Source organism: Motacilla alba, chromosome 1 (assembly GCF_015832195.1).
Source record: "Motacilla alba alba isolate MOTALB_02 chromosome 1, Motacilla_alba_V1.0_pri, whole genome shotgun sequence".
Classification (NCBI taxonomy): Eukaryota; Metazoa; Chordata; class Aves; order Passeriformes; family Motacillidae; genus Motacilla; species Motacilla alba.
Genome location: NC_052016.1, coordinates 12,949,537 through 13,002,130, shown reverse-complemented (window position 1 = coordinate 13,002,130; position 52,594 = coordinate 12,949,537). Strand labels below are relative to the sequence as shown.

The 52,594-nt window shown below is 46.3% G+C and overlaps 1 protein-coding gene across 6 annotated transcripts; it reads right to left on the bottom strand.

The window, feature by feature from the left end:
* Positions 1-11,144: 11,144 nt before the first annotated feature.
* ILDR2 (immunoglobulin like domain containing receptor 2) lies at positions 11,145-52,367 on the bottom strand. Of its 6 annotated transcripts, none has more exons than XM_038136065.1 (10): positions 51,184-52,367; positions 42,004-42,336; positions 40,810-40,929; positions 30,423-30,479; positions 25,983-26,129; positions 25,075-25,251; positions 19,862-19,975; positions 18,246-18,456; positions 16,431-17,121; positions 11,145-15,602 (listed from the first exon to the last, which is right to left on the bottom strand). In XM_038136065.1, exons 1-10 carry the CDS (start codon positions 51,227-51,229, stop codon positions 15,567-15,569), a joined length of 1,932 nt encoding a protein of 643 aa, XP_037991993.1. In that variant the 5' UTR covers positions 51,230-52,367; the 3' UTR covers positions 11,145-15,566. The 6 variants fall into 6 exon arrangements, with proteins under 6 accessions (XP_037991993.1, XP_037991984.1, XP_037992011.1 ...); XM_038136056.1 differs by having other exon boundaries at positions 19,862-19,978; positions 51,184-52,356; XM_038136083.1 differs by lacking the exon at positions 30,423-30,479 and having other exon boundaries at positions 51,184-52,359.
* Between the last annotated feature and the right edge of the window lie 227 nt (positions 52,368-52,594).

The following is a 52,594-nucleotide window of genomic DNA, read 5'->3' as shown; positions in this document are numbered from 1 at the left end:
ATTTTTGCAGGGTCAGAAGGGAACTCTTCCTTCTATCCTGTCTGCCTGCTGAGATGCTCCCCAGGGCAGTGGTTGTTGGGCATTTGTCAGGTGCTGGTACCACCTCTGTGAAATGCTGATGGATTTGCTCCTCCAAAGTTTCTGTTTGTTGACAGCTTTCAGAGCAAAACCCTTCTGTTTGTGGTGAGTTGCCCAGGGGGAAATATCTGTGTGTGGACAGGGTTCTGACTGCAGCTCTGGAGCGGGGGCTGCCCATCTGGTGCACCTTGCAGCATGTAAATAGCTTGGGCTGGCTGTAAATAGCTTGGAGTGGCAAAATCCTGAGAGCTGCAGGGCTGCAGAAAGCAGCCTCCCTTTATATATTAGCTTGGAACTGCTGGAAACAATCCATCTGCACAGGTGGTCCACTTCAGCATTCAGCAAATATTTGAAGTAGGGACTCAGATTAAGGTGGGTTTTTTTGGGGTTTTTTTTTTTGTTTTGTTGTTTTGGTTTTTTTTTTTTTTTTCTGAAGCTTCCATTTTGCTCATCTGTTTATGTTTTCCTTCATGATTCTGCAGCTCACAATTGCAGCCTTTCTCTTTTGCTTGCTCACTTTCTTTCTGTCCAGCTTTGCCTCAGAGAACAAAAGGTTTCAAGACTGGTGGTTTTCTAATCCCTGGCATCTGAGGTACAAAACTGCCCTGTTCACCTGAGCTGTCTCCTTGGTTCTGACACTATCCAATGCCTTATTCCCATAGCTAAATAGCTGGTGGTGGGTGTGGTCTGGGCACCCATCAGTTTGCAGTGTTTTGCCCATCTGTCCAGTAAGTCAGTTCCATCTGGAGCTTGAGTGGTTCTGCAGCATCTTTGAAATGATGAAAACAAGTAACTCTAAAGATTCAAAGCAGGGTGGGGGGAAGGAATGTCTTAAAAGCTTAAAAAACATTCCCGTGAGTGATCTTAGCTTTAGCTCCCTGCTCCTAGATTTATCCCCCCAGTATCCCTTTCCTGCTATCTTAGATTCTTACCTTTTAAAATAAAATGGGATCTTTCTTACCATTATATTTTCCCTGTTCTTCTGCTTTTTTTTTTTTTTTTTTTTTTTTTTTTCTGCAGCAACTGCTAATGCCAGCCCTCTTGATGCTAACTGTTGTTGCTTACTGTTTGGCTGGTTTTGGCCTCAAAATAGTAAATACTGACAGAAAAATTCTTGTCTTGGGTGTTGATGGCATTTGTAAGGGCAGCCTGCCCAACAGTTGCATTCATGGTGTTGTTGGAGCTCAGCAGGGATGCCAGGCTGGGAAGTGACAGAATCCAGCTAGAGCAGACCAGACATCAAATTGGTTTTTTGTTGGGTTTTTCTACCTCAGCCTGAGAGTCTTGGAGGAGAAAGAAGAGATGAGATAGCAAATACAAAAATCAGATTCTGGTGTCTAAGAAGTAATCTTCAACTTAAAATACTTTTAGGAGAGTAATTAGACTTTTGGCTGTCATTATTGAAGAAATAAGTGTAAGTGTGGCTGAGTTTTGCTATTTTCTGACACCTGTACCTATGATTACTGTCAACCAATTCTGAGCCCAGCACATCTGGTGCATGTTCTGACGTGTATCACTTATCAGAAGAGGGCCAACCTTGAGTCTCCTTTAAGAAAAATATCTGGCACCAGATGCCTCAGTAGTACACAAAAAATATCCATAAATGTTTGTTGCTCAGTTGACTCCATTCCTTTAAGTAACCACTCTGTTTGTTCCCAATATTCAGCAGGGGCAGTAGACTAAAAGACCTCTTGCTGAATATTCAACTAAGATTGCTTTTGTTTGCTCCTGCAGGGAGGGTTCCTGATTGCTGAACCTGATGTAACTGCACAGAGGGACCAAGGAGAAGAGCAAGAATGCAAAGCCTTGGAGGAGAGACACATGGGTGAGGAACAATTTTTGTAAGTTTATAAACACAGAGCAAGCTAAATGCTCTCTGGGCTGCCTCAGTGCTATTTGAGCCACTCTATTTTATGCAGGTCACAGCGAGACTTGCTCTTTCCCCCTCAGGAAGGCAGCCTGCTTGCCTTTGTCAGCTTGCAGGTAAGGGTGTGTAGGAAAAGGGAATATTAGGAATGCGTGAAGGTTTTTTAGGGATAAGGAGACAGCTGTAGCATTACCCTTGGCTCTGCTGTTCATGGCATGTCTGCTCTGGGTCGTGTGATGACGCTGTAGAGCCTCTCCAGCTGGGTTTCCATTTGCTCCCTGTCTTCCCTTTACTGCTTCTCCTACGTGGTGCAAACAAGGCTCCCTAAGGTAACAGCTTGCCTGTTTGCTCTGCCAATTTCCAGTGGGAATCACAGCCATACTTTTTTTTCCAGGTGGTGAGCTGGGGCCCCTTCCAGATCACCTTGAAAGCACCTATCTGCAGGACATGTTGGAAGTGAGCTCCAGGGGAGGAGATGAACAGTTTGGGGACAGCTCTGGAAGTCAGCTTGGTTGCTTAGAAGCTGAACAAGGTGGCTGTGAGGAGGAAGAGGAAGTTAAGCTGCCCTGTTTCTGTTGGAGAGGAGAAAGCTCCATGGATCATAGGAAGCTGGATGGTGTTGGGAAGACATAAAGCTGCTCCCTGGACATCTTGTAAAGGGCATGAATTCTGGTAGAGGAAGCCCTCAGAGCCTGTCCCTGGTTTTTCCTTTTTTTTTTTTTTTCTTTTTTTTTTTTGTTGGATTTATCCAAATCTGTTAGTGGGCACTGCCCAAACACTCAAGCAGGGACAGAGGCCAGTGCTGAGTGAATTAGATGAACTAGAGCACATTCACTGTGGTGCAGTGGTTGTTGCAAGCCTCTCTTTTGGGGATGAAGAACAGAGAGGTACTTACACAGTATGGTACCTTCAAGGACAGAGAGAACCTGGAGATTCCAAGGTTCAGTGTCTTTTCCTGTTACTTCTAGAGAGGAGTGATTTTATCCCAGTAAAAGCCAGCTAAAAATTGTGCCTGTTTCCTGTACAAGCTGCCTGTGTTTTCCCTCAAAGTAAGGTCACAGCCTGGAATGATTGCTTCCCATAGAATCCACGTCTCCCACGTGCCAGTAGTCTTGGATTTAGATGGTGTTTGCATCTATTTATTGGAAACTCCCACAACACTGTGCTGGGAGCCTCTGTGTGCATATTGTGGGCCCAGCTGATGCTGTTCTGGGGCCATGTCTGTGGAGCAGTGTGTTTGCTGGGTTGTATCATTGTTAAATTGACAATTCCACTAATCACGCTGCTGTCTGACAGCTTAGTCCTCAGCAGCAGTTAACTAAACTAACATCCTAATAGGTGTTTCTCTCAGAGTCTTGTTTAGGTGCTTTTATGGGTGGCACTTTGTGAATGTTTTTATAAGGCTTTAAAAAGTATTTAGGATGACTTCTTTTTCAATTGTGGTCTTTTAATTGTCTGATGAACTGTAAAATGAACAGGAAAATGATGAACAGAAAAATGATGGCACTTGAAAAATAAGCTGTGTCAAGCTGCTTTTATATTAAATGTTAAACATTTTTTCTTGCATAAAACTTTTGAATTCAAATACCATGGTTTTGCATTGTTAATGATTACAAAGAGGTAATTACAATTTCTTGACTGATTCTGAGAATTTCTGTGATGTTTCTGTAAATGGTTCTGACAGTTTTAATAATTACTTTCTAAGGAACACGAGGGATGCAGGATTATGAGAAAGTAGAAGGATCCAACCTCAGAAGAGATCTTCTTCACTTTGAGGAGGAGAATACTACTACTGGAAGTGTGTCCTTAATAGGAATTCTAGCTCAGGAGACTGCTTGGTATGGGGGAGGAGGAGAGAACTGGCAGTAATAACAAAGATGTTAATATCTCCAGCGTGGAAGAACTCCCTGTAATGAGTGTGGCAGTATATACTGAAATGCCTGTTCCACCCACGAAGACAAACAGGGGAAGAAATCACAGCGTGCTTCAGGCAAGAAGACGAAGGCATCAAATCTGTTGTGCTGCAGAATTTTTATTTTCAGCACCACACACAGGCCTGGTGCAAACAATGAGCTTCCACACAGGGCTGAGCTCCCAAACAGGGGAGATCACTTAGGGCAGAGAATGCCCAGCATGAGTAGCACAGGATTTCTAGAAAACAAGCAGGCTGTGACCAGAATATGACTGGAATAACAGTCTGAGTAATGTGGATACATCCATGCCTTTCTTAGCCACCAACTGCTGCCACAAAGGGCAAAACTTCTTCCTCCATTGGCAGCAGATCTGGTATAAGTCATTTGGTCTCTACTCCCACCTTTTCCCTGAGAGCCTGAATTAATACAGTTGTGCTGAGTAAGTGTTCACATGGCTGTGCTCTTAAGATCCATGAGATGATCCATGCTTTTTAATTGACAGACTTCTCAGAGTTCATTCCAAACTTGTTTAGTCCAATCTGGACCACAGGCTCACGAGGAGCAGGGTATGCACCACTGAGAGGCTTGGAGTGAGAGAAAAGACTGGCAAAAAAAAGGAAAGAAATAAAGTGGCCAGTATTGCTGTTAGTTCCCAAAAAATACATTATTTAAGAGGTTTGTTGCTTTTCTTCCTCTTTTTTTTTAATGTTTCTAAGAAGGGCTAGACCTGAAAAAACCTGACACATTGCCTTTGTTGTTTCTGCATTCCCAACCCCATCAGAAAGTCCATTGCCACCAGAGGATAGAAACTACAATTCATTTTGGTGGTGTCCTTGCTGCACACGCTGTTACCAAAACAGTTATTTATTCTGAATGGTAATTCTGCCCCCATAAAGCAGCTGAAAAGATGTCTCTTGCCTCAGACCTGGAGCTGCAGCCAATTATGTACATTTGTGGAATGGACAAGGCAAGGCCAAGGGGGTGACATTTACAGAGTAAAAGGTGCCAGGGGCACAGAAGCCAAGCAGTGTTAACCCAGGTGAACTCTTCTGCTCTATTACTGTTTCTGTTCATTTTTCAAACTAGGCCCATGGAGAACCTGCTGATGGGCATTATCTGCACCCAGTAAGTCCTCACACAGACACTGCTGATGTACCCTCACTCTCCACTCCTGCCATGACAAGCCAGGGCACTTTCTGCTCTCTCTGTTCAGTCACTACAAATCCCCTGGTTCTGAGCCCACAGCATCCAATTCAGCTTCATTGCATGCTTAATTCAAGTTCCCTTAGCTGGGAGCCAGGCAGAGTGGGAGAACCATGAACATCTGAGGACATTTTCTGTGCCACACTTTTCATATTCTCTCTTAGTCATTCATTGAGGTACAGGAAGAATGGGCAGCGGGCCATTTTGGGATCAGCCTCTTTCCAGAGACAGCAAACAAAACTGCTGTGAGGACTTGCCTGACTGCATGACTTCACAGAGAGCTGGCTGTCATGTTCTAAAAATGCCAGGTTGCCACCTAACTAGGTGTGGCCTGGACAACATGTTGGTTTTGGTGCACTTTGTGCCCCCATGGGCAGCCATGTTCATCTAGCAGTGAGAGTGACTGAACGAGGGCTGTGGCAAACCATTTTAGTCCAGAATATACTATGTATACAGAATATAGTACACTAATACCTCATGCAGAACACATGGGCAGGGACTGCACCTAGGTTCACTCCCTGGGGCTGTATTACACATGGGTGAAATAATGTAAGAGTCCTAATCAGCTGAGTGTCATCAATGCTCATGCAGCATTTTTGTGTTGCCACTTGATGTGCTGAAGCACACCAGCGTGTTACCCCTCCCTTTGCTTGAATTTCCTGTTCATCCGCAGGCAGCTGTTTTCCTTTTCCAGACTCCCTACTGGCTGCTTCACAAACACCAGTGCTCTCCCTCACTCCCCCAGTTTGTACAGTATTTTGACCATGACTTTTTTTTGTTTCCCCATTAATCTGAACTAGTTTAATCCTGAAATCAAGTGTAATTGAGATGCTCAAACAAGAAATCAGTTAAGTTTAGCTGGAAGGGCAGCTTTTTAATTGATTTTCTTGCAAGTAAGGTTGAGCTTTTCACAGAAGTGTGTGGATCTCAGATGTTCCCAGCAATACTTGGGATGCTATCCACACACTGCCTTTCGGAGATCTTTGAAGCAGTACGAAATTAGGCTTCTGCTCTTCAAACACATTTTGAAATGTGTTCTCTGCATGCTGCACATGCTCCAGTGTTGAACTTTTAGACTTATAATTCCATTTAAATCCTCTAAACCTCCTTGTTGTTGGGAGCTCTGTAACTCCAGGCTCATTGATATGATGAGGGAAGTTGGGACACTTAGGAATTGTTTCATCTACAATGCAGCATCTTCTCTTAATTAAGAAGTGTCTCTCATCAGGATGACAGGCTGTCCATGGAGACCTCTTGATTACAGAGCTCTGCTACAGTAATTTTCCTATTACAGCTACTCACAAGAACCAGCCTGGGTTGCATTTTACTGAAACTGGGGAGAGAAATTTTTCATTCAGGCACCATACTGGCCTGATCCGGCAGCCTCGGATCTCTCCTCTGAGGACCAAAGACAAAAATTTTATATATATAAATATATATTTCTATTTAAAGAGAGAAAAAAAAAGGGGGGGGGGGGGGGAAGAAATAAAAAAAACCAACCCCCAAACACATTTCATCATTCCCCTCCCCCAGTACTAGTTAAAACATACTTTAGGCTCAGAGGCTGCTACCCACACAAGTTCTGCCACTCTGTCCATGGGGTGAAGGCCTTTCAAGTGCATGGGACCAAGTGCTCTCCAAGCCTTGGCAGCTCAGCTCCACAAAGATGCAGTTCCAAGTTGCATCAGTTGGTTCTGGCTGCCAGGGTTGCACATTGCTGTCTCTGTAAATTGGCTGCACTGGGGTGTTGTGTGCACTGTGGTTTTACCAGTTTTACTCTCTCAGAAATTCTGAGCACTTGACTGGGCTGAAAGCTTCAGCTCAAGAAGCTGGGACTCCAAGTTATAAAGAAAAGCATTCCAGGTACCAGGTCCACACACCCTTCTGTATGCACTCAGTTATTGCGGCCAAGTTCATGCATGCAGATTTGTAGGACCTGCATTTCAGACAGGTATTGTTCAAACTTTAACTGCATAGGACTATTCTTCAAAGTCTAAGATTGCCAAAAACCTGAAAGAGAAATCCAGGAGGAGTTTACATAGCTAGATAGCCTTCATTTTAGTGACCTCACCCTCCTTGCAGAATCAGTGATGTGAAGATGAGAGAGGGGTTGCAAACCCCTTGTCAGGGATGCTGTCAGCAGCAGGGCTGCTCCCTGAGGGCAGCCCAGAGCCAGCAGCAGTAGATCCTGCTGGGCTCTGTCCTTCCCAACAGGGCACAGTCCCAGGGGCCAGAGGCCTCTGGGCATTCTCACTTGGCTGACTTGCTTTAACCCCTATTTCCCCCGACATGCTCCTGCCAGAGGTCCATTTGCAAGGACCATGGGTATCTTTTCTGTCATTGCACATAAATCTAGTAATGACTTATAGACATACTGGTTCTTAGGAAGGACACAACAGTGGGCAGTGTATCTCTAAAGTTTTTACACACTTTACACATCTTTTACACAGTTAAGGTGAAGCTTTTAGGTTTTTGTGCTGCTGCTTCACCTGATCTCCACCCTACTGGATGTTAAAACTCCTTGCCAAAACTTGTAATTTCAAGGTGTGCAGGCCTGAGGCCTGTAGAAACACACATTCTGGTTTTGCTAGAGAAGCAAAGAACTTTGAGAGACTACATTAATTAATGATTTAGCAGGCTCTTGACTGTAAAATGCAACCAGTTGGAGCTCTGCCTCTCAGTACCATGGAGTGCCTATTCAGAGACAAGTGCACTGAGTGATTTGTTGCTCAAAGAGAAGATCTGATAACTGGGACATGAAAATCACTCCCACCTGCTCTGAAGAGGCTGATGGAAACCAACATGACATGTAAGCAGAAAGGATTTCTGTCATGCTGCGAGGACTAAATGAAAACACTACACCTGCTGTAATAAGTGGTCCTGTGCCATTTGAGGCAATTTTTTCAGACTCCTTTCTCTAATTCAGAAATGGTCCTGAATCACAAACCTGTACCTACAGCCAGGTGCTCACAGGTGAGTGTGCAAGTTGTAACCAGGAATTACAGTGGGAGCTGCAGGGCACCTTTCCTTGACTGGCACCAACACTTTCCCACCCAGAAGTGACTTCTTGCAGAGCTCTGAGCTGGGTGACCTCTCAGTGTTTCTGTTGTCAGGTCTTCCTCTCCCTCATTAGTCTTTAAGGTATGGATGGACACCTTTCCTGCTCCATGTTGGCTTGGAGACTTCTGCAGAGGGGGAGCATTGAGGGACAGAGAGAGGAGTGATAAAGAAGCCCAAAGAAACACTGAGCACTTGTACTGAGTGCACTGAGCACTGAGAATGTTCACAGTGGTAAAATAGAGGATGAGTGACAATTTTCAGAGCCAAGGGATGCTGTGCCTTGCATAGGGAAATACAGGGCAGACCTGGGAGCTGCTTCTCCTGCACCTGACTGCTGATAACACCTATCAGACACCATCTAAACATGTAAATGCTGTTTAGGTTACACCTACAAACAATGTGAGCCTTAATCCATTATTTACAACACTGCAACAGGATCCGAATGAAGTTGATTGTTTATGACACAAAAATAATCAGTCCAGAGTACTGCAGACGTAAGGACAAAGAGGCCAAAAGAAAAATACATGTCTGTAATAAAAAGATAAAAGTTTTCTGAATTAAAAAAAAAAAAAAAAGTTTTACATCTGCAAGAGCAGGGGAGAGTTTATCCTTTCTCTGAAAGAGTGTGGCTCCAGAGGGTACCTGCATGGATTTGTTATATGAAAGGGGTGGGCAGAATGTTTTTTGTATGTTATCCTGTGAATGGTCTGAGATTTATGGAGAGTCTGCTGCTCCACTGGAAAATATTTGGTTTATTGCCCAGTAATCAAAAAATGGGTTGAAAACTACTCATGTAAACTGCTCGTATCTTAGCAAATATTGGGCAAATTATTTGCTTGCAGGATAATAAGAAGGCAGATTGGTGGGAGCTTTTCCTGCTTTTATTCTCCATGGTGACAACTCAAAGGCAATGACTTCAATGCTGTACACATGGCAAATGTATAATGCTTGGTAATTGGGAATGTGGATGTCTCCCAAAAAGCTATAAAAGTGTTACATTTTCATTATAGAGTATTGTTACATCCTTCTCCCCCTCATATTGAAAAAGTTCATTACAGGGGAGGACAATCTAAGTAAAATGACAGCAGCAAAGAAAGCCACTCACTCACTGTGTAATGGCTGGGAAATGGCTGTGGTAAGCAGCAACAGAGGCAGGAAAAAAGCCCAGCCCATCTGTAAACAGCAAGAGAATTGTACCCCTGGGCCAGGGCTCAAGTTTCCCTGGACTGAATTTTGCTTTTAAGCCAAGCCTGTCAACTTCTAGTTCACACTCCTAACACATGCAAGTAACAGCACCTTGGAACTCCATTTGCTTTCTGAGTCATTAAATGCTGCTCCTCTCTGCCACTGCTCTCACCAAGGACAATGAAACCTGAATGCATTTGCTCCTGCTATTCGCACTCCACAGCTCTGACTGCAGCTGCCCTGGGGTTGGAAACAATACTAACCTGTTTTGAAATTATGTTCAGCTTTAATTTTTAAAATGTTTCCAGTAACACCCCTGCTTGGACTTCAGAGAATATCTGGAGGGCTTGGGGTTTTGTTGTGGGCATTCTGTAATTTTTGTTTTTATAGGGGGTAAAAGTGCCTTTTTACAAAATGCCACTCATTCTACATCCAAACATCTACATTGGAACCCCTAGGCACCACACTGAAGGCTGACTGGAAGTAGCCAAAGGTAAGCAGAGGGGTCAGAGAGGCATTACAAGCATGACAAAAAATGACAGGCAAAAGGGAGAGGAGGTGATGGCCTCCCTGGCAAAGGCCCCTGTGCAGGCAGGGGTGAACGTCAGAAAGAATTATAAAGGTCACAAGAGAATTCATATGGGAATCATGGCAGGTTCCTTTCTTTAATATTAGCTAACTTTATTCTTTAGATTTCTGCTGTTTCTAATGCTGGTAAATCCAGCTGGCATTTTTGAGATCGCATCAAAATGATAGCTGTTCCTTCACATTATGCAGTAGATACTTTCTCTGATCTTCCAGGAAATGAGAAAGGGACTTTATGAGCCCCAGGTGACATGAGGGTGGTTTCAACATCACAGCTGTTGTAGAAAGCATGTACAGCCAGCAAAGCCTGATGGAGATGCTACACCATAGAGGTTTCTAGAATTATAGGGGGCCAAAGGCATCTTTGCTCCTAGATTCTTCTTTGCTCCAGTAAAAAATGGGCTTAAGCCCCTTTAGCTTTTATTTTCACATGTGCCAAACCCTGTAATTGGTGACCAAGAACAGATCCTCATGCACATCTTGTGTGAAAGCTACCTGGAGAAAAAAGACAGCTCCATGCAGTTTCTCAACAATCTCCATATCATTAAAACTATTTTCAGAACAGCCCAGGCATGATAAACACCATGGTGCTGCATTTATGTACCTGGAACAATTTGTGGCAAGGCTTGACTGCTGAAATATTTTGTGATTGCCCCTTCTCAGGGATGTCTCCCAGCAGCTGTTCTTTATCTCTCAGAGATGCAGCTCTAGGGTGCACTGCTGATGGCCACCCCAGCCCCAACTCCAGTAACAAAGGTGAGGATGTTACAGCTCCAGTCCCCTGTACCATATGCCAGCTCAAAGACCTGAGCAATTCTGGCTGCCTGTTTCAGCTCATAAATGTTGAGTGTTTCTCAAAAATTTAAAGTATTCAGAGTGCTAATTTTGTTAATTTTCCGTTTCAGTGGAAATTGAGTGTTCTGAGGAGGTTCACACTGAAGCCACCCATTGGAACTTTTACAATGTACTTTGAAGGAATAATGGGATTGATGAAAAGTCATTACCATTGATATTTATTTTCCCATTCTATTATGTAAAAACCTTTTTTTTTCCTCCAGTAGCCAAGATCATTTTTTTTGACAGCACAGCCAAATCTACTGCTAAAGCTTGATCCTGCTTTTGCTCTAGGGGCTCTTTCAAAGTTTTACAGGATTCTCTCATTATCTGTTTTCTTAGCAAATCACTGTTGTGATGCTGTCATTTTAAGACCACAAAACTCTCCATGTCCTTGACATGACCCAGACATCCATATCCAGTAAGAAAAGGATTTTAATTTTATGCCAGCAATAAAAATTCATCTCTGGAAAACTTATAATTTAAGACCCCATATTAACCAGGCTCATTATTTCCCAGTGCCAGCATTCTGCAGGTGTTCTGAAAGATGGCACAGACACAAACCATTACTCCTCTCCTGAAACATGAGCTGTCAGTCTCTGGCCCCCTGCTCCCCTGCTGCAGGAGTCACAGGTCATTAGGGTTGTGTAGCTGTGCAGATACTCCAGTCACCCCTCACTTCTTGATTTGGTCCATTTGCTGCAGCTGCTGCAGACACATTTCTAATGGGAAAAATAAAGGTGGCCTGAAGACAGACATGATCAGTAACTGAAAATTCCTGCAGATTTGTACAGAGAGATATGGAATCCAAAATTGTAGAGCAAGGTTACTGCTGCTCAGATCTGACTTCAGGGAATTAAGACCTCCTTTTTTTTCTACAGCTGAAACTTTTATCATCTGGTAAAACTCACAGAATCACTAGTCATAAAATCTTCAGTACTTTTCCAGGTACTTGGATTCAAGAGGTGTTTCCAAACAATTCTCACAAACAGTTGTTTGTACAATTAAAACAGTCTTCTTAAAAGAATTAGCTTGCAACTACTTATTTATAAGCTAGATACAAAAATGGCAACTTCTTACACACAGTGTACAGATGCCCAAAAGTACCAGCACTGAATAAACAAAACTGACTCAAATAAATGAAGACTTGTATTTTTAATACACACAGCTCATTCCTGAGGGCTTGATCAAATAAACTACAGTGACTGAGATAAGGAACAGAACATAACTGAAATGAGAAGATTGTAATGTTCAGGTTTTCAGTATGACTTAAAATATAGAGGTATTCAGAGACTGTAAAACCACTGGTTTGGCCCCTTTCTGGCATAGTCAGATACACTTTCAAATTTCTATGTCAACTGTTTCCTGGGTCTGATAGAAATGATAGCAGGCTAAGCTGCCTTGAAATTCATGGCACAGGGGTTGCCAAGGTTTTCAGGCTAACAAAACATCAACTTAGCAGAACCCTCATATGTCAAGAATGAAATGTTTGATTTAAAACAGCATGTAGTATAGCTATGTAGACTTCCCAATGCCTCAGAGACCTCAGATGGCAGGCACCTGCCCATCTCTTGCTAACTGTGCTGTGATTTTCCTAAGAACACACAATTAATGGTAAAAAAAAAAGATGAAAATACTTAAAATGTTAGTCTCTCCAGCCATAATACAGATAGATGAAATGCAGTTCCTAAGTTGCTCTCCCTGTTTGAAAAGTCAGGCAGTCAGGTCCCCAGTGCTGGTAAAAGGGAAACATCAGACCCGGTTTAAAGGGATAAAAGAACAGGACCCTGGGAACTCTTGACCAATCAGCCTCACTTTTGTGCCCTGAAAGATCCTCCTGGAAGCCATCTCAAGGCATATGGATGGGGGAGAAGTAATTAAAGACAGCTGGCATGGCTTCACCAAGGACAAATCACACCTGCTTACTTGGAGACCTTCTATGACAGAGTGACTGTACTGATGGACAGGGAAAATCCATCTGATGTCATGCACCTTAACTTCTGGCCTTTGACACAGTCCCACACAACATGTAGTTTCTAAACAGGAGAGAGATGGGTTTGATGGATGCACTCACTACCTGATGGACAAGGAATTGGCTGGATGGCCACATCCAGAGCATCAGTCAATGACTCAGTGTCCAAAAGGACATCAGTAACAAGTGGTGTCCCATAGCGCGTGCACCAAGGCTGACACTGTTCAACCTTCATTAACGGCACAGACTGAGTGCCCTCTCAGCAGTCTGTGGATGACACCAAGCTGAATGATGCCAGGGATGCCATCCAGAGTGACCCTGGGACAGGCTTGAGGAGCAGGCCCACGAGAACCTCATGAAGTTCAACACAGCCAAGTGTGGGGTGCTACACTTGAGTCAGGGCAACCCCTGCTTTTGGTACACACTGAGAGAAGAATGGACTGGGAGCCCTGAGAAGGACTTGGGGAACTAAATGATCTTTAAGGTCTCTTCCAAACCGTGCTAAAATTCTATGATTTTATAGTGGTGGATGAAGATTGGACATGAGCCAGCCACGTGCTTTCGCAGCCCAGAAAGCCAACCATATCCTGGGCTGCATCAGGTGAGTTACCAGCAGGCCACAGAGTGGAATTTCCCTCTGCTCCACTGGGGCCACCCACACAAAGACACAGACCTGTTAGAGCAGGTCCAGAGGAGGGAGACAAAAATTATCAGAGGGGCTGTTATACCCCTTCTATAAAGACAGGCCGGGAGAGTTAGGGCTGTTAAACCTGGAGAAGAGAAGGCTCTGAGGAGACCATAGAGCCTTCCAGTGCCTAAAGGGACCTACAAGAAAGCTGGAGATGGACTTTTTACCAGGGTATTGATTTTTCAAGTACAGGATTAGGTACAAGGAAGAAATTCTTTACTCTGAGGGCAGTGAGACATTGAAACAGGTTGCTCAGAGAAGCTGTGAATGTCCCATCCCTGAAAGTGTTGAAGGTCCATTTGGATAGGGCTTTGAGCAACCTCATATGTGGAAGACGCCCCTTCCCATGGCAGAGGATTGAAACTTTAAATCTTGAAATCTTGAACAAACAATTCTGCACAAACAGAATCTCCTGCACAAACAATTCTGCAATTCCACAACTGCACGTTCCTGCTAGCTAATCTGTCTCTGGCCAGGAAGACCCAGAACTGGGATTTCCAAAACTAGTCATCACTAGAGGAGCATGGCAGAAGAATGTCAGTCATCCTTTCATCAATTCACCTTCTCACATGAAAACTGTCATCAAATCTATGGAGATTATTCTTCCTCTCCCCTGACCATTCTGGGTGGGTAAACTATCGGGCAAAGGAGTTAACACAGAAATTAATCTATCATTTTTTATGGAGAACTGCAGTGATGTTAATATACCTTGTGTTCCTAACACTACTGCCAGTATGAGCATCTGAGGCCAGACAGCTTTCCAAATTCCCAGAAGAACAACAAAGATGTCATTTCAGAGGCTGATAATGTCTGTAACACAACAGGGCACTATGTTGTTTCTAGGTGTAATAGGGATCAACATACTGGACCTTAAAATGTTCCCATTATCTTCCCTCACATGATGATTTTAGCAGCTAAATAAATGACTGCATAATACCCCATGAAAACCAGAATGTCAGGCCTCCAAATGGTGTGAAGCACTCACTTCTAAATAAAGCTATTCCTGAGACAACAGCCACTAAAACCACATCCCAACCAAAGTGAATGGAATGGTTTTAAGTGAAAAGGGTGACTTTCAAAGCTTGCAGCCATCCACAGGTCCTTATTCTTTTCCCACTGTTGTTACTGCTCTCTTCAGTAGTAGCTTCTTCTGGGAAACTATTCCTAGAAAGGAGTGATGCCAGTGGCACAGGATGAAGGTCTGCAGCTGCACTTTCACAGAGATTGTCCCCTTTTTGCTTCCTTGGAACAAAAAGGCCACTCACTAGAGTGGCAGAAGTGTCTGGTGGTACTGGAAGCAGAGCACTAGGAAGGCTAGAGGACTGCTTTTAAAACAGTGGAGTAGGTACTCCGGCTTGAAGCTCTACAGGCTGACAGTTGAGCTGCAAGGAAATGCAACAGCATCAAAACAAAACACAGCTGGGGGCAGGGGGGAAACAAATCATGCTCTCATCACAATAAAAGCTACTTTGACCCACTTTCCCAACAATACATCAATCTCACCTGCAACTCTCATCACACAACGAACAGAACTAAATATATTGAACAAACCAGCTCATAATTGTCTCTTTCCCCATTCAGCCGTTATCAAGGTAATATCTCATCAGTCATTTTCTTACAGTGCCTGAAAGGATGTGGATTTTCTTTCATGATTTAGGGCCTGATCAGCTGGACACGGTATGCAGTTGCAAGAACAAGGCCTCCTCCCAGCACACGGGTGATACAGAAAAGGCTTTAAGTATGGAGACAATTTTTATCCAAACAGAGAACTGAGAAGACAGAGAGCAAGAGGTACACAGGCCTCCCTCTGCACATGGGATAGGGCAAGAGGCACAAAGGCAGCCTCACTTGTAGTTCAGGGCTGCAGGGAGGGCTGCAGAGGCAGTAGGGACGTGGCTGCCATCCAGAGCAGAATGGAGGGCACTGGAAAACAGGGTGCCAAAGAGAGCCCTAGCCTCATTTTCCTGGCAGATTCCCAGAGCTCTGAGATCGAGTGCTGTCCATGGGAATCTGTCTCTTACAAAAGCCTCAGCTCCCCTGGATGAAACAAAAAATTGAAACAGTCCATGGCTGATGGCTGCAAAAGTTCACAGAGGCATGTCTTGCTTGTTGCTCTGCATCTTCTCCACTGCAGTCACCTCATGATATCCAGCCCATCAACATGACAGGTCCACAACAACTTCAAACCACAAGGGACATCCTTGTTGGGAAATCATTCTGAGAGGAAAGAGAGAAGATTAAATGTCAACAGGAAATCTTTCATTGAACAAAACAAAGGGACAGACAAAGTTTTGACAGAGACACAACTAAACAGAAATAGCTTTGCCCACTCACAATCCAGTCCTCTCTCCCACAGCCAAGCTGCTCTAATGATAAGGTCTCTCTCATGGTGCAGATTTCCCCAGCTGGGTTAGATGGGGAAGATCTCCTTCCCCAGAAACCATGAACTTATCAGTCCTCACCAGCCTGGGCTGTGGCAGATGTTTTGCACTTGCTGGTATCCTGGGTGAGGAATGCCTTTGGCACGAATGGCCCTCACAGGACCCCATGGGCCCATGCACCCATGGGAGTCTGTGATCTCACCCTTTTCAGAAAGATGTCTCTTACATCATCCCCTGCTAGCAGCCCTGTCCCAGTGCAGAAGAACAAGAGCCTCTCAACCCTTCCTTAACAAGGATCAAGGCCAAAGCAAAGCCCTGTAATTTCTGTAAGGCCTGGGTAACTTCCCTACCACAATCCTCCTGAACCTCAGATAAACTCCCTCCACCTTGGATTACCAGGCCACAGATGCCAAAGACATCCCTTACCTCCTCAGTCCCAGGCACATCTGGCTTTCCCCACCATCAGGGACTCCTGTGTAGGAGCTATTACCCTTTCTGGCTTCCTACCCCCCCAGTTCTTTCCCCCTTCCCACAGGGAGTGACACCCAGACTCCAGGTGTCACCTCCTGGAAAACCCCCTTGCCCATCAACTCTGGTTAGTAACCCCTGCCTGGTGGCTCTCCGCTCAGCCTATTTGGACCAGGACCACCAGACATGGCCTCACTGTTTTCTTGGGGTCCTTTTTCCTCTTCTTGTCAGAGGCATTGAGGTAGGCCTGTTCCCTGGCCCTGTAGGAAGGGCCTCGGCTCAGCTCCCTCTCACTGTAGGGGGGCAGGCTGTCCTCCTCCTCCTCGTCCTGCTCGGGGGACGACGACTGCTGCGGTGGCGGCTGCGACTTCTCGGCTTTGTAGGTGGAGGGCGGTGACCAGGCGTAGTATGTGCTCCCTCCTCTCTGGCTGGCCTGCGAGCTCAGCTTTGAGGGCGTCGCACAATGGTCACCGCTCTCGTCATAGCTCCGGGATTTCCTCTCCAGGACGCTGCTGAGGTAGGAGTGATCGTATTTCTGGCTCCCTCCGGGCGTCCGGCTCACCAGCCTGGGAAGGTGCTTCTCCTCGTGGGCCCGTCTCCGGGGCGGGCTGTAGGACCAGCCCCGATCCGAGTCCGTCAGCAGCTCCCGGTTGCCCCTGCAGCGCTTGGTGTGGTATTCCTCCATGGAGCTGTCCTGGTGGGGCAGCCCCCCGCCGCGCCCGCCGTGCGACTCCGAGCGCTCGAAGCGCCGCATCTCCTGGCTGTCCGCCCGCCGCGGCCGCTGGCTGTAGGACTCGGCGAAGGCCGCCAGCTCGTCCATGGACACGGCCGGCACTCCCACGGAGAAACTCTTACGGGACAGCATCTCCGACTTGGATCTCTGCTGGCTGGAAGAGGGAGGAGGTGGAGTTAGAGGGCAGGATCCAGCTGCACTCATCCCCTCAGCTGCCTGCACAGACAATGGAGGGAAGCAGGCCCTCCTGGGGGCATGAATCATCTAAGCTGTTTTCATCATCTTCCATAGGAAGAGAATCTATCACATCCTTGAAACCTCGGGTTCTCTCTGCTGAGTGTAAAGGCAGCTTAGTGCAGATAGCTGAGGTTCTTCATGTCTAATGTTACCTGAGGTTATCCCCAGGGTGCACCTGCCCTGCCCTCCAATATGCAGGGCTGGACCTGCTTCTCCTTCATCCTAGAGCTTGTAGGTGTATATCCTGCTGGAAAAACCCAAGAGCCCAGCTATAAAAGCTCACAGCAGGGCAGTTTTGAAGCAGGTTTAAAGACAGTGAGCTGGTGCAATAGCCCAGTACTGAAGGAAGAAAATCTCTGCCATTGCTTTTGGAATACTGGGCTGCTTGAGGGAAGGTTGTGCTATCTCTCTTCTAGGCACCAGAGTGCGAGTCCTTCAGGCCTGGAGCACCTGTCTAGCTGCACCAAAGCAGGAGGGTATGACTCCTATATAATAAAACACACCAGCACTGGGAAATGCTGGAGGCATCAGGTACAAAGCTCAAGAGAGAGATGTGCACTTTCCCACTATGGGAAGGGTGGCTTGGTTCCCTATTGATCTCACTTTTACATCCCACTGGGACTGGGGCTTGTACCTAGCTTTACCCAGCTAGGTAAGCTTCAGCAGGCTCATTGTTCCTTAATAGATATGGCTTTGCAATACGCAGAAGGGGCAGAAATAAGAATAAATATCTACTTCAGGAAGAAAAAAAATCAAAACATCTTAATATCAGCAGGAATATATGATTTTTACAGATCTGCTTGCCAGAGCACAAGTGCAGCTCTTGTTACATGTTAGAGTTGCAATCACATTGTGGCTATCAGCTTCATTCTGACCTCATCTAATAACCTGTCCAGATTTCCTATTTCTCTCTAGCCCTTCTCTCCTGCTAAGCAGAGCAAAGGCAGCAGGAAAGAGGGGAGAGCTACCAGTCCATCTGTCCCTTCTGCTTTCTTTACCACTTTGCCAGATAGAACTGCCCCCTGAGGTGGTGTCCCTCACCTGTGCCAGTAGCTGTCCCGCTCGTCCCTGTAATCAGACACAGCCTGTGATCTGGAGGTGCTGCCGCCGCCCACGACTCCTGCCCAGTACTCGGCGTCACCGTCCATGTCCCCCGCGGGGGGCAGAGGTTTCCTCCGCGCCTGCCGGTAGGGCTGGCGGAAGTTCAGGTCCTCCTCGTGCAGAGAGCTCAGCTCAGACACAGTGTTGTTATCTGCAGGGGAGGGTGCAGGAAAGCAATGAGATGGGCATCACCTGATGGCAGCCAGGCAGGGATTCTGAGGGTATCACAAACAGCGGGAGATGCCTGTGTTCCAGATAACTGACTTCAGCCTTCAGGAGGAGCTTTCCACCTGTGAGCTCCCTGCCCTCGCAAGGTGGTCACCAAGCTTGGTGGGACACCACTACAGCACAGAAGTTGTGCCACCTCCCCTTTTCCTGGTCTGAGACACACTGGCTCTGGTTTTGGCCTGACGTGCCCAGCTAAAACAAAAGCAACCCCCTCAAAAAAAGATTAAGGAAAAAGTAAAAGTCTGTCTGAATCACTGTCAGTCTCTACCCCATCAAGCACACTGACATCTGTAGGCCTGACATACCAATCTGCAGAGGTCTTTTTATAGTAAATCTTGTGGGTGGAGAAGACAGTGTGCTCAGCAATGACTGTTTTAGAAGTACATATAATTTGTTCGTTATGCCTAATCTGTACAGAGCTTTGATGTAGTGTCATTCCTTAAAGCCCTTCCCTTCAATGATTTTCAGGATCCCACACGTCTGTTTTAAGTGAGCCTCTAGCAGTGCCTAACATGGGTTAGCTCTGTGTGCTGCCCACAGGAACTGAGCTCCCAGCCTGCCACTGTCCTCTGCACACAGCAGCCACAGGACAAGGAGCAGCACTGCCAGGCCTCCCCACACACCTTGTCCCATTCTGTACCTCTGCCTCCTAATGTGGAAAGATGCTCACTTGGGTTTGTATTCTGACACATATTAAGTGCAGCCTCGGCCTTTATTTAAAGAAATAAAGCTTACAAGAGGCTATGGGAAGACAGTGAGGAGTTCCACACAGAAGCTCAGTTCTGACTTTGCACCGTGCCCCTGTTCACCACCCTGCTCCTTCTGCAGGGCAACAGCCACTCCAAACAAACTTCCTCCTTCCTTCAAGCCACATTGTGGTCACTGCAGCCCACAAAAGATACTTTCAATAAAATCATCCCTCTCCTATTTTGCCACGCTGGAAATTTACAGACACCGCACTCTTAAGAAATTGTGAAAACAATATCCCAGCTATTATCACACCACAGGCAGTAGAAGGTATGAATAGGGACTTGGCTTTTCAGATGCTGATGATCCCAAAGTTTACTTATAGGAGTGGTCAATTTTCATGAGCTTTTCAGTATCCCTCACTTTGCTCGAAGAATATTTAGGTAAGCACCAGACTTTTAAAATCAGAACATACCTGTAGATACCTAAAATCTAGACTTTATCTGTCCCAATTAGCTTATCCTGGATATTGTATCCTAGGAGCTGATCCTGAGACAAACCAAGTGAACTTTTAACTATGAATTTTCCAGTCTTGCTTAGGTCAGTAGGAAAAAAAAAATCAAACCATGCTTGTTTCTCACATCGTTCTCGCATCCTCCTAGCCGGGTCAAACTGAGCCAATTCTTTCTCGACATAGTACAGCACCTTCATGGAGTCCCTGTCCTTGTCAGTCTGGATCCTGTACCCTTTGCGCACTGCTAGGGAGAGAAAAAGAAAACATCAGAGGAAAACCCATGTAAGAACAAGGAGCCCTTCCCACAACACTGCTTATTCTATAGTTGAGCTCACGTCTGCAGGCAGGTAGGCTGCGTCAAAACACATTGAGTCAGTCGCTGCTTCACAAGAAATTCGTCTACAGTGTGGGATGTGAAGTTGTAAGAACTTGCATCATTTTAAAAGTTTGCAGGAACAGCAAAAATGGTTTGGAAATGCCCAATTTGTACAACCCAATGCATCCAGTGATGGACACTGAGCACAGTGGGACATCCTCACAACACCTCACCCTCCATCCTGTGAGATAGGCTCGCTCTGGAATTGGCCTGCTTCACCCAGCTAAAACAAAAGCAACCCCCTCATTGCCACAGAGTGATTCCAACTTCCAACTCCCACAGATGATGGCAGAGAGAAAAGCAGAACTCGTTTCTCCTTCCTCAGCACTACTGAAAGGATTCGTCATGGTACGGGAGACACAGTCCCAGAAGATCAGGCTTCCTCTAAGCTCTCAGTCTGCAGGAGAAGCAGGTGGCTGAGCATTTGGGAGCTGTCACTGTGCAAGACCACTCCACCCTCCCACCCCCATGAATTCTCCTCACACAGGTTGAAGAGCATGTGGCAGAAGCTCCAGAGAATATAGAAGGAAACACAAAGTCCCACAAAGCACACCACACTGCTTTGAGATTTATACTAACTCCAGGGATGAGGCCAACCAGGTCACTGGTAGCTGTGAAATTGTCTGCTCTAGGATTTTTTACAAGCTTTATTTTACAGTAAAGGTATGCATCTTAGACATACATTAAATGCTTGACTTCTGGGAAGTCTGGACAGCTTTTTGACTTGTCCATGTGCCTGTGTGTAAAAAAGAAGGCCCTATACACCTGGAGCCAAAGTAGATTTAACTCTGGCAGGTTAGCTCCATGCATATTTTACCTACTAACAGGCACACTTTACCTACTAAGGTAGGTCTATGATCAGCAAGCAGAGAACCCCACCTTTCCACTGTTTCTTTGAAGAAAATAAGGTTTTTATAGCAGATCATTTAAAGAAAGGTGTCAGCCTGGAGCTATTTCAGGATTGACAGAAATTCAGGTCTAAATACAAGAGAGGACTACAACCCTCAAATTCAGCCTTATTAGAGAACCATCGTAAGGACAATTCACTTAGCACTACAAAATGGAACCTGCCTGCCTTGCATGGGGTTAACATGTTCCCCTGTAGGAATACTGCAGTGTTGCATGAATGCTCCTGCTGAGGAACAATTTAAACACTTGGACATTGCTTCTGAGCCAACCTGTTCCTTCTGTTTTATCCCTCACCACCGCAACACATTGAGCTATTAACATATGGGTTTGGTAGTACGTCGCATAGTATGTGCTGTGTGGGCTGAGCAAGGACTTGGCAGAGGTATTCTCAGGCACCTCCTGTCCTAAACTGCTGTGCATGTGTCTCTGTGCACCAGGAAATAACCATGCTGTGCTTCAGGAATGGCTGTGCCATGGGTAGACTTCAGAAGCAAAGTGCTTTACTGTGGGTTTGGACTGCACATGTATAAGATAAGTGATTACATCTTGAGATATTATCTTGTGTGTCTGCACTTGGGAATGGTACAGGATGTAAAAATATAGTAGAGGTCTATCAGGGTCCTTCTTTTAACGTGCCTCCAGACAGCTCAGCTGACAGCAGTGTGTGCTTTATTATCCCTGTGAGTGAGTGCACAGTGGCTGAAAATGCAGACAGTGGTTTACAGAGCACAAGGAATCCTGCCTCTGCCTCCCAAAGTGGAAGCACAGCAGGTCTCCTCTCAAGTGAGGCTGGACAGACTGGCCTCAGAAGTGACAGCTTCTGTCTGCACTGCATGAGCAGCAAGGGCAGTTCTTCACCTCACCATCGTGGCTGTAGCTCACTTCTGTCTGGTGCCATGCCAGGAAAGAGGCCTCTCTCTATTCTTTCTTCTAAAGCGTGGACTAGGAGCTCAGCAAAGCTGCCACCTCATTTATACACAGGCCAGCAAACCACTCTGACCTGCTCATAACCTTTGGGGAACTTGGACAGGCAGCTTCCAGACTCTGTCTCCCCAGAGGCACTGCTCACACTGAGGCTGTGCCAAACACTATTTGGGCAACCTCTATAGCTCCCGGAACTGATGGAGAATTAGCCAGACTTCATGCTAGCTTCATACTAAACTTGCTACTGCAGCTGTCTATCAAAAGGCAAATTAATTTCTTGGTTAATTCTGCAAGTATCTAGAAATTAATTTTGGATTTAAATCTGCAAAGATGACTGTGAACAGCTCATAAAAAGTATTTTCCACTACAGAGGGAACACTTTTGTCTCTATGTTTGTTTATCAAATACTTCTCATAATGATACTAAATGTTCAACTTATTAAATCCCTTCATTATTCCTTCAGCTGAGAACCAAAGATATTATTGTTTCTTCCTCACACTCTTCATCTGTAAATTGTCATAATCCTTTAATCAGGTCTGAATCACTTTAAGCCAATTTTAATTATAAAGAAATAAAGATGCAGAGATGTTGACCACATGTCCAGAACCACTCGCTGAAGTCAAAGGGAATGGAACATTCTTCCCATATTTTCTTCTCTTGAACAGTTAATAAATTTCTAATGTTTAATTTGTATTTAACTGGACACTATTTTTATTCTCCTGTGGGTGGAACAAACTCAGCCAGAACTGTAAGCTGTCTCCCTCTCCAGAAAGGACAGCACTACTATTTTTTTATCAGACAAGTATGTTTAGGAAGTAAATGGTGTCTCATCCTTATACCCTTTTCATGTTAAAGATCTAGGACCAAAAGCTTCCCTGTGTGCAGAGTTTAAAGGATCTATGCAAGAGCCTCTAGGTAACCACTGCATTTAAAACAGAGCATAAACCCTAACTTATGTGTTGTCAACATAGAGACAAGAGAGCTAAATGTTTTGGGAGTATTTTTTCTCCATTCAGCCCTAAGTTTAGAATAGAGTTCCTAGGCTTAATCTGAGCTTTCCCACATGGATTTTATATAACCCCAGACAAATTTCCTAAATATCCTCACGCCTGAGTTTGCTCACTAGATCTCCTCAGAGGGGTCATTTATAAGCACAGAATCTATCTAGGGCAAAATGTAAGCCAGAATTACAGAATCTTCCAGTCTCTGTCCCCCAGCATTTTCGATCCCATTTTTTTAAATGGACTTGACAGAAAGGTGGAAGTCCCAAAGATACACAGCTTCAGATCAGACCTACACCAGTTGTGTGGAGGACACAGGGGCCTTTTATTCTCCTTCTGAGAAAAGCTTTTATTATAAACTCAACCATTACCTGTTTTGTTTAGCTTGCTGCCTGGCCAACAAGCAAATAAGTAGCTTGGAAAAGCCACAAAATGTTTTCTCTTCTACAGCCTGTCATTAGGGGATATTCTGGCATTGTGGAGGACCTTAAAAGAACAGAGTACAGGCTATAACTCTCCCTTAGCTTCATAGTTCAAGCACCTTCAACAACAGATCCATGATCCAGACTAAGGGTTTGTCCATATTATTGCAAAAAAGATTACTAATTTTTTAAAAAGCTTAAGAATCTCTGTTGTCTTGCCACAAAGGTTAAAGCTCTGTGATAATGTTTTTATTTGCCATATATACTATTTCCTGTCAAGTCAGGAAATAGGTGAGGGATTGAGTCCAGACACCTGATTTGGCTGCATTATCTATTAAATGCATCCTTCTGTGTAAGGATCATGGGATCCTAAGAGCCATTCCATTTGGCTACCAAACATATCTGCTGTTTTTTATTCTGAACTTGTGCTCTGCTAGCAGAGACAAGACTGGGAGCTGTGATCTGACTCTTAAAAAATCCCTAGAGTTCCCAAACCAACACTCTATGTGCAGTGACATTTTTCACAGGAGAAAAAAATAGAAGCACTGGGGTGTCATTCATCATTTTCTGACATGGGTTTTTGAATTGGATACGTTCTGTGTTGGATCAGTGATTGATTTATTTCCTATTTCAAAATGCTCCATTCCGAAATAGCTCTGTTTTGATTTCAGTGACCAAAAAGAAGTATGATTGTTGAAAAAAAATACTTCTTGTAATTCCAGAAAGGTTAATATACTGACTGGGGCAGCAGAAGCATGTGTAGGGTTGTTCCAGAAGCTTAATTAATTATGCTATTTAATCTTGTCTTTTCAGATGTGTTTTATCGACACACTGTCGTGAGTTAATTTAACAACTGATACTTAGTGTGGTGCTCGAAATCAGACATGCAGCTGGATCAGTGATGACTCTACATTGGTGAGAGTCATTTCTGCTGCAGAATGTTTGAATTTAGACAGCCACTCTGATCCTGAAATGCATGTGGCTAAATAGCTGCCCTCTTTTCTCCTTGATGGCAGCTTCCTTTGCAGCAGCAGAAGTGAGAGACAAGAGGCATCACACTGACAATCTAGGTCTGACACTGATCCACAACTCCTTTCTAGTCAGAAGCCTTTCATCACTCACATTTCACAAATGCAAAGGCTGAACAAAAAAGTGACCTACTGACTTCTGTAAAGTAGAGGACAGGGTCCAGCCCCAAAAGATCTTGAGCAGAAATACCAAGAGAATAGGTTGCTTTGCCCAAAATGCCATGGGGACAGTAAAACATGCTGCAGCAAAAACTGCTGCCAGAGTCCAAGCAGTGCCCTACAGAGGCTTGGAAGGACAGTTTCCAAAGAGAAAGCAGCTTGCAAGGCATTAGCTCTAAGGGGAAAATGGCTCCTGCCTCTGCTCTCCTGAAATCATCTTCATCCTTTTGTCCTCTGCAAGCAAACATCTGCAGCAGTAATGAGAGGGGTCCTGTACAAGAACTTGGCCTCCCATTCCCTGCTGACCTAATTAAGCACCCAGAAACTGACTCTGTGTTGATGGCCCTAGAAAGTTAGGCCACGTGGCCCTTATGCAAATGTCATTGTCAGAGACAGGATTAAAATGCAGTTTCCCTGTGTTTCTTCTCGTCACACCACTCGATCAGTGACAACCGTTCCTCCCCTTCCCAGCCCTACTCCCAGTAAGAGGACTGAATGTTGTGCCTGGCACTGCAAATTACCATTTTGGCTTCCTCCGCTGGCCTCACTTGGGGCTAAGGGAGGGGGATGTGATTTATCCATCAGCACAGCAGGAGATGGGACGCCAGCTACAGGAACACTGGGGATGTAGTATGGACCTGGCATGGCAGAGACTGCAGGAGGGTACCCAGCTTTTGCTGCTTTGCCTGCTACATACACTGAAAAAGAAAAAGAACAAGAATCAGCATCACACACCAGCCTCTCCAGACCCACAGGACACATGGACAAAACCTGCACCACCAACCCCACGGGAGCCAATCAGAGAAATTAATTAACAAGGACCAACCTGAATTTCTCTAAGCCTCAAAGGGTACTGAGGGGAGTTTAAAATATGCACTGCATATAATAATAATGGCACTGAGAGATGCCCAGAAAGACACTCAGAGTGTTACAGCCAGCATTACCGCTGCCATGATTTAGTGGCAGTTCAGCTTTAAAAATAACTGATGACTCAAGCAGCAGGATGAGGCTCATGGAACTTGACAGATCTGACTGAGCCTGACCAGGAACCTTGCTGGGTTGCAAGGATTTTGCACTGTTGTAGAGGACAGCTGATTTGCATTGCCAGGAAGAAACCTCCCAGGATGCTCTTAGCTCTGACCCGCAACATTCACTGACACAACAACAACTTTGGAATGGGAGCATGACACTTTGGAAAAGCAGGCACAGCTGCCAAGGCAGGGAGGGCTTGGGGAATTACATTTGTAATTAACTTTGAGCATTCAACCATTGAGTAATAGGTCAGATGCTTCACTCCCTAAGAACCAGTTCTTTAGCCAAGCGAAGTGCTCAGGGCAAAGGAAGCAGTATTAGCAGATTCTCCTCCTGTTTTGCCAGGGAGCAGAAGTAGTAGGGCAGATTTGCACCAGGCCTGGGCAGGGTCACTCACACGCCCGGGGACAGCAGCAGGACTCAGGACAGCAGGGGCAGCGGACGTAACAGCAGCAGCTGTGTGGGCAGCACTGGCACCAGCAGATCCCCACCAGGAGGAAGAACAGGAACGCCCCCAGGATCACCAGGCCCACAAAGACCCACTCTGGAAAACAAGGGGAGAAAGGGAGATACTTACAGGACTGCACATTGCTGTGGAAGAGAACATCAGCAACATCCTCCCAGTGGAGAGCATGGGGACAAAACAGGTGAATAATAGAAGTGGACCGACTCCCTGTGGGTCTAGGACTAGGTCTACTCCTCCTCTTGTGTCAGAGCAGAAATAGCTCATGACTACGAAATGAGCTACCAAAATGTGGTCCCTTCTGGCAGCATCACTGGCAGGCTGAGAGGCAAGCAGCACAGAGGCAGGAGCCCTGGCTCCCCGGCCAGAAAACCCTCGCCCCACAGCAGACCTGCGCCAATGCCGCGGGATGTGCTCCATTAGCGTTTGGCCCTCATCAAAGACTCATTCTTCTTGGCCATGTTCATGCCCTGCTTATGTGTTTGTTCCCTGGCCACATTCTGGTTTTAATGGGACAAACGATGGTGAAAAGCAGGCTATAAATAGCCTAGTAAACGAGCCAGGCCTGCCCCTTCGCAGCGAGGCCTACGCACGCAATTATTCTTTTGAATGTGCCGAACGAGCATCCTATTCAAGTGCCACTGCCAGCCAGGAAACCTAACAACCACTTTTTCTTCCCCCATTGAAGCCTCAGATGATGTGTGCCAGGCCCCAAAAGGGAGCAGCTGAAAAACCCTCCAAGTGAAAGCACGCAAGAGGTGGCCCACTAAAACCGGTATGGGGCTTAAAGGGGAAGGGGAGGGAGAAAAGGTTTCTTAAACTTTGCTGCTGGAAAATGAGGTGGGAGCAGGGCTCAGCCCGTGCCAGGGCAGCACCTACTGCCACACAGGAGTTCCACAGACTAAGGGAATGATCAGTGAACACAACTGGACCAAGAAATTACAAGACTCTGAATATACAAGAGGCCTGGAGTTGGTTTTAAGTCAGAGAAATGCAGCAACCTATCTCAAAGCAAGACTGCTGGTGGGGAAAAGACTTCAGGTGTAGGAAACATGGCAAAAAGAAAATAAAGACATGGTGGGGCTGCAGAGGGAAAGGGTTTATCCCCACTTCAGAGGAAAAAAAAGCAGCAGACCACTATTTCCAAGCAGAAGTCCAGCATTCACTAAAGAGTCTCGTGGTACAGTATTATTTGAGATGAAGAAATATTGACACAAGGATTGCAATGTGCATGAAGAATCACACTGGAAAAACAGTGTACCCCTCACCTGAGTTGCTAAGCTGAAAAGTCAAGGAAAAATGTTTCACTTGGGCCATTCAAAATAGAATTTTTCCTAGTTCTTAATACAATGCAAAAATGAGAAGTGTCATTTTTGATCCATCCACAGCGCTCTGTTTGAACAAAAGTATGATTCATTACTTTGCTGGAGTTTTCCTTAACTCTTTTACAAACAATTCCTCTTTTTAAAAATGCCATTTTAAATCTAGAATTTCAAAATTTCTTCGAAAAATGTCAGTCAAAGATCTGGCATCTACAAATCAACACTTCAGAAGTGTGAAGTGATTTTTTTATCCTTTATTTCTTTTTTGGCTGACACACATGAATTTCATTTAAATTTGCATTTAATTTTGGTTCCTGTGGAATAGTATTTTAGGGTTGAACTTACTATATGCTGAGAAAAATTCAGCTAACAAGTAAGGAAAGGGCAAAAGGGAAGCATTCATGAATGGGAAAGCAAGACCTGAGGGATTACTGACCCAGTCCCTCAAGTTCTGCTTCTAGCAGCTGTTTTGCTTAATATTTTCAGAAATTACCTTGACATAGAAAATAAGAATGTGCTAAAATATCATGACAGTAAGCAGTAGGGATTCATTGTCACTGAAGACTGGGACAAGTTATACAAAGGGGCAGTTGTCCTTGGGTCTAAAATAGGAAATGTGAAATGCAGTATTATCCTGAATTTCAAAGTATGCAGCAATACTTTCAGTGTCACAGGTTTAAAGATAAGAACAATTTCCGTTCTGAACAGGACTTCACTGGTTGAGAAGAACTGAAGAACAAAGGAAATGATCCAGTATACATAGCATTACTGTCACCACACATGCAATACAGCCGCAAAAAATGGCAAATATAACCCTAGGCCAAAAAAGGGAAGAATTTCCAGAAGTATTAAGAAAAGACCAATGCCATCACACAAGGCCTCCTCTGCACTTAACTACATCTGAAGTCACTGATGTTACACGGCTCTGGTCATCTTTGCAGCAGAAAAGACGAATTTAGGCCGGAGCCAATGGAGAGCAGGGATTTATTTGAGGGATGAAGAGACTCTGGAGCCTGCCTGGCAGTAGGGGAGCTGAAGCCTGCTGAGTTACTCTATTAAACAGAAGGCTGAGGGAAGATGTAGCTCCTGCCTGTAAATATGGTAGGAGGATAAATGCAGCAGGAAAAGCAGGTATTATAGTTAAAGATCTTACATAAATGGACAGAAATAGATGAACAGTGATGTAGAGAGAAGCTAAAAGAAGCCCATCAATGAAAGTGGGCCAATGGGAAAGAGAAAGGCCAAACCTTAGGCCGCTCCTAAGCTTGCTAATCTTATAGAAAGATGAAATTACATGGTGCTGGGGAGAGAATGCAAGACAGCAATCCAGACTATCCTTTCCAGTCCTGTACTTCCTAATCTATGCCAATCTAAGCAACATCTTAGTGGCTTTTTCTTTGTTGTGTTCTCATCTTGTTTTCTGCAACCATCACCGACACAGACAAGGAGGTGAAACTCCTTGACAACAACGGCCAGACACACCTATCCAGTGAAACTCCAATGTCAGATCTCCAGAGCTATTAGTGAACAGTTCACAACCCCTCCATAAAGGACAAAAGCCTGGTAGAGGAAAAAGCAGACAGCAAGTCCATTAGAAGTGTATCTGTGGTCTCCCTGAAAACATCCTAGGAGTACAAAAGGAGGTCAGATTAGTGTGTACATTGCACATTGCAGGATACTCACTCAGCATATAAAGTGGATGTTTGAAATCAGTGTCCCAGCCACAGGGACCTGTGAGTCAGGATTTTACTTCACAGGAAGTTAGACCATTTCCTTTTCTGATGAGGTTAAGAAAACAGCAAAAAGAGCGTGTTGGCTCTTCCTTTAAAACAAAACAAAACTGGGATTCAACCAGTTCCCAATAAACTATGTAATGCTGAGATTCAAATGACTACCAAGCTGATATGCTCTGTGTCCTCGCTGTCTGGAAACAACTGGTTTGTGCTTGCAGAAGTATCTGCTTTTCTTTACTCAGGCAACACCAACAGCTGAAATGTGGTTTGCTGCTGCATCTTGCACTTTCTTGTTGTCTACCCATGCAGTGAGGGTACCAGAAAGATATCTGGCATACACACCATCATTTTATACCCATTCAATAAAATTCTAAATAACGGGGGAAAGTGTTAGGCAATAGAGAATCAACTGTTATCTATCTATGCTGAAAAGACCAATCCTTCTCCTGCCATGCAGGAATTCTAAGGAGCTTTGGGTTACACTGGAGGTGGGTGAGTGTCTGCCTTCTCTCTGTTTGCATCTCTGGGACAGGCTCGAAAATAGCTTCACACATTTATGTGGAGTTGCATTTTTGCACAAACGTGTGAAAGAAATGCTCCTCGGGCACCACCAGGGAATGATCAGATGACTCGAGGGCTAAATATTCTCACAGTTTGTCCCTTTCAAGAACAATCTGTTGCACAGCCTCTGTCTCCTCTGCAAGGAGTGCCAGAACTGGTGGCTCTCGCTAGTTTTGGCTAGCAAGGGATTTATCACGGGCACAGAGCTCTCACATTGGGCCCAGCCACCTGGTGTCACCAAGTACATGGCCTGGCCATGCAGCACAAGAGGGGCTGTGCCACTGATGGGGTGCTAGCCAATGCTCTATTCCCAGCACCTGCTGTGCTACCATCTGTGGTGATGGTGGAGCAGAGCACAGGCTAGGTCTGGGGAGCTGAGTGACTGCACAGGAGCAGCTGACACAGAGAGCCACACAGAGCTGTGGGGTCTCCCAGGCTAAAGCACACTTTCCTCTGTGTTAGCAGAGGGAGAGCAGAGAGCTTGATAGAAAACGTCCCCAGAACAGCTCTGGCATTTCTGCTCTCACACTGATCCTGGCACAACATCAACCATCTCTGTATGCTGGCTCCCAGCATGGCCCAGCGTCAGCTCTCGGGTCCAAACCCAGCACTTTCCCAGTAACTGACAGGCTTTTCTCTTTAAATCCCCAGGTAAAACACACATACAAGTGAAACATACACCACATAAAGATGCTGCAGAAGGATAAACAGACAAGATGACAGAGGAATGGATGATTAAGGGTGAAATGACTGAATACCTGGCATAATCTCCACAGCAAAACTGGGCAAGAGATCAGCAAGCAGCCCTGTCCTGCCTAGAAAAGACAGAAGGAGGAGAAGAAGGAGAGAGGTTACTGCAAGAAAAACACACTCCCCAGCCCCTGCCTTAGCCTCCAGTTCCCTTCCTCATCAGCCCACTTGCACTCTGCGTTATGTGAATTCCTATCAACCATAGATGTCATCCTGCTCGATGCCTGGTGTCTGCCTCTGCACTTCTGCCATTTCTGTGTCCTTGCATTTTATCTTTATCAGCAGAGCTGGGGGGAAAGAATCTGGAACAGAGCTTCTCCAATCTAGGCACAAAATGACAAGAAAAAGGAGTCCCCTTAGCACAGTTACATGGTAACATCTTCCTGGAGTTATGCTCTACACATGCAAAAGCTCCTGGAAATGCACAACAGCCTTTAAACAAAAGGACACAGTTTATTTTTGAAACGTACTGATATAGTTTCTACAGATATGAAACATCTTTAACTTAACTCAAGGCTATTGATAAATCAGCCACGTGCTTCCAAAACCCGTGGATGCTGCTCTCCATGTGAGTGCATCAACAGCTCCAGGAAAGGAGCCTTGAAGGAATGGTGTGCATATGTGCTAATTATTTGGAGATGCACGAGTACCTTAGTGAGACTGTGTGACAAAGGCAAACACCCAATGGAAGCAAACAGCCAGGGAAGGACTCGTGTAGAAATGTGCGGGATCATTTTGCAAAAGAAAAGCTAACTTCAAATTTATAATTTACAACTAAATACAAACAAACAAACTCCAAACCCAAAGGCAGTTTGATGCTTGTTTGTTTTGGCACAGAACGTCTGGGATATTTCCAGCACACAGCAAACATCCTGCACAGTGCTCAGCTGTAATTTACACACACCTGTGCATTGGCAGAACAGCCCTAAGTGCAGCTGTGCTGTGAACTCTCCCACAGAGCCCCAAGATCATGCTGGGATCTCAAAAGACATGCATATGGTAGGAGAGCTGCACTCTGAAGAGAGACACACATTATGAGCATTACAACACGAGCAGCTAAGGGTAAGCCAATGCAAATGTGGTGGAAAGCTACCTTTAACCTCCCCACATGCCCTCCAGGTCCTGCACTACGCAGCACTCAGACACAGTGATGAACTGGATCCCAAGTTCCTCGGCCTCTAGTCTGTCCTTGAAGGTAATTACAATCAAATTCCCACCATCCGTTTTTTCTCAGTGCTTCAGCAGAGACTCTGTAGAGATCAAAAATCCACAAGGAAGCCTGCTGGAGCCATAATGAGTATACCATGACTACAGGCAGTGCTTTGCAGCCAGTTGCAACTCATCAGAGCTGACTAGTACTCACAGGAATGCCCCTCCTGATGAAGTGGTCCAGAATCCTTAGCAAAAGATAGCATGGTGATGCTTCACATAACCCATTTACCAATTTGAGGGAGGACTCTTGCCATCAGTCTGCTGCAACATTTTCATCTACATTTACAAAGAGTTTCATGGCATTCTTTGCAGGTCACCTCCTGGAAGGATCAAGTGTCCAAGCCGCTCACATCTAGGGTGTTATGTTCTACGTGCATATTAATTACATTCCTTATTTTGATAAAACAATATGCAATTCTTTTGCAGGCCTTTTGTGCATATGTGAACAGCACCCAAATGAACCACATGCATGCAGAATATGGGCAGACATGAGCATGTAGCTCATCTCCCATGTGTTATTACCTCTGCACAAGCTCACATGCAGCCATAGTGTGAGAGCACATGCCAATGGACAAATTGCTGGAGGTACACAGCTAATTTAGGGTATCTATTTGTGGTAAAAAAGGCAAGGAAATGACACCTTTAAACAGCAGAAACTCCTTCCCAAATGGTCATTGACAAATGGGTGCCTGCTTTATTTGGAACCTACCTGGAGAGCCTCGAACCCTGCTAGTGCTGGGTACCTTCTAATCTCCAAAAGGAATCACATGCCCAACAAGGAAAAAGCATCCCTCAATATAACAGTGCCTGAGAACTTGGTTAACAAACAAAGACAACCAAAGCAGCTTCTCTGTGCTACCCACAAGCAGCCAGTACTTCCCTCCTTGTGCAGCCTCACTTGGTTTGTCAGGGTATCTGCCATGGGAATTTGCATCCCTGCCTTGCCAAGGGGATTCACACAGCCCTGGGGGCCCCAGAGCTCCCAGCAGGGATACACAAAGCCTGGGAGGACCCAAAGCAGCAGCAAATCCCACCACAGCTCAGCCTGAACTCTGCCTGCCTTGCCCAGCCCAGCTGGCAGACAGCGAGCACAATGCCCACCCCTGGACTGCCGTGCCCCCAGCAGCTTTCCACAGCTTAGCCCCCTCCCCACCCCGGGCTGGATAAATCCCCTGATTAACCCTTCCCCACACCATTCCTTCAGGGAAGCCAACAGGCTGAGGCTGCCTGCGGTTGCCCCAGCAACCGGAGGCTCCCACCACTGTCCCTCATTGAAGGCGACTTTCCTCCCTCTGCTTCTGCTGCTGCCAGCAACAAGTGGAGCAAAAATTCCCGTCCTGCCAGCCAGCAGGCACAGAGATACAGGGACACAGGGACAGGGTGGCTCAGGGGGAGCAGTACTGCAACTGGCTCTCACCTCCCACCCTCTGCAAGCCTGGCCTACACAGGCAGAGCCCAGAGCCTGTGGTGGCCACAGGGGGATCCTGGGGCAGCATCCTGATGGGTCACACACTGCCTGAAACAGAGAGCAGGGTGTCCTTTTGGACCCATGGCTGCAAGAGCATGCAGGAGGCAGTCAGAGCACCCATGGCCAGCATCCACCCATCTCTCCATGCCTAGGATGCTCCTTCCATGGGCTTTAAGCTCACCTCCTTCTCTCTCATTTCTTTCAAAGAAGTTTTAAAGTGGATGCTGGGCCTAGATAGCAATTGGTGGGGAAACAATTCAGTAAAACATCCTGCCAAGAGACCATCTGGCCACACCACCTCTGCACAGCAGCTCTGCCCACCTGAGAAAGAGCTGCAGGCACTCCAAGCCATGGCTGAGTCACACATCTGTGCCCCCACCCGCAAGAGCTTTGTGTCCTCTGTGCAAGCTCCCACGACCAAGGGGATAGAGGGAATAGACAATGGCCCTGTTTTCCAGGGTTGTCCCGGGTGACTGTGTCAGAGCTAGGAGCCTGTCCTCATTCTGCAAGGATCTGGGACATGTGCCATCTCTATTCCCACCGTGCTGCTGAAGGGTTTTACCTGCCCATAGTGGCCTCTCACCAGGCACCTCACACGCCCCAGGCCCCTGCCAGCCTTGAAATGCAATGGAGCTTGCAAGCACCCCATCTGCACTGGCAGAGCACAGGAGGAGGGATGGGAGAGGAAAAGCTGAGGGGATGCAGAGCAGCTCCAAGAGGTGCAGACACACAGCGGAGGCCAGCGAGGACAGGAGTTAATACACAGGAGGCAGGCAGGCGACAGAGCAGTGAGCAAATAGCAGCGGAGCAGGGAAGACCTGGAGTCAAGCACACAATTAGCAGAGAGTCTGCAGAGAAGAGACACAAAAATAATTAGGGTAAGTGGTGCAGCTGAAAAGAAATGATGGCATGAATAAAATAGGCGCAGGTGCAGTCAGAAACATGGCAATTGGGTAAATATGGGAACACGGCAAATACTGGCAGTCGCATAAATGTGATAAATATTGGGTAACTATGGCAGTAACTGCTGAACTGTTTTCTTGTTTGAAGGCTGCTTCCACAGCCCAACCTGCTGCAGTGGGATCACAGGATGCAGCAACTACAGAGGGAATTATTTCCTTCTCAGTGGTGGAAAACTTTGCCAAGCCATGCCACAGCAAGAGGCCCCTGGCAAAGGACACTGGCCTGAGGACAGGCTGGAAAGCATAGTAGAGGAAGTGTGGCCCTTGTAAATCAGACACTTTTCCAAGGCAGCTGCTGTGAGATTTATTGGGGGAGCATGGCTCTGCAAAGTGTTCCTCTGTGCTCCCTCTGCTTGGAGTAAACTTTATCCTTTCTTCCCATCCTTCCCTTCAATTGGACGGGGAAACAGCAGCAGCCCCTTTTGGAGATCAAAGTTTTAGCAGGCAACAAAGACCTCCAAGGAGGCTGTTGTCATGGCTACCTTAGTAACCGCGGTCTTTTAATCACACCGGTCTCCTTTGTGAGCAGCAGCGTGTGGCTGTTGCTGGCAAATAAGGAGGAAAACAGGGGTAAAAAACCTTGGCTACAAGTAGCACTTCTAATCAGTGTGAAATAAATAACCAGGAGTAGGCTGGGCTAGGATGAGGGAGACTGGAAGCAGGTTACAAAGGTGGCAGCACAGTGGTCTGGGGCAGTGCATCACTACTTTTCCAGGATTTTTTCGAGGAAGTGTGCCAATCTCTTCCTTCACCTACCCACCTTTGGTCACAGCTCAAGGTTGGTCAGCCCTCTCCATGGAGCTGCTCACACATTTTCCCAGCTGAGATGTGGGCCAACACATCCCCAACACAAGGCCATCAGCACAACTCTGCCAACTCCTGTGACCGAGCACTTGCTCAGATGCTACTGGCAGCTTTTCAGCAAATCAGAGCAAAATCCTAAAACCAACATCATGTAAGGGAAAATTCTGCCAAGAACTTTTCAATCTCCGAAATCATGTCAAATTTTATTATACAGTCTCTCCTGGCATAGAACAGACTCCAAACCTGGCTATATTTATACCAGCTATTGAGTCACTTTGCTGAGTAAGAACTGCCTTATTAGCATTGCACACCATACACACGTGTCCCAGTGGAGATTTATCCTCACTGAAAGTCAACACATGTCCCTATTAGTACATTAATTACTGTACAATATGCTGTGTGTATATGTATCTACATTCTTTACTTTACATTCTTTACTACTATTACTATGGGTGTGAGACATTTTAAAGTTTGGGTTTAGCCAAACTTTATGGATATATGGATACTGGTTGGTTATATAAACTGCAGATGATGTCAGTTTACCAATGTTAGTTGCCAGCTGTCTCCAGAAATTAACACAAACCTCAAGTGCTAATTGTTGTTATTCAAAGCATAACAATGGGAAAAGCTTCAGCTTCTTACTTGGGGAATTTCAGGTCTGTCAGACCGACCTTGGTGCTTGGGAAGGTTATGGAATAGATGATCTTGAGTGCAACCAGACAGCACATACAGAGCAACAGAGGATCAGAAGGATCCAGCATGGGTTTAGGAAAGGCAAGTCCTCCTTGACCAAGCTAACCTCCTTTTATGACCAGGTTGACCCATTCAGAGGATGAGAGAAAGACTGTGGATGTGTCTTTCTGAACTTAATAAAGCCTTTGGGGGTGTCTCCCACAGCATTTTCCTGCAGGAGCTGACAGTGCCACATGCTGGGGAAGAGTGGCTGGAAAACTGTGCAATGAAAGAGGATTTGGGGTACGAGTCAGCAGCTGAATGTCAGCCAGAGTGTGCCCAGATTGGAAAGGAGGCAAATGGCATCCTGGTTTGGATCAGGAATAGTATATGGCCAGCAGGAGCAGGGCAGTGATTGTCCTGCGCTCAGCACTGGTGAGGCCCCTCAAGTCCTGTGTTCAGATTTGGGCCCCTCGCTCTGAGAAAGGCATTGAGGGGCTGGAGTGAGTCCAGAGACGGGAACGGAGCTGGGGATGGGTCTGGAGTGCAAGTCTGATGAGGAGTGGCTGAGGGTGTTTAACCTGGAGAAAAGGAGGCTCAGGGGGGACCTTACCACTCTCTACAACTGCCTGAAAGGAGGGTGTGGAAAGATGGGTCGACCTCCACTCCCAGGGAAGAAGTGACAGGATGAGAGGAAATGGCCTCAAGCTGTGCCAGGACAGTTTCACGTTGGACATCAGAAAGAATTTTGTCACTGAAAGAGTTGTTAATCACTGGAATGGGCTGCCCAGGGAAGTGGTGGAGTCATCATCCCTGGAAGCGTTCAAGAAACAACTGGATGTGGCACTTAGTGCTACGGTTTAGTTGAGATGGTGGTCTTCAATCAAAGGTTGAACTCAGTGACCTTGAAGGCCTTCTCCAACCTTAAAGAGTCTATGATTAACCATAAAATAATATTTTACTGATGCACAGTTTATGTAAAATTAGCTACTGAATTGGATGGAAAAGAAAGCTGGCAGTATCTGTCTAGCAAAGTACACAGATCACTAACCAAACCATCAAACCAACAACTGGAATTAGTGGAGTACTTTCTGGCCTCTTCCAGAAACTCCCAGGGAATGAAGCCACTGTTTTGTGAAGCATGTCTAAGCTATGTAAAATGTTAGAATGCAAACATCACCGAGCTTGCACAGACCTATGGGTTCCAGGGTGCCTAACTGTGCTGAGCTGTACGTACAGGCACTGCTCTTTAGCTGGTCCAGCTTGGGAAGGGAGCAGCGTAGCAGCTTCCATAAGTCCCTGCACCTGGTTAGTAAATTCTGGCTCTAGGAAGGCTTATTGGGTTGTATGCAAGGCCATGCAATGAAGCTGGACTGCTTCCTGATGTGAGCTGGTGACACGAAGCTAGGATGACACTGACACTGCACTGTACTTCTGGTTTGAAGGTTACTCCAGGCACGCTGCATCCCTGCACTGGTACACGTGCAGTTCCCTTCAGAAAGGCTGCAATGAATTACTTTACTGAAGCCCACTGACATTCTCATATGAAAAAGCAATACACAGGGGCTACAAATAACAATATGATTAATAGCACTGTCTGTGTTTCAAGAAGCAGGACATTAGCTGCCAGCCACTACGACAGAAATGTAGACTCTCTTCAATTTAGGATTCAGCCTTTTAGATTTAATCACATTAAAAAGTTTAAAAAATAAAATGTATTAGGTTTCAAAGGGATTCATTAGCACAGCTGTAATGCCAGCAAAGGTTCTCCTTTTCTAATAAAACACATGAGTGCAGGGAGTATCACTTGATTCCTGATGTGGAATTGCTATGTTCTGGACTAGTCTGCAGCAGAAGCAGAGCTTATGCAGTTTCCAGCACACTACATCCTGTTTGGAGATTCCAAATGCCATCAAAATGCACATACATCAGAGAATCACACAGTCTTTTAGGTTGGAAAACACCTCTGAGATCTTCGAGCCCAACCTGTGACCAAACACCAACAGACCATGGAACTGAGTGCCACATCCAGTCTTTCCTTAAACACCTCAGAGACAGTGACTTCAACACCTCCCTGGGCAGCCCATTCCAATGTTTAACCAACCTTTCTGTGAAGAAATTCCTTCTGATGTCCAACCTAAACCCCCTCCAAACACAGCTTGAGGATGAGCCCCCACCTTGCTACAACCTCCTTTCAGACAGTTGCAAAGAATAATAAGGTCTCAAGTATATTTTTAGAATATAATAAATATGTAATTGTATTTTTTAATCTAAATTCTCTCCTTACTTTAGAGGAGGTTCACCACCAATCAATCTCCTGTGTTTCTGAGACAGAGCTTGCCACTCCCATTCTCTCACCTGCACTGATTCCCTTAGAGAGGGTTAAAGTCCCTGACTAAGCAAAAGATACTGAACGGTCTTTTCAGCAAGGTACATAATAAGCACATGCCTAACATTAGGTATGCTTTACAAATCCTATCAGCTTTGCTGAGCACAAATGGCTATAAATAAATGCTTGTATGCTTTTCTGAAATAAGCATGACATGAAGACCGCACACGGGATTCTCTGATGCTACCCAGAGCTGACCAGCAACTCCGTGTCAACATGACACATTCAGGTAACAAAATCCCACATGCAATCCCATCATGACCCAGGCTCCCTGGCTACTTAGGAGCTCACTGAAGGTCTCTGTGATCATTTTCCTAAGAAAAAAAGGAAATACTGTAATTTTTCCAGGTTTTATATTTTGCTCTAAGTCATGATAAAGTGCCTTTTGATCAATTTTTCATGGCATGATTCACTGTATAAAAGCAGGCCCCTGCACTTCTAGCTAAACAAACTTCCATTAATTTATTGATGCTATTAGTATGATATTTACCATTTTTGCTTCTCAGTCCTTTCATGGTTTCAACGTGATATTAAACTGCCCTTTCATCCTGGCATTAATATGAAACCACTAGAAGGGATATTTTCCTATTTCCTTTTCCATTCTGATTTTTCTGTCACCCCAAGGATAACATGAGTGGATAGAACCTCTGCTCTATTCAAAATTCTGATTTATGCTGAAATCATGCAGCAACCCCAAAATAAGCAAGGTAAATTGTATCTGAGAGGCCATTGTCAGCAGGGAGCAAACAGCAACGTGCTCTGGGAATCATGGCACCTCTCACACACTATCCCTCTGCTGCTCCAAACTCTCTAACAGGGAATCTGGGTTCCACCCAAAGAGCAGCAGAACAGCAAACAAACCCCTTTTACCACATGTCCCCTAGAACTGTAAAATTGCTACAACCTATGTATTCAGTGTCTCCCTCCAAGCAATGGGAACAAAAAATATCCCAGAATATGTTAAGGAACAGTATTTTCATCACTGGCTGTTTCATCCTTTAGCCATCAATATGGAGAGATAAAAGAAAACAAAGAAAAAGTAACAGCAAAGGCAGAAGGAAAAAAAGAAGGTGGGAAGGGAAAGATAGGGAAGGAGGAAAACAAGTAGGTAACCCTGGAATTTCACCAAAAACTGGAATGTTGCCTCTACCCAGGAAAAGCAATATACAGAAGCTGCCTAACAGCATGAGGCAGAAGGAAGCCCACGACAAGTCTGCTTTCATGCTGCTGCCAAACTTGGCACAGAGCTACATAAAGTGCAAGGTCAGGCCCAGACGCCAAACAGAAAAGCAGATGTGGTCAAGGGTGATGCAGCCTCAGCCACATGTGTCCCCCAACATAACCACAATGAACTGGGGGCAGAGACATCAAGCCAGCTCCAGAGGAGATTTCTGTATTTTCTCCCCAAAGCCTTCTGTACATACTGAAAAACCACTTCTTCCTGTTACCATGGTACTGTTTCATCACTGGTGTCTGAGCACAGTTGTGGATATACAAGAGGAAGACACCAAATCCTAGACAGGAAGGTGAAAAAGGGACAAAAATTCAGCAGCTCATCACTACAAAGACACAGGACCTCAGGAGAGGATTTTAACAGCTACCACTGCCACCTGGCAGAGATAACCTCACCTGAATTCACACAGGTTGGTACTGGGCCTGTTACTAAGTGGCAGCTGATACACAGTCACACTGTGGATTTACACAGGTGTGTGACACTGTCTTCTGGAGTGACCAGACTGACCTTCCCCTTTCTGACCTTCTACTCCAGCTGTCCATCGTTTGACTGACATTAAAGGGGTGAGGAGAGGCAGCTGCACTGTGACAGCCATTCACCCATTCAGTCTGGTTTACTCAGGGATGATAAATACAGCTCCAAATGTAAACACCAATTAAACTCTGACCTTTGGCAGGAGATCAAGGGAACATTTGACAGACGTGTTCTATTGTACACCTCCAGAGATCACCTACACACTATCAACCCAAGCTTTTTAATATTTCCATCACAGGATGCAAAGATCTGTACACACAAGAGCCATGGGGAGGTCTTAAGGTAAGTTGGGAAAAACTCAGCTTGCTCTCCTGGGGCATCTAGGGTTGAAGTACTACAGCTGGCTCCAGGCATGTCAACAAAAGTCCCTGAAAGGCCCATTCCACTCTGCTTTTCTCCTCTAGTTGGAATGGCTGCTTTTCTGACCTTTACAGTGAGCTGTATCATGGAAGCCATCACTGAAAGCAAGTCCTGCAAACAGGGAAGAAACTGATCCTGTTCAGCATACTGTTCAAGGGAACTTAACAGAAACAGAGCCAAGCACACACACCACAGAGAGGGTAGGTCCTGTTAGTGGCAGCACTAGGTCAGACCTGATTAGGATGACTGTGAAACTGCACCTCTAACTGGACAAGTGTTACCGGGCGCACAAAAAAATCTCCCAAACTGACACATTCAACACAGTGCTTCTTGACAGCCTCACAGGTCAGAAGAGTGGGATGGGGACTGCAAAAATCACAGGATCTGATGTCTTCTGGGTGTCTGCTGTTAAAAGACTCCGTCTCAAGTGTTCATTTTGCTGCAAGTTTTTTGTTTTATCCCTTAAAAACAAGGGTTCTGCCTTTCCATAGCCTCTCTGCAGTCATTTACGCCTGGGTAACGTGTGAGCAGTGTGGGTGTAAACATTACTATTCTGGTTTGGTAGCATTTGCCACCCACTTTGCCTAGGTGTGAATGACTGCACAAGGTGCAAGGCAATGGTGACAGTGCTGCAGGGACTGTTTTGCATAGCTCTTACACCCATAGTAATTCAGTGCACGGGGATGGAGAGACAGCAAGAGAGCAGGAGGAAAGATGCATCAGGTATCTGCTGAAAAAGCAGCCCAACAGGAGACCTCACCAAGCACAAGCAGCTCCACTGATTCTTCATTCTTGCCCTCCACATCATCTGGTGTGATAATAAGGCAGTAATAGAGGCCACTGTCTCCCCACATCAACTTCCCAATTTGCAGGTCTGCATCTGGAAGGCAAAAAAGGAAAGTCAGGTTTTCCCTCCAACACTTACAGGAAAAATGGAGTGTTGGATGCACTGTGCCCAAATCCATTTCATTTCCTTTCTAAGAAGAAGGGTTAACCTCATCCAGAATATCACAGTATTCAGGAAAAAACAACAGGTCAGGACTTCTGGCTGTAGGTGGGAAAACAAATAATGCTGCAGAGGCAGCTCACCTTGCAAGTGCCAAGAGCACAAGGGGTCACTAATGTCTCTCTGTCCTTCCTGTCACCTAGGGGATGGGACCCAACACTATTCCTGTCATGAAAGAAGGGCTTAGACAGCATCTTCTCTACAGCACCTCAGTCATTTGTGAAGAGGTTACACAGAGACAGAGGAAAACACACCCTCTTGTGAGGCTGCTCACATGCTCTCCACACCAAGGAGTTTCCACTTCTGGCTAGGTGGTCTCCCCAGTCAATCAGACACTTTGTACTTTCAAGGGACAAAGTCTCTCACACAGCCTTCCAGACAAAAATGTTTAAGGACCCTGTCATCCCTCATCTCCACCCAACCTGACTTCACTCCATGGAAATCTCTTCCTTTCACTCTGCCCGAAGCTGTATGAGTTCAGGTTCATGACAGGGTAAGCTGGTGAAGTCTGTGGCTGAGCAAACATGAGGTGTAGGATAATCTTGGTATTTCAGAACTAGGAAAACAGCAGTGGCATTTGCAAGGAAGAAAAACCTATTCTGGAGAGACTGAATTTGTATCTCTTGCTGCCACCCCTTTGCTAAGGAAAATCTATATACACAGCAATATGCAGAAGTCAGGAATAAAAAGCTTCCACTTCATGGAAGGGAAAAAAGGATACAGTATTTGAAGATCTAGAGTTAATTGAAGGAAAGTGCCAAAGGAAATTACCTTTGGGTCTAGGATTGGTTGGCTGAATCCTAAATGTCAGACATACAAGAGTTCCCTTCCCACAGCCTTTTCTGAGGGACTCAAGTGAACAATTACTGCCAGTAATTACTCCAGTATCCCAAATTGCTGAGGGTCCATTCCAGCCCCCACCAAGCACCACTGGGGTAGAAGAGTTACCATGGACAATGCTGACATCTCTTTCCTTGTAGAAGTCTCCTATGGTGATGGCAGATCCCTGCTTGGAGGCCACGACACGGACTGTCCTCCTGCTGTCCACACAGTCCAGGTAGGGATCCCAGTCCAGGTTCCTCTTGCTCATTGTTTGCAAACCAGAAGTCACCATACCCAGAGCTTCTCCCATCCGGTCCTGGCAGTAGGATTTGTACCTCCACTGTACCACAGCTGGTTGGGTGGAAGAAGTAGAGAAATGGCAGCGAAGCAGAGCAGGCTGAAATAACATGGCCACCTTCTTCTTCTCAGGCACAGTGACCTGCAACCCTTCCACCTCAGCTAGAAGACAAAAAAATGAGTATCATATGCCTTGGCACTACTTGAAGAGAGAGCTACTGCATTTTATCACAGCATTATTCTTTTCACATATATAAAATTGTCCATCTGTTTCAGGTGCTAGCGAGCAACACTCCTCAATGTATGTAAGCATGGATGTTGGCAGCAGAAATAAGTTTGCTTTTTTATAGCTTACAGTCACAAAATAAAACACAGCATGATAGGGCTGAAGGCTCAAACGTAGCATCCTTATGCTATAGAAGCCCTAACACAATGGTGTGATGATTCACAGCTTCTGGGGCAGGTTCAAACATAAGGAAGAGGTATTTTAGGGATGGCCATGCTCCACTTGTACAGCAGGTCAGCCAAGAGGCCAGATCCTGAGTTCATGACAATCCCACTGCAGAATAAGTCACCTCCCTCCCCATTTCAGTGGCACCACACCTCCTCCTTACAAGTCAGGCAACACACAGTGCCTGGACCAGCACATTCTGCACTGGTGCCCAGTTAGTGCTGCCTGCTCTGCCAAACTCCAGAGATGCACGAAGAAGTGGATCCAAATCACAGAGCTCTTCCCAGGGCTGGCAAGTAGCACTGAGACAAATTGCTCCACGTGGGAGGTGTGGAGAAAAAGGGCCCAAATCCTCAAGTTTTTCACATTCCCAGTGAGGAGAGGGATCTCAACATGTAATGTTTATCTAGCAGCTGACAGGAGCTGCAGCCTGGACCTGATGCATTAAGGCCCCAGAGAAGATGCAGGAGACTGTTATTACACCCTTGTGTAGCTGAGGGAGAGTCAGTGAACAATGTCAGCCTTCTAGAGAGTGAGGCACTCCATCCACCCACAGGGCTATGGACAAAACTCCCCTACATGCCCTTCGTTGCTTCCCTCCTTATGCTGCAGGCAGCAAAGTCTGAGAGCACTCACACAACACCAGAAAAAGGGAATCAGGTTCAGTACGGAAAATGTTGGTGTTACCACACCCCTCACCTAGAGCAGGTGGAAAAGAGGCAATACACAGGGAAACAGGGAAAAAGAGGAAATACAAGGAAACATTCAAGACAACAAGGCAGAAGAGAAAGTCTACATAACATCTGCTGAAGGGACTGGTAGTCTTGGGGAAGCTTAGTGAGGAATGAAAAGACTGAGGACAAAGAAAGACTTCCGGATATCAAGAAGCAAAAGAAAATGCAAGAAAGAAGAAAAAAGAGTAAAGATAAAGTATCAGAGCAAATATAAGAAGCAGAATGATAAGCAGGATGACAATCAGGAAGCTTGCATTGAGTTGGAAGAAGCTGGAGAAGGTGTCTCAGCCCAGGTCAAAATAAGTACAAAGGGCTGCAGGTTGCAAGAGCTTCAGAAATGATGTAGAGAAGAGAGGAAATGGAGTCAGCAAAAATAACCCACCCACTCCAGAAAGCAGAGATGAAAAGGAGATGGAAATTGGCAAAAGAAAATGAAATGACAGGAGATATCTTTAGAATGGGGGGGAAAAGGCATAGACTAAAGCACTGGAGCTTGAAGCAGCCAGAGAGCAATAAATGCATCAACTGTATAATAGCAGGCATAAAGAGACAAGGTCAAGCTGGAGACAGCTGCAGACCTGAAAAGCAAGAGCGAGCAGAGATTGCATGATCAGGATTCAGAACCAAAGGAAAGTGAAGAGGCTGATAAAACAGTGAATATTAAATTCAACAAGTTATCACTGTCTGCAGTGATACACTGTCTGCAGTGAACTGTAAAGTCTATAAATCCCAGTTGGAGAGGAAAACACAACATGGACAGAAGCTAGGGGAAAGCTTATTTCAGAGAGGCAAGGTGGTCACTGATACTAACAGAGTTACTGATCTAGACAGGATTTGACCTTGGGGACTACTATGTGAAGGCTTGAGGAGCACAAGGGTGCTCTGAGTTTGCACAGAAATGCTGTATTATGCATATAATGAATGCAGGACGCCATGCACGTTGTGCTTGTGCCGTGGGGAAGTTGCAAAGGAGGTTATCGGTTTTGCCAGAAGTGCCTGGACCCAAATCCAAAAGCTGAAGTGTAGCTGTTCTCCAGAGTACCACCAAGCACAGCTGAGGTCTCCCACAGGACAGGCAGGGAATGAGGCAGCTCCTGCACTTTCCTGAGACACAGGGAGAGAGATTATTCAGGAAGTGGCAGCTGGGACATTTCTGCCAGGCTTCCTCTACCCAGGGAGCAAGCACAGGGGCCATGTGGCACTAAGGGAATGCCACCACTTGCTTCTCAAGGTGAATCAAGTGGTGACGTCCATCCCTCACCTCTCCAGAGATTCACACATTCTGGGTTGCATCTGAGTGCAAGAAACATGAAGAACACCTTGAAAGCCCAGTGGGTCCATGACAGACCTGTGTCTGGCAGCTCCATGACCCCTCACAGAGTGAGGCCAAAGCCAGCATGTGGCATGAGCTGATCAAGTGACTCATCACGTTACCTCAGCTTCAGGGATAAAACAGTGACACACTGAATATTTAAATCTTTCCCTTGTGAACCAAGTACGCTGCTTAGAAAACACAGCGCTCTCAGCTAACCATGCACCATAGCCCTCCTTCCCTGTTAATGAGATTAATGAGTTTGGCAAGCCAGGGACTGCTTTAATAAATGATTAGCTGAGCTTTAGCAAATTCTCATCTGACTAACTTTCCCCACCCTACCCCCATGTGAATGTCTATATCAAGAAAAGTAAAGCAGCTTTTGGGAAAATAGAGGAATTCTTTTTCTACCAAAAAGCATTTTGGAGATGTGCAGAAAATTATCTGGCACCTTCTATATCCTATCCCAAGCTCTTTATTAACTTCTTAAGTATTATTTTCGGATTCCTTCCAGGAATAGCATTTAAGAGCAACACAGTGTCTCAGACTGGGAGACTGGAGCAGAGGAAACTTTAGATCTATTTAAGTCAAATTATATATAATTATATATGGCTGAATTGGGAAATTATACACCTGTTATTTCCTCTGCCAAAAAAGAATTACTGGAATTGATTCATGTAGTATGTCACTGCTGTAAGAGTGTCCACCAAAAAGGCCAGCAGGATGTTTGACTGCCTGAAGACAAGATGGTGGCTTTACACTGATCAGTTATGTTCAGGCATAGGCATTATAGGACTTCCTCACCTCCAAGAAGACACTGCTGACCTCAAAATGTGTGTAGCCAAGACAATAAAAGACTGAGATGTATCACAGGGCAGAACTCTGAGTTGTTAATACAGCAGAGGAAAAAAAAAGAGTGAAATATGTGAAAGTTTTGAGAAACTTAGGGACAGCACCATGGTAGCTCTTCGTCTAGTTTAATACAAATAGGACTAAAAAGAAACTGAATTGTGTTGTGCTATGTTTTGACTGATGCAGACAGAGCAAAATTAGCCTTTACTTCAAAGTCATTACAGAAATGCAATTCCTGCACTCTAGAGAAGGAACCTGTTCATTGTGAATTTCACAATGTTTCAAGTTCAACAAGAATAAAATTTAGCTCCTGGGAATCTCATGACTACATGACTATTTTGCTTTCCTCCCTTCTTGCTCTCCTAAACCCAATGAAAAAGGTCTGAAAATATTAATCAATTGCATCTTATAAACATGGTTATCCTTTCTCTTAGAAAATGAAAAGAATCCATGATTTTGTGTGTCTGTACAAATATGTATGCACACACAGACTCCCAGAGAAAGAGCTTAAAAATAATCACACTTCCGAAATATAATTGTATGGGGTTTGTCTGTTTCAATTGGCAATGTGCATTTGTCTCCTTGCTCTGATTCCTTTCCTGAACTATCCTCAGATTATGCATTCAAACTATGCAATCAACACTACACACAAGCTACCACTAATACATTTCACTGGTGATTAAAGAAAATTCCAGGAAGCGATTACAGAAGGGATATTTGTAAGGGCGGGTTTGAGCCTGGTGTGCCTGATCTTCCTAAGCCCCTTCCCTGAGCAAGAGAGAAGGCAATTGAGAGGTGGTAACTGAGGCTTTTGCTTTGCCATTGACCTCCAGAGAAGCCTATGCCTCCCCGAGATGAAATGAATCCCAGGAAGATTTAACCTCACTACACAGCCTCTAGGAATAGAATCACAGAATGGTTTGGGTTGGAGGAGACCTTAAATATCATGTAGTTAGAATAACATTGATCTGGAGCACCAAACCCTGGAAGAAATGGCAAAGCCCAATACTGTAATTCAGTGGAACATGCCTCAGGCTGCATCCTTCTGGAGCACACAAGACTCAGTCCAAGAGAAGGAAGGCAGCAGACATGATTCTTCAGATCACATGCGTCTCCCTATCTGTTCATGCATCTCATCTCTTTCTTTGCAATTATTTGGCTCATGCTGCTGCTCACCTGAGGTAGAACAGCTGATTCTACCAAACTACAAAAATTGCATCCCCCATTTTCATGTACCTTTATTGACAGGAGTGGCAGTTGTGCACACAGGAGAATGGAAATCACTGGGTCCTGAACCAGGCACCTCAGGAAAGCTACTCCTAGACTTTATCTCAGGGCTTTAGCAGAAAAGCATCCATTCCCTGTAAGAGACAGTGCCCTTAGGGTAGCTTATACCACTTCCCAAATAAAATTAACTGTTGGGCAAGTCTATCATTGGTTTTGGTACCTTGGATATGCTGCATCATTTTAAAGTGCTCTCTCCCCCAACTGCTGAACACTAGCACACCATTTATACTTTCATATGTGGATCAAGCTTGAGTCAGGAAGGCCAAGATCTGGGCTTTGAGACCAGAAAGTCAGAAATTATAAAGAGATGTGTAAACAGATGAATGGAGAGCCAGTGGGATCACTGAGATTGCATTGTACAGGTTCTTGCCTACTCATGTTCGACTAAATTCAATCCATGCAATTTATCAGCAAAAGCCATCACCATCAGATTGTGCCCAGTGCTTATGGAAAATTAATTGGATGTCTTGGTCTGGTTCCTATCAGACTTGTGTTCTTAGCAACATGACCACTAATTGTCAACTTTTTTGGAAGCAAGAAACCAATGCCTGAACAAGCCAGCTGCAGCTGAGGTGAAAGCATGGCTCTGTTTTCAACAGCTCCATAGCAAAACCAAGAATTTCAGCTCTCCAGCTACTTAACCTGGAAAGGGGAAATCCCAAAGCAGCTGCAGAAGAGTGTGGCCTTGCATAGCCAGCACTCACAGCACAGAACCTCAACACAAAAATACTCCATGTAGGACAGCCCAGGCTGTGCAAAATGACTACAGTAGGCATTGGACTCTTCCTTGCTCTTCCCCATTCCCTGTGGTGCTCTCCCCGGCACCCCCTGCTCCTCACTTCATTCTCTTCATCAGCTTCCCTGTGCTCGTTACACTCCCTTACCACAGCCCCTTTCACACATTCACAAGTCACCTGGATGTTCACAGGTGAGTTACCTCTGGCCACAAGATCAAACCCACTCTGTCTTACTGCTGTCTGAAACCTGTTACAGTTGTCAGATGCCTCCTGATCTAGTCTTGGTTCAGCATCCCAGAAATCATTCCCAGAAATATCACTCATCAGAAGCCTGAGAACAAAACAAAAGAAATGTGAAGAATGCCTCCAAGCCTTGTAACACCAAGCCATAATACCCATCCTTGGGGTGGCATTGGGATTTCCACTGCTGCCAGTCTCACTCAAGGTGACCTCACAGGAATAAAAAGTAAGAAAAACATGACATTTCCTCCCAGTTATGCTACACCTGCTATGCTCTGTGAAACCAGACAAGGGAAGTCAGAAGAACACTTTAAATCAAGACAAGTAAAAGAGTCCAAACATTTCTCTGCCTTCCCAAGAAGTGTGGTCGGCTGGGCACAGAAACAGCAAAGACACAACTGTGCTCCGGCATGCCCCCTCTGCCTGCCCTCCTGAACTGTGGCTGGGAAAGAACAGGTACAGCAACAGTATACAGGGACTAAGTGCTAAATTACTGGTGGAAAAGCACTTATCAGAAAGAAAAGATCCCATTTTAACATGGACAGTCTTCTAATTGTAATTTTTCCAAGCTTAGTCCAAGTTGTAAGGCAGGAAAAATTTGATCTGCTTGTTCTGTACTAAAACTGAAGTTCAGTCGCCAGCGCAGCACTGTGCTCTTGTTTCAAATGCATTAGAAATTACAGCATTAATAAGAAAATGGTAAACACAAGGGGAGGATTCATTCCAGAATCAAGCTGCACTTGGTAATTTACAAGAACAGGCTTTACACAGGGACTAAGGATACTTGGCAAATTGTGTCTTCTTTTTATAGAATGCGAGCACAGTTCCACACGTATCTTAACCCGTGTGACCTCACAGGAAGGAATAAAGAACGAACTGCTCTTCATCCATTTGCTGTTGTTATTAAAACACTCGCTTCAGGCACGTGGGAGAGCAGGACAGGAGGGGGAGAAGCCAAACCAAATCCATTGTACCTTACACAGGATTTTTTGAAATTGCCATAAGAACTCACAATGTGCAAAACCAAACAAAAGATAAATGCAAGAGCCAAAAATTAAAGACAAACAAAGGACAGAGAGGAATTACTGCTGGGAGGAAAGGGACTGAAAGTGCTGATTAGAAATTACTCAGCCCACCTCGAGGAGGGAGGAGGGGAGGGAAGGGAACGAGAGCCTTCTATTTCGTGCTCCCTTTTGTCTCCCTGCTTCTTCCCCATCTTGCACTCTGTCCCCTGGCCCCTCTACCTCCCAACCCCCACTTCTCTTCCCCGGAGTGGAGTGTACCATTCTGGCTGGATTAGGGCTCCTTACCTTGATGCAGACCTTTCATTCCTTTGCACAGCCACTGGGGAGAGGAAAATCTCGAATCCATGTTTGCTAGCCCCCTCTCCCTTTTCTGTGCACACAAACACACACACACACACACTCACACACCTTTGCTTATTTGCTTTCTGTCGGCTGTGAAAAAGGACATCAGCACCTGATTTATGGCTGGGCAGCAGCGGCTGGAGGGGAGCAGCAGGCAAGCACTGCCTCCCTCCCTCAGCACACAGCTATGGATAACCTGTTGCCTGCCGGAAGCCTGTGCCTGCCAGCTCTCCACAGCACCAGCAGCACGCAGTCCTGTCTCGAAACCACAGGGCTAGAGGAAACTGGAAGGTCTTCCCACTGCAGCGGTACCTCTCTCTCTGCATTGACCCTGCATGCTCCAAACAGTGCTCGCTGCCAGGAATCGTGAACTGCCCTCAGTGGAAGGAGAAAAGTGTCAACAGCCCGGTCTTTCAGCTTGATAAAAAAGTCCTGATTAGCCTGACACGTCCAGATAAAAAAGCTCTTTAGAAAGAGGGAGGAATGTAATGTCATGTTTAGCTACACCCCGTACTTTGCCGATCCTTGGATGCTATTTATCAGCACACCACTAAGGCTAGTAGGAGAGGCAGCTGTGGGTGCGCTGGCACTCCAGACCAACTCACTGGAGTGGGATACATTTGGAAGCAGCCAAATGGCAGGGAAGGAAGAAGGGAGAGAAGGGAGGGAGAATGAGCTGGAAGCTGCTGAAGCCCCAGATGAGGCCGTGAAACCCTGGAAGGGAGCAGTAGGCAGGCACCGGTGTTGAGGATGACTCAGAGTGAAAATGCAAGGAAAGGGGTGGGTGGGTGGTGGGAGAGAGGTGTTATGACTAAAAGCCGAATTTACTGCTTGTGAATCCTAAATCTGAATAGGAAGAGGGAAGAGGCTGAGGTCTTTTCTGTGGGATACATAGGTGACAGTGGGAAATATATGCCACTTAACCCAAGTGTGTCTGTTTTTCTTCTTTCAGCCTGTAACCAGCCTGCCTGGCTAAGTCATCCTACTGCAGCTTTTCCTATAGCCTGCTGCTCCTGCCTGTGCCTGGCTGCTGCACCGGCTCACAGGAGGCAGATCTTGCTCCTGACCTGACACGGCTTTCTCTTTCTCCCCGGTTCCCTGCTGCCCCGCCGCTCTCACCCTGCTGTAATCCCTTCCCTCTTCTCGCTGCCCAGCTCTCAGACCCAGCCCCTTTTCAGCTCGTCCCCCCTGCCCTCTCCCCATCACTGAGCCCTCTCTGCTCGCCTCTCCGGCTCCCCTCCCCCTGCCCTAGGGGGGGACTTGCCCGACCTTTCGGGAGCCGGCGAGGCGAGCGGTGGGCGGCGAGCTGGGCTGGGGGGCAATCCCGTCCTGCGCTCACAAAGGCCTGGGCGCAACTGCACCGTCACGGGGAAGCCCCCCCTGGAATTCTGCCCTCTGGAAGCCGGGGCAGAGGCAGGGCAGCCCCCTCCTCTCACACCTCTGTTGAGACGGCATGTGCGGCCAGGACACGGGGTGAAGGAGAAGTTCCTGCAATTGTTCCCGGCACGGCACGGGCGGGCGAGGGAAGCCGGGGGTTCGTCGCCGTCCCCCCCGCACCGCGGCCAAGGACACTCCGGCACCCCCGGGCCGGCTGCTCCTTCCCCGAGGCGGGCGCGCTCTCTGCCCCGCGGCGAGCGGGGGCCCAAGCGCCGCCGGGACCGCGCGGAGAGAGGAGAGGAGAGGAGAGGAGAGGAGAGGAGAGGAGAGGAGAGGAGAGGAGAGGAGAGGAGAGGAGAGGAGAGGAGAGGAGAGGAGAAGCGCCGGGGGCCGCTCGGACCTGCCCCGCGCCCCGGCCGGGCGGCAGGCACCGGCTGCCCCCCCGCTCCCAGCCCTGTCCGCGAAGTCTCCGCAAACTGCACCGCGGGACGCGCCCGAGCAGCTGCCGGCCCCACGCCGGCTCCCTCCGAAACATCGCCCCAAAACCTCCCCCAGTTTTCGCCCTCAGGAAAGCCGCGGAGCCCGGCGGGCTGGGCACGGCGTGGGGACGTCGGGGCCACCGGGCCACCCGTGCCTCTGCCCGCGGCCCTACCTGCGATCCACAGGAGGACGATCCATCCCAGGACGTGCCCATCCATCTTCCCAGTGGTCCAGGCGGCGCGGGGCGGCGGGAGAGGAGCGGGGGCGGCCCCGCTCGGGCAGCCGCCTCCCCGCAGAGCCGGCCGGGCTGGCGGAGCGGGAGCGCCGTGTGGCTCCGCTCCGCTCCTCCCCCGGGCTGGCTCCCCGAGGCCGCCCCCCGCCGCTGTCCGGGCTCGGGCGGGGGGCGGCGGCGGAGAGGGGAGGGGGACGCGGCTTCCCGAAACTGCTTCTCTTCCCGCCCTCCGTCCCTCCCTCCGGCGAAGGAGCGTTTCGGTTGCCTGGTGCTGCTCCTCAGCCTACGGGCACCCCGGCACGTTCCTCTGCAACTCCTTCAGCCCCCCGGCATCCCCGCTTCTTAGCGGGGTTCTTACAACTTCTGTAGTAAGCGCTTGAAAATGTCCCCGCCGATCATCTGTCCTCCCCAAATTAGCCAAGTCTATACCTTGGGAAATGAGGGTAGACGGTTCCTGTTCTAAATTTCCCTGGGGTTTCCACTTCCAGCATGGGCAGAGCAACTAATTATTGTAATTTTAGATAAAGGAGTATCATTTAGATGAGGAGGTGTTCTGTCTGTTAACAATGGGCAGCGGAGTTGCGGGGTGTTAAGTTTTCGTGTCAACATGACACTGGAAGGGGATGGGGATTTTTTGTTTGTTTTTGGTTTGTTGTGGGGTTTTTTTTGTTTTGTTTTGTTTTTTGGTTGTGGTTTTGTTTGTTTGTTTTTTTTTTTTGTTTGGTTTTTTTGTGAGAAAGGGGTCACATACAGCCTTAAATGACATTTTAGAATATGGATGTTGCTTAGAAATTAAATGGTCCTGGCCGCAGCAAACCCACGTGGATACACATTAACTGTACTTAAAGCTTTTAAAGTTTCTGTGAAAACTTAATAAGTCAGTGGAATTATTCATGGGCCTAAATAGCTGGCTAAAATAGCATCATGCTTTCTTTTGTGGCTCAGCACCGGCGAGAAGCACAGAGTGCAAAATGGCACTCCCTATTCACAGCATCCAGCACAGCTTCCCGTTGAGTGTTGTTCATCCTCAGGCACTTTTCTTACCGCGGTTTGGCTGGTGTTTGTAACCAAAGCTGGGATGCTGCAGGCATCAGTGATCCACATGAGAGATGGGACTAGTCTCCAACTTTGTCTCATCTGGAATCTGCCAAAAAACCAGAAACTATTCTGCTTTTTCTAAAGCAAAGCGCTTGGTGTGTCCTGCTGCTAAAGGCAGGGTGAACAGGGACGCCTGCAGTAAATCTGCACAAGCTGTTTACATTCTAGCAGGTGTTCTCCAGTTGCTTGTAGATTCCTCATCATTTCGCCTTTCACACTGAACTTCTCTACAGGCAAGATAAGCTTTTCTTCA

What these genes read in the sequence shown, in the direction of transcription:
- ILDR2 (XM_038136056.1), bottom strand. Translation starts at nt 51,229, where the DNA reads ATGGATGGGCACGTCCTGGGATGGATCGTCCTCCTGTGGATCGCAG. An exon ending in CAGCGGAGGAAGCCAAAATG is followed by an intron (nt 19,979 to 25,074) that starts GTAATTTGCAGT and finishes TTCTCTCCCTAG; the next exon opens with CAGTGCGCAAAGGGTACAGG. An exon ending in CGGGACAGCTACTGGCACAG is followed by an intron (nt 17,122 to 18,245) that starts GTGAGGGACACC and finishes TCCCTCTTCCAG; the next exon opens with CCAGCAGAGATCCAAGTCGG.